Here is a 65,635-nt window from a genome sequence, read left to right on the forward strand (position 1 = left end):
CAAATGGATAAAGACCTAAATGTGAAACCTGACACACTGAAACCACTAGAAAACATAGGCAGTACCCTACATTATAGGTATAGGAAAAGACTTTCTGAATAGGACCCCATTTGCCAGGAATTGAGTCCAACAATTGACAACTGGGACTTCACAAAACTAAAAAGCTCTGGACAGTCAAAAAAAAATTGAGTAATGAGGAAGCCCACAGGATGGAAGATAATTTTTCCAGATACATGTCTGACAGAAGATTAATATCCACAATATATAAAGAACTCAAAAAACAAAAAATAAAAAGTGACCCATTCAAAAAATTGGCTTGGGATCTAAACAGAGAGTTTTCAGAAGATGAGATCAAAGTTTTTAAGCAATATCTAAGAAAATGTTCATCATCCCTAGCAATTAGGGAAATGAAAATCAAAGCAACTTTGAGATTGCATATTACTACAATCAGAATGGCAAAGATCAGCAAAATGATGGGGAAAAAATGCTGGAGAGGGTCATCAATCCCCAGTAAAACACACACACACACACACACACACACACACACACACACACACACACACACACACGAAAGGAAAGAAGGAAGAAAGAGAGGGAGGGAGGGAGGAGAAAAGTGTGGTACCTGTGTTGAACTTGTGTAGATTTCTTTCCCATCTTTGTTCCCTCAGCAATGCAGTTTGACTATTGACAAGGCATTCCCATTGTTTTTAGTCATCAGGAGATGATTTAAAGATCACAGAGTCAGCTGTGATACTGTGTCTGTCTAAAACACCTGATGATCTAATAAAGAACTGAATGGCCAATTTAAAACAAACAAAAAACAAGATCACAGAGTCAACCATAGAGTCTATGGAAATATTACCTCTTCTTATATGTGGGGCTTATGCAGCCATGGATTTTCATATCCAGGGGGGGTTCTTGAAACCAATCTCCAGTAACTATTTGGGGATGGCTGTACTATAGAACTCAGCCATTGAACATGTAGGTGCAGGCACCCAAGAAAAAAACAAGGTATCTGCACACACAAGCAAATTCAGGTGCCCAAATGTACATGAGGCTCACAACAACTCTATGGAAACAGCCCACACTGTGAACAGCCCAAGTGTTTTCAACAGATGGACTGATAAACAGTGATGTGCTATCCACATGGTGGCAGCTAGCCAGCAATAAAAAGCCACTGGCATACACAAGATCATGGGCAACTCCCAAATCACAATACTGAGTGGGAGTCAGACAAAAGAGGATGCATGCTGTGTTACCCATTTGTGGAAAGCTAGACAATGCAAACTCATCTATAGTGACAGAAAGCACATTTGTAGTCACCTGGTCAGTGAAGATCACTAAGGGGCATGAGAAAAACTTCCGTGGTGATAGGCACATTCGCCATTTCCATTGTGGTCAGAATTTCACAGGTATCTACACATGTCAACATCATCAAACTGTACACTGGAAATACATACAGTTTATTGACTGTCAGAAGAGTGCAATCTTTCAAATGCTGTCATTGTGCAGTTCTGAGGCCCTTGCAAGTAGTTTGGCCTTTCCTAAGTAGCTAAAGAGGCCATACCACCAACCATCTCCCCTTATCTGATAGTCATAATACAGAGGACCAGGTACCAGACAACCAGGGACAGACAGACCCTAAGCCATTAAATCTAAAGCTGTTTGAACTGGCTTGGCTGGATCCTGACAGCCCTGCCTTGCCTGTTCTTTCCTATAGAATCCAGAACTAGTGCATGGCCAGTCTGGTTCTGACATCCTGGTCTGTGGACCCACCTGTGCTTCCCTGAGGGGCTCTGCCATTGCAGCCTTCTGCTTCTCTTTAGGGGGCTTTCCTCATATCTCCCCAAAGTCATTGAGTTAAAATATCTAATGGACTGAGGTACAGGCTTGCCTAGCATGTGTGAGGCCCTGAGCTCAATCCCCCGCACTGAAAAAAAAAAAAAGCTAAAGCATAGACAATTGTGCCTCTATAATGTTGCTATTTTGGGGGGTGGGGTAAGTAAAAAGAAATATAAAGATGGCTTGAATTTAGCCTGTTTTTGCTTTTTGCAGTGCTGGGAGTGGAACCCAGGGCCTCACACAGGTCAGGCAAGTCCTCTGTCACTGGGCTGCACCTTCAACATTTTATAAGAGAGAAGGAAAAGGAAGGAGAGAACTGTCTCCTTCCCCTGGCTGGGGACAGGTGATGATGTGTAAACCATCTGCTGAGTCTTGTCCCTAGATCATCAGCCACACCAAGGAGCCTTTACACTCAACATCTCCAAGCCTCATTGAGTGGATGGGGAAGGAGAGTATCACTGAACAGAAAGCACGACTCTGCATAGAAAATGATCAAAACAAAAACCCAGGCAGACAGAACAGAACCAGTATGCAAAAGGAGAAAAAGCAGCTGTGGCCACATGTGCAGAAATTATATAAATGACAGACTCCAAACCATCAATGCAAGGCCCACTAAAGGTCGGACCACCAGAGCATGTCTATCAGAACAGAGGAGCCTTTCCTCTTGGATGAGATTTGGGCAACAGACTGGTTCACATAATGATAGTCACACCAAGCAAAGGCCAGAGCTATTTGGCTATGAACAAAGGCACAGGTGACTCACCCACACCCACCACAGACACAAGGACAGTTTTCAACCTGATGCCTCCCACCCCTAGTGGCAGTTCAAAGCAGTCCTCTTTCTTCTTGCCTTTCATACCCTTGCTGCATGCAGCATCCCAAGACCACCTCTTCCCAGCATATGTTGACTGTGACACTGACTTCTGGTCCCATCCATCCTTGCCTGCCAGCTGTAAACACAGCAGCCGTAGGAAGGTTCTGCTTAGTTGCAGCATGGCACACCAAACTCCAAGTCACCTAGAGGATGAGAGGGTCTTGTTTGCCTTTTCAAACCTCCTTGCCCATCTGTGGTGATCACACTATGAAACAGGTTCTCAGGGGTTCTTATCCATACCTCCAAATATTGATTCTTTAAGAACTAATGACCAAATGACCAAATTTGTTAAAGGATTTATGGCCAAAGCCAATTTGCTAACATATTTGCTGAATGGGACTTTGAAATGATTGACTTGGGTCAACAAGAAAAGACCAGGAACTTGAGATGGAGGTAAATATTGGGATAATAAACGGAGACTTTGCCCTGGGAATCACAACATTCTCTATGTAGATCTAGTGAATTGTGTTAGCAATTGGTCCAAGAATTTGGGGATCCCCGGTCTTCACCACTGCCCTCTTGACCTATTACCCAGAAGCTGTGGTGCCCCTCACTCCTGTGGTGTTGTTCATTAGAAGTCCACTAGTCCCTGGGTTGGAGGTCAAGACTGCTGGTCTCCAAGGTAGCTGGGAGTGGGGGACAAAGTATCCATTTTCTTGGTGTCTGAAGGGTCCATACAGCAACCTGATGCTCTTGACAAATAAACCCTGGGGAGGAATTGGATTATGGGCTGGAAAGAGGGCAGCTTTCCAGAACCCTTGAATCTTTTATAGCTCCCAGTGGTGAAATAGCTTACTCCTGGTTGCTCTACCCTCTGCCTCCCTCAATTACAATCTTATTATGACAAGGGATCACCAGGCTGTTAATGATTTATTTTGAAATGTACTCTTTGTCTTCCTTCTCAAGGATCTGCTCAAGGCTTACTTGGAACACTGCCATGTTCTCAAGAAGCCGGGGGGAACTTTGTCACTCAGCCATGGATTCTAATTTGACTATTACAAAATGAACTGGCTTTCTGTGACCTGGGCTGCATAGAGACCAATCCATCTTCTGCTCCAGGCTTCAGAACCTCAGCAAGGATGTGGTACATAGCCTGTATCAAGGATGTGGTACATGGCCTGTACCACCCTCCTCAGGTTTCTGTGGAGACCTGAGGAATATACTTTGTTGATAATTTTCCTGGCACATGAAACAGACTTTCCATGTTCCAGCACCAAGCTTTCATTGGTTTTATCTCCTCCCCATTCCCTTTAGTGGCTCCCTTCCCTCCGCATTCCAGTTCCATATCTTCCCAGGGCTCCTTTCTCGCCAAAAGGAGAATTGGCTCTGCTTAAAGGCTGTCATCAAAAATACTTGTTTCTGATCTCTCCTTCAAAAGTTTTGTAGGACTAACATAGACTAATGAAAGACCTCGAGAAATGAATATGTACTTTAAGTCAGGAAATGAGGAAGAATGCCTCTGGCCCAGCCTGTCTGCCATACCTCATCTTGTCAGTTTCAGGCGCTTTCCATGAGGACCCTTCCAAGCAGTAAGAAATTGGTTTGTGTTTCTCATAAAAGCTAAACAAGAAACAAAAGCATCCATGGTAACAATCCATCTGGGCAAATCTACCCTGGAGAGCATGTTGAACTCAGGCCTTTTGAAATGCAGGTGTCAAAAGCCAGCTGTTTTCCCAGCCCCTTTAGTGGCCCTGAGCATTTTGGAGTAGGGGAGCAAAGTTCAAGAACAAACAGAGACAAGGCTGGTATTGACCTTCATTCCCATCACAGATAAGTGAGGGCAATGTAGGGACCCAGCTGAGCTCTAGTGCTAGGTCAGATGCTCACAGAAATGCCTGGGGGATATCAGAACAAAGACCGATGTTAGTCTAAGTTCCCCCAGACCACAGGATCTTATGACTCTTACATTAGGTCTCGTCCCCAGCAGTCCTAGACCCCCCTCATCCTGCATGGTCACACGACACACACTGAGATGGCAGCCTTAGATGTTTCTCCTTTGAGCTATTTTTGCTTTTTGCATTTTATGGATTCCATTAACATCCCATGTGCCAGATCTCACTGGGTCTCTACTATTCTAAAAATCAGGAAGAATTCCCTTTAAAGTCAGTGAGAATCTGGCTGTCTCATATGTAGCCACGTAGCTTGCATCCTCTTGCAGCTTAGAGCCACATTCAGGTTTTCTGCCTGGACATAATAAGACAGAACAGACTCCAGAGAGTGGTCATGTGCCAGGAAAGCACCAGCAGGGCTGGGCTGCAGAGAAGTTGCTGAAGTAAACAGCTCTCATCTGGGTGAGGGAGATGTGGTGTTCCCAGGCAAGGGACAGTCTTATATTAGCGCTAACAAAGCCCAAGAAGAAATAAGGGAAGTCGGAGGGCAGCCTGGTGGTAGCCGGCATGTGGTATAAGAGGCACAGATGTCTATGCACAGTGACCGCCAGCCTCCCTTTGATGGCTGTAGGAAATCTGGCATCTATATTTACTGTTGCCACCGCTAATCTTCATATTTTCAATACGGTCTGACATTTCAAATTTGTAAATCTATCTTAATATCAAGCATGTCAGAGTGACAATACCAACTAGCCCTTAATGCCATCCTCCCTCATACATAAGAGTTATGAGCAAGAATATGCGTCTTCCAGTGTTTGTGGACTCAGGGCAAGTGCATGAGCCAAGATTAGGGTGCTGTGTTTGTCGCAATATGTATCTGGATATATGTGATGGAAAACCCACAGAGAATAGCTTGGGCTCCTTCTTGGGAAGTTAGTATTCATTATAAGTTACTCAATGACGCATTCAGAATGTATTAGAAGATACTGTCATTAACCACGCAATCTGTTATGGTTGGGGTGGGGTTTGTTCCGCTGAAGACTCATTTGTGGAATCTCAACACTCAGTGTGAAGATCTGAGAGCTGAGACTTGGTGGGAGGATGTTGGCTCACTGGGCATTTTGCTCTTAGGATTATTTTAGTTCTCTTGGGACCCATCTCTGGCCTCCTGTTTTACTACATGATCTCTTTTTCCCATATGCTCATGATGTCATTCACCATGCTGTGACACAGCCAGGCAAGCCCTCTCCAGAAAAATTGCCACTACTTCCAAAATGGAAAATTAAATGAATCTCTCCTTTTATAAGTCAGTCTCTGGTATTTCATTATAAAGCAGAAGATAAACTAATACATGACCCAACAAGCCATGAGAAGAACAGGGGTTGCTTGAGTCTCAGTGACAGCAAGAATAAGAATGTACTTGCCCCCAGGACGCTTCCCCTCTCCCTCTCTCTCTTCATTTTCCTGCAGAAGACTCCATCCTCACTGTGGTGGAGTTTCTGCCTCAAGGCAAGAGATGTGGAGTCTCACATCCTACTGTTCTGACCTCCACAAAGGGACTTCACTGGCAATTTAGAGCACTCTGGAGACTGTCTGTACAGACTCAGTGTGCTCGAATGCTCACTTGGACCTGTGGCCATATCACCCATCCACAATACTAGTTACTTGTAATGCTCCGGGAGCTCAGCAATGCCCAAACTGCAGGATTGGAGCAGAGGGGCGGTCCTGGTAGAAAGAAGGAAGATGCACATGTCAGTCCTATAGACAGATGCCCAGGCGGGTTCAGAAAGTTCTCTCTAGGGGTTCAGTGGGTAAGTGCTCTTGCTGTGCAAGCATGAGGAACTGAGTTTGGATTCCCAGCACTGTGGGAAGTTTGGGGTTTTTGTTGGTTGGTTGGTTGGTTGGTTGGTTGGTTGGTTGGTTTGGATTCAGGTTTCTAAAGGGCTGGGTTTGGGGACACACACACACACACACACACAAGCTTGTAACCACAGCAGTGTGGAGGGCAGAGACAAGATGATCATTTGTGCTTGCTAGCTAGCTAACCAGTCAAAATATCGGCTCTAAGGTTAAAAGACCCAATCTCAAGGGATATGGCCAAGAATGATGGAGTAGGATACCCAATACGCTACACACACACTAAACATACATACATCCACCTACCCCTACACACACACACACACACACACACACACACACACACACACACACACGCACACACGCACACACGCACACACATACAAATACTACACACACACTACATACTTATACACTACGCACATACTACACATACACCCATATACACTATACACACACTATATATTCACACACAACTTGCACATATATACAACACACACACACACTCCTTATACATATGTCTCTCCTCTTCACCTGGAATATGTCCATTTTTCTGTAAGGGTGTACCTTAAAAAAAAAAAAAAAGCCCCTGATCCCATGTAGATCCAGAACACTACAGAATAGCTCCTGAGCATCCATCTTTGAATCATTTCTCGTCGATCCAGCCCCACTCCCCAGACGTAATGTAACTGTGTGTGCACTCTAATTTTCAGCCCCATGGCAGCCAAGTGGCAAGTGCTCAATAGGTGTTTCTTTAATAATGCACCAAAGAAGCATGAATAATAAACGCTGGTACAGCAGTAGAAGGGAAAAGGCCACACATACTCCAGCAACCATAAGGCAGCTCCAGGGGCCTCTTGAGGAGGTCCCAAGGGCGGCACTGCTTGTCAGCTCAGAGCAACCATCAAAAGGGGAAAAGTCACTCCATTTAATGTTTAATATAGAGAATTTTTACATATTTTAAGATTTTCATTGAAAATGTTTTGATTCCTAAAAATACCTATTGCTCTAATTTCTATACAAAATGCTTTCTGGGCCTTCAGCTTATTTTTAGTGAAGGGAGGTAGCAGTATCTAGCACACGACAGTCATGGGGCAGAGATGCTGCCAGACATCCAGCCTCAGGCTGTTGATGTACTTGGGCTGCAGAGAAGCCTGTGGCCCAAGTGAAGCAAGGCTGTACATGCTCAAATATATCATCCCTGCCCTTGGAAACAAAGGAGAGGCATTCTTCCTCAAGATAAGTGGTTGACAGTCTTCCAGAAGCTTCATTAGAGAGGATGAGAGGTGAGTTAATTGGAGTTTTTATATTCTAAATACAGGATCTGAGTGTTTTACTCCAATTTTTGTTGCTATCTTGCAGAACCTGTGACTGGGCAATTGATAAAGAAAAGAGATTCTCTCCTATACGATAAAGCAACCTTTGGAGGCATCACCATCCCTGACCTCAAACTCTACTATAGAGCTATAGTAATAAAAATAGCTTGGTACTGGTATAAAAACCGACATACGGACCAATGGAATCGAATTGAAGACCCTGACATTAATCCATGCACATATGAACACCTGTTTTTTGACAAAGGAGACAAAACTATACAATGGAACAAAGAAAGTATCTTCAACAAATGGTGCTGGCATAATTGGATGTCAATATGTAAAAGATTACAAATAGATCCATATCTGTCACCATGCACAAAACTCAAGTCCAAGTGGATCAAAGACCTAAACATAAATCCAGTTACACTAAACTTAATAGAAAAGAAAATAGGAAGCACTCTTGAACGCATTGGCACTGGAGACCATTTCCTAAATAAAACACCAACAGCACAGACCCTGAGCACAACAATTAATAAATGGGACCTCTCGAAACTGAGAAGCTTTTGCAGGGCAAAAGACACAGTCAATAAGACAAAAAGACAGCCAACAGATTGGGAAAAGATCTTCACCAACCCCACATCTGACAGAGGATTGATCTCCACAATATATAAAGAACTCAAGAAACTAGACATCAAAGTACTGAACAGTCCAATTAAAAAATGGGCTAAGGAGCTAAACAGAGAATTCACAAAACAAGAACTAAAAATGGCTGAAAGACATTTAAAGAAATGCTCAACATCCTTAATCATCAGAGAAATGCAAATCAAAACGACTCTGAGATACCACCTTACACCTGTTAGAATGGCTACGATCAAAAACACCAATGACAACCAATGTTGGAGAGGATGTGGAGCAAAGGGAACACTCCTCCACTGTTGGTGGGAATGTAAACTTGTACAACCACTGTGGAAATCAGTATGGCAGTTTCTCAGAAAATTAGGAATCGAACTACCTCAAGACCCAGCCATCCCACTCTTGGGCATATACTCAAGGAATGCTGATTCATACCATAAAGATACATGCTCAGCTATGTTCATAGCAGCACTATTTGTAATAGCCAGAACCTGGAAACAACCCAGATGCCCATCAACGGAAGAATGGATGAAAAAATGTGGTACATATACACAATGGAGTACTACTCAGCAGAGAAAAACAATGAAAGCATGAAATTTGCAGGCAAATGGATGGAACTAGAAAAAATCATCCTGAGTGAGGTAACCCAAACCCAGAAAGACAGTTATGGTATGTACTCACTCATAGGTGGATTCTAGATATAAAATAAAGAACAATCAGATCACAACCCATAGAACCATAGAGGCTATATATATAGCATGGAGGTCCCTAGGAGGACTGTGGCTTATAATAAATTTCAGTTTTACTCAATTATTGAAAAAAAATAGCCAAATGAATGGAAACACATGAACTATGAACCAAAGGCTGAGGGGCCCCCAGCTGGATCAGGCCCTCTGAATAGGTGAGACAGTTGATTGGCTTGATCAGTTTGGGAGGCAACTAGGCAGTGGGACCAAGTCCTGTGCTCATTGCATGAGGTGGTTGTTTGAAACCTGGAGCTTAAGCAGGGACACTTGGCTCAGTCTGGGAGGCAGGGACTGGACCTCCCTGGACTGAGTCTACCAGGTTGATCGCAGTCCTCAGGGGAGGACTTGTCCTGGAGGAGGTGGGAATGGAGGGTAGGCTGGGGGTAAGGGGAGGGAGTGGGAGGGGGGAGAATAGGGGAACCCATGGCTGATATGTAGAACTGAATGGTATTGTAAAATAAAATATATAAAAAAAATTAAAAAAAAAAAGAAAAGAGATTCTCTTGGGCTCATGCATCTAAAAATTCAAAATCATGGTGCCATCAGATGCTCAACTTCTGGTGAGGCCCTCATGATGGAAAATGTGAAGAATATAGTGGAAGCTTCATATGTCAGAATAATGGGTGAATAGTGAGTAAAATTTAGAAGAGGGAGTAAAACCCCCAAGAGAGCCAGTGCCTTGAGATAAACAACATTAATTCATCCATAAGGCCAGATCCCCTTCCCAATGAACACTTCCTAAGGTTCCACCATCTCTTCACAGCATTGTACAAGAGGACCAGACATCAACATGAGTTTTGGGGGGAGACAAACATATTCAGATGGTAGTGACTACCTCTAACCAACTCAAGCAAAATGGAACAGATGAAAAAGAATACAGTGAAGGCCAACTCAGGCAAGCAAGAAGTTTGGCAGATCATGGAACCCAGCCAACAAGGACTCACTGACCAGACAACTGGAGTCCAGAGTTCCTGGCATGGATTGTCCTTCCCTGTAACACGTCAATCATGTTGGCAAATCCGAGATGAGAACCCAGGAGCCCAGGCAGAGGTACACTGTAGCTGGAGAGCTTCTCTCTGGGACCTGGCAGTCCAACAGCAGCCCCCTTATAAAATAAACACACAGACGTTTATATTATTTAAACTGTATGGCCTAATGGCTCAGGCTTCTTGTTAACTGTTCTTATATCTTAAATTAACCCATTTCTATAAATCTGTACCTTGCCACGTGGCTTGTGGCTTACCGGCATCTTCACATGCGGCTTGTCATGGTGGCAGCTGGCAGTGTCTCCCTCCGCCTTCCTGTTCTCTCAATTCTCCTCTCTGTTAGTCCTGCCTATACTTCCTACCTGGCCACTGGCCAATCAGTGTTTTATTTATTGACCAATCAGAGCAACACATTTGACTTACAGACCATCCCACAGCATTACACGCTTTCTCCTTGGCCAGGCAAGGGCACAGCCTATAGTTGGCATACTCACAGCCTCAGCACATGAGGTGGAGAGAACACAGGCTCTGAAGAATAAGGAGGAAGAGCTGTTGATTGTAGATTGAAAAACGTCTGCCAACCCAGATATCAGGTAAGAGAGATATCAAGGGGAGAGCTCGGTGGCTTTATGGAGGGCAGGTTAATGGTATAACTACAGCAAAGGGCCAATGGGAATGGGTACATGACTGTTTAAGAGGAATAGACAAGGACCAGCCACAAAGCATCTTCTGGGCCACACCACAGTGTGTACCTTGTCCAAGCAACCTGAGGGACCACTGAGCAGTTGATGACAGGGAGTAAAATGATGAGATAGGCATTTCTCAAAGATCACCTGACAGAATCAGAGTTGGCTGGGAGGTAGACAGACCTAGTAAAGAGCTACTGTGGGACTCAGGGCATGAGTGACCAGGGCCTGGGCAAATGGCAAGAACTATTGAAAGAGGAACCGTAGGACTTGATGGCTAAACATGGTATCACTGAAAAACATAGCTCTTCTTCCAAAGAAAATAAGTCATGGTTTATCCTGAGCCAAAGATGAAACTGTAGCATGGGACACTGATTCTGGTCCCCCTGAATGGTATGTTCCATTAAGGAAGAAGTCACTTCAACTTTCATGGTCATAGAATGAAAGTCACAAATTAATGAATGTACCAAATTACTTGGTGGGGGCATCAGGTAGGTGGGGTTACGACATAGCAGCAGGGATTTCTTCTGCAGGTTTCTGGTGCCGTTCTGGGGCATTCTTAACTTGGGTTCAGTGGCAGCTAGTGGTCTGCTCAATTTACAGTGCATTCCAAAAGCTTTACTTCTCCTCACGAAGATGTTAGGTCAGATTCATAGGTTGGTAGTAAATGACCATTAAGAGGACTAAAAATAGGTAAACATATTTGGTTCCATATACAACTTTCCAACTTCCATTAATTGTGAATTCTTAGCCAGTTAGTTTGCAGGACCTTCTGTACAGATGCAGTTTCTTCTAGGAACTACAGTCCACTATGGGAAATAGAAGAAATGGGGCTTCCTAAGGTAATCAAAAGACTTCTACCTTGATGACTAAACATATGTGGGTTTGAAAAAAGATGGAGTCTGAGTAAAAGCTGAGCTCAGTTTGGGACCTGTCAAGTCTGGGGTTCTAATGAAGTCTTAATACCCTGAATCCTACACACCCACATTTAAGCAACAGCAAAATAACAACACCATCTCTTATTCATTATAAACATTTAATGACAATTCCCCTTGTTAAAGAGTCATTGTCCAGTAAAGACAAATTAACCAAGACATACAGTACAGGGAGATAATATGCTGTTACATAAATGTAAGTATAGTGTGATTGCTTATGTAAACTTTCTCTTTTACTATCTGACTTAAAGCCAGCATTGGGCAGAAAACAGAGATGGATTATAATTATTATTATACTGCTGAGCTCATTTTCTTGGGATCCCCAAACAGAACATTTTCAACTTTACAAATATCTTTAAATTGTGAAAATATGGGATTATTTTAAATTTTCTTCTACAGTTCCATTTAATTTAGTTCTATCAAATAAGTATATTTATTTCTAAACATGTACATATCTGTAGAAATGTATGTATATGTCACATTGCTGACCATGAACTCATGGAGAAGAGTCTGCAAATAGTGATAATAAAACAAAGATGTGGGCTACGAAACAAAGAGCCCTTCCAGCTGCCCGCATGCAGGAGCAGAGCTTATCTTAGTGTGTGGATGGCTTGCTCCTGTCTAACTGGAAGAATACATTTTGATGCCAGCTATGAAAACAGAGCTGCTAGATGCTTCCCTGGGACCTTGCTAGGGTGGTTATTTTTCTGTGTCAACTTGACTGAATTACAGTATCCAGACATTGGATTGTAAGAGCCAGAGGTGATTAATGGTTCTGAGAACTGCATCTTCCAGACACAACAGGACTTATGAACATAAGAAGGAACAGAGACTGTGACAGCATGCCAAAGTCTGCATGGGTTCAAACCAGACAAAATACCAGCACTGAGAAGGGGGACATGGACACACAAAGTCCCACCCCTAACCAAGAAGCTATGTGCAATCGATAACTGTTGGATAAGGGAAAATCAGTTTTCTCCAATGGAATGTCACGGGTGTGTCAATCATGTTCATGCCCAGGAGCAGTTGGCCAACACAAAATGGACTCCCCGGTTTTTGTGTGCACTTTTGTGTTTTGGTAGTTTTTTTGTCCTATTAATTTTTTTAGTTTTATTTTCAATTTTTTGTTGTTTTTTTTTTCTGCTTTTAGTTTAAAGAAAGAGAAAGAACATGAAATTGTGTGGGTAGCAAGGTGGGGAAGATCTAGAAGGAGTTAGGGGAAAAAAATTAAATAATTTCTCTCTCTCTCTCTCTCTCTCTCTCTCTCTCTCTCTCTCTCTCTCTCTCTTTCTCTCTCTCTCTCTCTCCTCCCCCCATTTGGTTCTACTTCTCTTAGAGAACACTGACCAAAGCATTCAAGTTCTTTCCAGCAATTTTGCCCAGGCATTTGCCCCTAAGACCTGCAGCCATTTCCATCACCTTAATCCCAGCAGTTTGTGGAACCTGCCATCTGTAGTGCAGACGGGAAGGCAGACACAGGCAGACAGCAACAGCTGACAGTGTGTGGCTCTCTGAGAGCCTTCTCTACTTCCTGTGCCAACCACAGTCTGCAAAATACAAGCTTCAAACAATGCTGCACTTAATTTGGAAAAATTGCAGGGAAAGACCTCACCAAAAAGTCGAATCAAACCCAAACCATATGTAGCACCCCTGAAAGAGACCATTCAGTGTGTCAGCCCCCAACATATTCCTAAGAATTTACTAAGTACCTAGTGTCACAAGCTGGTATTGATACAATGGACTCACAGATTAATAAGGTACAGCCACCAGCAGAAGCCTGCAATGTTTTGAAGGTACCTAAGGCATTCCCTTCCTTGGGCAACTCCATAGGTGGTGTCCCACACCTAGTTTGGAAATCTATGACTCCTGAGAGAAACAATAACCTCTGTGTAGAGTAACTCCAATTAAACTTCTAAATATACGGTATATATATACACACACATATATAGATATATGTGTGTGTGTGTGTGTGTGTGTGTGTGTATTAGGCTTCCACGTGTTTTTTTAAATATTCTTAGTATTATTTATCTGCCCTTTCTACTCAACCATATCCCCATTTAAGCCTTCCCCCTATTCTTGCCCTACCTCCCACTACACCGTTTTTAGGGTTTTGAAAGTAAAGACAAATTCATTAAAAGACATATCTTTTAAGTTTTTGTGACGGTAATGATTTTTAATTTTAGTAAAACCGGAGTATTTAGTAGAGAATTGCAGGCTTTGTTTCCTAACGAGGTTAAAAATTTACCCTACACTGTGTAGTTGCTCTGTGACGTCACCAGGTGGCAGCAGAAGGACTTCGTGACTTTTGGCCATTGGCTTTGGGTGGGTTGGGGGAGGGGAGACGACTCAGTCTCTTGTGTTTTGCTGGTGGAGAGTGGTGGATTTTCGTCTTGACTTCAGATACGCCGAAGCAATACAGCAGGTTAAAAGTAAGTACCCTGAATGGTGGGACTGACTTTACAGCCCACTGCCAACTGAGTATGTGGGCAGGAATCGCTGAGGACAGACATCGACGAGACTGTCAGACCCGAGCAGTTGCCCCACCCCCACGCCCAGGCAGCCTTTCCTTGGTGTTCCTGAAGGGTAGTCTGAAGGCTGGTGGCCTCCTGTGTGTTCTCTGCCACTCAGGCATTAATTAGGATTTAGTTCTGTCCGCTCAGATTTTGAATACACCAAAGATCTTTGTCCTTGATTTTCTAATCTGTGCTTCAGGAACTCACAGCTGTCGGTTGAAATCCCCAGGCGGTCAGACCCAAGATGCTCCCATAGGAATCAAAACGTGCTGACCAAATCCCCGATAGGGACCTAAGTAGCTTTTTCTGAAAATGCTTCTTGCCTTCAGAGACAGGATTTTTGCCAGACCTTGTAACCAAGCTAATAATATGCCTTGAGATCATTTAAAACTATGTACTCAATTCTGTGTTATCAACCTGGTTAAGTTTAATCAGCCTTTAAAAAAACAACGTAACCAACTTTACTATCCTTTGGACTTTCCATGTAAACAGCTTTTGCAACCTAAACTAAGTGGATAGATTTAATTTTAATTTTAATTTAACTACTCTTCCATGACTCTGACCCAGAAGTGTGTGTGTGTGTGTGTGTGTGTGTGTGTGTGTGTGTGTGTGTGTGTATGTTGGGGTAATTATTTGCTGAAAGCAGCCAGCAGGTTGGAAGCAATCTTAAAAAAAAACAAGAATAAGTAAATAAATAAATAATGCTAGGATTCATGAGAAGTCCCATAAAAGACCACCAGACACGGATGCAATCAACAAGAACATTTGATTCTCCAGAGCAAAAATTCCAGCATGCTGGGGTCAAACCACCTGACAAAGTGGCAAAATGGAGACCCTGAGAGAAGCTCCGCAGGCAGGCTCCTTTTAAGCATGGCTAGGGGATTCCAGTTGTGGGTTAAGTGTACTTTGAAGTGATTGGGTCTAGACCCTTACTGATACAGGAATCATTTTATGATTGGCTCGTGACATAGGTGGTTGTGTTGGGGTATATTTGACTTAAAATAGCAAGAATAGTTCCTGCTTGTGGCTTGTGATTAGCTACCAGATTGGATGCACTTCCTGAGGGTCTGATTGAAGCCAGCCATGAGTCAACATAGGACGGTGGGGTAATAGGAGGGAGGGGAGATGACACACCTGGCCCTTTTAGGATCAGCAGTCCTGTTAGAAGAGGGGATGGCCCCTTCAATAAAAACACAAATATCCTATGAATGTTGGAAACAATATTTGGATATAGGATGAGGTTTTGAGCACTATTTTGAGTCAGCTTTCACTCATAAAAGCAGTTAAAGATTTTTGTTTGGAAAAAGACTAATTCCTCATTTCTTTCCCACACCATGTTTCCTTTGATAGACAACAAATACAGAGCAAAGCCTTTGTTACAGACAACAGGAACAGACAGACATGACACATACACACCCGACAGACAACAGGCTGCAGACCACAAATGACATACAGAAAGAAGGCACACAAAGAAGTGAAGAATTCAAATTTGGCCTCACTCTTGCTCGGAACTGCTCCAAGAGGAAGACTTGTTTTTATTCCTCAGTGCAGTATCAATGAAGAAAATGGTGGGGTAACTTCATGCAACCTACCCATACCATCCCATGTACCTTAAATAGTCCCTGCATTGGCTATAATACCTAAAAAATTATAAATACCATGCAAATACTTCGTGCTTTCTATTGGTTAGGGACTAATGAACAGAAACATATGTGCATGTTTAGTACAGGTTCAATTTTCATTTTACAAATATTTTTGATTTGTGCTTGGTTGGATCCATAGATGTGGAACCACAAGATGGAAACAGAATAGTAGGTCTTTATTTACTCTACTTGGAAATGCCTGCACCAATGGCCAGTAGGGGTGCTGTAGAGATGTTTCTAGCATGGGGGGAAAAAAATGAATAATAGACTAGAAGACAACCAAAGTCCCTTCTAGACCTAGGATGCCATTGTCTATAAACACAGCAATTGTGATAGCCATCCCCCACCCCTTACAATGAGCATCCCTGGGGAGAAGGAGTTCCCACATGAGCCACAGCTCATACCAGGCAGCCTTGAGCTAGAGAAGCTGCCTCATCTGCCCCTTCCTCTGTTCCCCTCACTGCTCTGTGCTTCCTCCAGGGCCTTTACCTCCACAGTGACTTCACATTTACTTGAGAGTTTATTACATCAAGGCCTACCTTCTAGTCTTCCCTGAGAACTAGTCTAGTGGAAGAACATCCTTTCTCTAGGACCTTAAACACAGTAGGAGCTCAGTTATCACATAAATGTCTACCTCTGGTCCATTGTTTTTCATGATTGGAAGTTATCTGATGGTCTGTTGCTTTCATGACCATTTCACACTTCATTGAGCTACTCCTGGTTTTCTGTAGCTCATTTGAGTGACAGGTGATCAGTCATTTGAGAAATCTTCCTTCTAGCAAAGTTGATGCTTCATTTTGACCTTCCTAGACTTTGCTCAAACCTGTTTCTTTTGATGTAACTCCAGTGTCTCAGGCTGCCACTGTTACAGAAATAATTTCCTTTTCCAGTTAGAAATTACTCTGCACACTGGGAGATTAATAAAGGAAAAATTCTTTACTAAAAAAAGTGTATAGCTAGCTGTGGCTAATGCCTGAAGAAGAGTCAGGCTTAAACAGAAGATTTTACTAACATATCCACATACCCTGTCATCCTTAAACCTCTTTGAGGCCCTTGCCCAGATTACACTTTGAACAATTTAAACAAAGACAAGGAGACTGATTTACAAAGCAAAGATCGCCAGAATTAGAATTATTTCTTAAATTCACCAGTGATGTTCTTTTCCCGTAGCTGTTACCCAGGTTCATCTTGCTCATCTGGCAGAATTATGCTTCTCCTGATAAAAGCACAGGGGACTTAGCAGCCCTTGAGCTGTCCCTTAGAGGCACGTGCTTTGCTATAGGAAGGGGCCTAATGGCTGATGATTGTGTCCTTTGTTAAGGGAATGGAGCCTAATTGGAGGTCAATCTTGACTAATAAACATAAGCAGAAACTTTCTCAGCAACCCCAAACTCCAATCATGACACAGAATTTTCTTTCTTACCGTTTCTGAAAAGCCTGGCTAGTACATTACTTATCTCCAGTCACATTGGAGGCAGCACCACTTTAGCTAAATTCTACTTTGTGTAATGTAATATTTGCTAGGCAAGCTCATTAGTAAATTCTTTATAGCATAAATTTTACTACTTCAAGGTGCAGGAGAAACATCACCACCTCCATTTGGGAGAGAGTTACAACTATAATAAACACATATTCTCTCTACCTTTTACCAAAATACATCTGAAGATAGCCACATTCTTTTCAACTTTGAAAATTCCTCAAATTATGTTGTCTCAGGGGACTATGTGTATCTTAGTGGCCCCCAGAAGATAAAGCAGGAGAGATTTACTTCAAAGATCAGATAGTGTGCAGGGAAAAGAACCTGCAGAGTTACTATGTGACTCAATGTGATCTTCAGTAGCACTTTTTCACTTCCTAAAGTGAAGTCTTTAGTTTTGTTCTCAGTAACAGGTTTGGCCAGATAGACCTCCTCTCTCCCATTCCCAAAAAAATCTGTCATTATGGCTATAACATTTGTCCTAAGAGCAACTACCCCATCCCTTGTGAAATCAGGCACCAAGCTTACTTTAGTAAAGATATATCTTAATCCCCAAGGGAAGTAATTCACAATAGAGGTGTTGCCTAGATATCTAATGTTGAAACATCATAGCTGGGTATTTAGCCGAAATATGTCAAGCAGGGCCCAGTGGAAATACTTCTCCCAATAGTAACAACCAAGTGGAGTTTCATCATCTGTCAGTTAACCCCTCACCCTTTTCAGTGTTCACAAGTATGGCCAAATGATTGCATGACATATAACAATGAATGGTATTTTTTCCTAAGACCTGGACAGGAATGTGATAATAACAATAAATCACAAGTGGTATATGGGTGTTGTTGCCTGCAGTTTGCCTAGTTGTCCCACTTTCCCTTAGTAGATGGCCACTGGCAAACTGGTTATTTTAGTATTAATTTAATTACTAATGTGGAGACTTGGATAAGAATGGCTCCCATAGACTCATATCTTTGAATGTTTAGTCACAAGGGAATGGCACAATTTGAAAGGATTAAAGATTGGGAGGTGTGTTCTTGTTGGAGGAAATGTATCTCAAGGGGTTGGCTTTGGAGTTTCAAAAGCCCACCATGCTGAGTCTCTCTCTCCCCCTCCCTCCCTCCCTCCAGCTACTTCTCCAGCACTTGCCCGAATGCCACATGCTCCCTTCCATGATGATAATGGTCTAAGCCTCTGAAACTGTAAGTGAGCCCCCAATTGAATGCTTTCTTTTAAAAGAGCTGCCTTGGTCATGGTGTCTCTTCACAGCAATAGAACAGTGATAAGACAACTTATATTAACATTCAGGTCACACATCACACCTCACACAGTAATATGTGTATGTGTAGGCTATATAATGGCTGCAGGCACAAAGGATTAAAGAAGTCTCAGAGTTCAAACAAGGCTCTAATGAAGCAGGACAAAGGGTTGATTAACATGTATAGGGACCCTGAGGCTGCTAGGTAAGATAGAAGATATAGGCGAGCTCCCACGAAGGATGGCAGGAGGCACACACAGCTGTGTTGTAATGTGAGCCAAGCTGCAGAAGCACAGGATTGGTGTGGACTGGACAGGAGGGCTGAGAGACAGCAGGATGAGCACAGGACAAGTCCAGTGGGCTCTGTCAAGCAGTGGGGGACCATGCTGAGCTGAAGCCCAAAGAAAGCAGCAGTCTGCTTTTACTCTCTGTTTTCCTATCACAGCAATGCAAACGTGGGAGTGGATGGCTACCAGTAGACAACCAGAAAAGAGACTTCCATTACTCCAAAGTACTAGGGAGACACGGAGAGTCAGTGACATCAGGAAGGCATAGCCACCTGTAACTTAAGACTTCAGTAGCCTCTTAGGACATCCCTTTGAGGTAGCCAGCTCCTTGATGGTGTCATAGAAAAGAATTTCAGGATGAGCCAGAGTGAGACAAAGTTAGTGGATTAAACATTTAGACAGGAAGTATAGTACACAATCCCAAAACGGGAGAGTGGACTCCTTGAAGGAATCACACTTACATGTCTTCCCAAGGCATCATCCTTGCAGAGGTGCAGAGACCCAAACCAATGAGACTGTCTCATTTTGACTTTTCCATGATAGCATTTCACATAGGCCAGGCTGGCTTCAATTTTGCTATATAGCTGAGACTGGCCTTGAACTCTATCCTTCCCCCTCCACTTCCCAAGTGTTGATATTACAGATGCATGTGATAGCTGGCAAGTTTGCTCACCTTAGCAAACAAGACCTCATGCCAAATTTTGATGTGTTTCATTGAAAAGAAATGGAAATCTTGTAAGAGGTGAGGTAAAAAACTGGTCCAATGTTTTTACAGCCCTGTGTGCTCAATCAAATGCAGTGTTAGGAAAATCCAGAGACTGCCCCCACTGCTTCACCCTGTCTCAAGGCTGTCCTCCACAGTTGTCTATGGCTACCCTCTATTGAACTGAGGGTTAATCACTCCAGAATACAGTGTCTTCTAGCTGAGTGTCCTCAGCAGGGAGACACAGCCTCCAAATCAGAGGGTCTTTATTCTTATGACCTGCTCTGGGGCCTGTTGTTACTGATGTCATAACTTTCTGGTTGAGTCAACGAATGGCTATCACTTTCTGTAAGTAGAAAATGAAATGCTAGCTCAACCAATGAGAAACCAAGAGAATCACATTCCAGAAAACAAACAAACAAAAAAAAAAAAAACAGTTCTCCCCACTAAATAAACATATAAAGCTTATCTTTTAAGAAAGGGACTCAACAGACATGTGGAGAACGTTGGTTAGGAAAAAAAAATCAACAAATGGACATATGACCCTTAAGGCAAAAGCCGGAATAGTCAAGTTCGTAGAGACAGACATAGAATGACGGTGGGTAGGGTGGAGGTGGGAGCAAGATAGAAGTTGCAGGTTCATGGGTCAGAATTCCAGCTTTGAAGGCTGAAAAGCTTCTGGAGATGGACTGTACAACAGTGTGAAGGCTCCTAACACTACCAAGCTGTCCACTTAAAAATGTTCGAAAGGATAAACTTGGTATCATGCATGTTTTGCCACAAAATAATAGCCTCATTATTCATTGTTCATAAATGCCATGTTTTTGTTAAAATATCCCCACCTAATAATTTCAGGTGATCTTAGACTCAAGGGTTTTTTTTTTCTATCACATCTTTTCAGTATCTTAAATTTAACATTAACATCCCTGTTGGTTAATCTTGATTGCCAACTTGATAGGATTGGGAATCAACTAGGGAACAAACCATTTGGTAGGTCTATATGGATATTTCCAGAAAGGATTATCTGACAGCGGGGGGGGGGGGGCCGGGGACACCCACCTCCTAAGAAGAATGCACCTTCCCATGAATATTCCCATGGGTGCCTCAGGTATGGGAAGGGCCTAGGAAAAACTGTTGCTTCTTTACCTGCTCTCCTTTGCCCCCTGCTAGTGATAAAGTGTATCTACTCTGTTGAGTAGAATACAGCTTCTTGTATCTTCCACTGAGGACAAAGACCAGGAGGCTCTACAAGAATCCTCTTGGCCTTCCTCACTAGATGGGACTTCTGAGGCATTCAGCCTCATGGATGAGCATGGAGGGGTCTTAACCTCTCCAGTGCACATTCAGCCATCTTGGACTACCCAATGTGCATTCTGTCTGCCAATCTAATGAATCCCACTTGTAATATATAGTCTTTCTATCAGTTCTGTTTTCTAGATAACTCAAATACAATACTGCATTCATTTCCCTAAATTCAATTTTACATAGATTAGTTTTGTTAGTATTAAAATAATAAATGATTTCAATTTTGATACATTTACATTTTCTAACTTAAAAAAAAAAAGATTGCCTCTCAAAAAACGCCTAATGCTTTCATTGAAATTCTGGTTATTGACTGTCTTCACTCACAAGAATAATTAACAGATAAAAAACCACTGTGGCCATGAGTTTTAGCTCCCAGATCACACAGTCACTAATTCTGAGATCTTGAAATCTACTCAGACTCTGGGCTTCAATTTCATGTCAGTAAAATAATAAAAAACAGTGTACTCTGGAAAACTGTGGCCCATTGATGATGCTGAGCTTAACTCACTGAACTTCAGCACCCTTGAACTCTTGCTAATGTTACATAACAAAGATGTGGACCCACACTACAAAAGCCTTAGTGTGTGGCTTTCTGGAACTGATACAGAGGGAAACATACTGTCCTTCTCTGTATAGCAAGAGAAGAGACCCGAAGTCCACAGCCAATTCATCAAGGGCTCAACTTTACTCCAGTGTCCTTTGCTAATGCCTGGCACCCAAGAGATGATCAATAGATGCTTTCTGGGGACACGATTGACAAACGAAAGAATGAATGCTTCCAATACGCCAACCTTGTCAGTGCTGCCAACACCTCCGTGAAGCAGGTGCCTGTGGCAGATGAGTAGCAGCTAAGTCATCTTACATGAATCATGTTAATGAGTTGCTTGTCCTATTGGTCTATGATTGATAGCAATACTTTCATACATTAATTCCATCTGGCCTCCCATGACATCTCAGTGCAGCATGTCATTAGATTTATGAAGATTATCTTCGGTAATAATTGGGCCTAAGATCTTGAGGGATATAAAATGAGTGCTGACTTTCTCTCTCAGAAAACTCGACAGGTGCTTAGAATTAAAAAAAAAAAAAGATTTATCCAAAAGAATAATTAGTAATAGAATATGACACTGACTGGATGGGACCCCTGAATTTTCTATCAATGAACCCACTATTTTAACATGATTCAAGTTGTTTATCACAACTGAAGAACACACTGTTGGGGAAGAGAACTCATAATCCAGCTGGGGGCCTGAGTCATGTCTCTGGAACTGCCCTGTGCTGGTTTGGATAATGCAGGAAGGGGGCTCCCGATGCAGGCAGGAAAACCAGAGGAGTCAAGGACGCAAGACCAAACCTGTGGGCCACAAAATCAAACTAATCGGGCTGGATACTCAGAAGCAGCCACTGTCGCCACCCTGCCTTTGTGAAGTGGGCTTATTAAACTGAAGAGACAGATACAAGCTGTTGCCTGAGAAATTATTTTCTTAAATACCAAAAGGAAAACTGAGGGGAAAAAAAGAGAGAGAGAGAATATCTCAAATTTTAAAAGGCATAATGCAGGAACCACGGGAATTGAGAAAATAAAAGAAGGTGTCAGTAAACTAGAAAATAGATAAGCAGAAATTAGCTAATCTGAAAAAAATCAAAATGATATGAAAAATTTTAAACAGCTACAAGAACTGGGGGTGGGGCATCTCGTCATCACTGTATCCATAGAGTAGAAGACAAGGGCATTGGATTGAGACAGACAGGATATTTAAAGAACTCCTGACTAAAACTTTCTCAAACATGAAGAAAGATATAAATTCACACATCTAAGAAGCTCATCAAACCCCAAACAAGATAAATTCTCACAACATAATGCTTACATCAAAGCCAAACCGATGAAGGACAAAGACAGAGAAACAAATTCTAGCCAGGATGTATGTAACCTCAGCACTTAGGAGGCTGAGGCAGGAGGATGGCAAGGTACCAACCAGCCTGGGTGCCATAGATTCGGGCTGGAACAGAGAGATCTTAGAAGAAGAAGAAACCGTAGAAAAGACTGCAACAAGAAGATGCATGTGTCCAGGGAGTAACAACTCAAAATTAGACAGTAGAGTACACGGAGGAGTCATCCAAACTCAAGCCAGGAATTCGAAAAAGTCTTTCAAGTGATGAGAGAAAAGAAAGGTTGACTCCAAATTCTACACATAGTGGAAATACTGTCTGGTGTGGTGTATGTGGTGTGGAGCCCCCAGATGAAGGAAGACAAACAGAAACCACTGACACATGGTTGGCTGTTCCCATCATGAATCTGATCTCTTTGGCAGAAAGGAGGAACAAATCCTATTCCAACCATAGGAAACACAATTTTGGAATTTTCTGTCTCTCCACCCTACCTTAACTCATCAATATTCCATCAAAATTTCCTCATAGATGAGCTGCCTAAAGCCAGTGATTCACTCTGAGAACACCCATACTCACCCCTTGAGGATATTAGCTGTGTAATAAAAAGCTCTCCCCAAATTCCTCATACTGTCTCCTCTATGAATTCTTTCTCTAACAATAAGATCATAGAAATGTTGGGCAGAGGTTTCTGTATCTCTTCATGAGATTTCCCCAGGCCCTCACAGTCAGCAATATACCCACTGTAAATGAACTGTTAAATAAGATTGAGACTGAGAGAAAATGATCTCAGAAAGAAACTCAGAGTAATTAACAAGAATGACAAACCCTTAGACAAACTAACAAAAAGAAAGAGAAAAAAAAATAGATTTTCTGATGGGAACAGCCAACACTATTGACATGTAATTATAATGCATTGTGTCAGTGGTTTCTGTTTGTCTTCCTTCATCTGGGGGCTCCACACCACATACACCACACCAGACAGTATTTCCACTATGTGCAGAATTTGGAGTCAACCTTTCTTTTCTCTCATCACTTGAAAGATTTAAAAAAAAAATAGAAATAAAAGGGATGTTCATCCCAAAAAAGAAAGAAAAAAAGAGGAAAAGGAGGAAAGAAAAGAAAGAAAAAGAAGGAAGGAAGGAAGGAAGGGAGGAAGGAAGGAAAGAAGGAAGGAAGGAAGACGCAAGTAAAATCTATATCGTCATTGGGGAGTGCTCTGAAAACTTATATTCCAAAACCTGGGAAACCTGGAAGAAATGGATGAATTTCTAAATGCATTTAACTTAACCAAAATTGAAGCCAGAATATATAAGTAACTCCAATAGAGCCATTACAGCAATGAGATTGAAGCTGTTATTGGAAGTCTTCTCACAAAGAAAAGTCCAGGTCTGCAAGGATCCATAGCTGGATTCTACTAAAGCTTAAGGAAGATCTAACACCAACACTCCTCAGATGGTTCAACCAAACTGAAGGGGAAAGAACCAAAATTATTCTGTGAGGCCAGAATTATTCTCATCTGGAAACCAGAGGATGACAAAAACAGATAACATTATAGAGCAGTTTCCCTGATGAACACAGATGTGTAAGTTCTTAGCTAAATACTTGCAAGCACAAGTCAGGAACACATTAGGAAGACTATATCATGTAGAGTTCATCCTGGATATGCAAGGATGATTCAACCTGTGTAGATAGATAAATGCAATATAGCATATAAATAAACTTAAGGAAAAATTACATGATCTTCTAGACAGATGCAGGCTGACACCCTGGGGCTTCTACATAATGGGCTCCACACCTGGAAAAGGAGCTGTGCTGGCCTTGCCCAGGGCATCTCAAACAAGACTGTTTAACAAGGCTGATGACCTAAGCCTTAGTTCACCCTCCCTGTGATCTAGGTGTTAGTAAGGACCCCACAGATCAACATTTTCTCTTTACTACTGCACCCTTCTCAAGCTTCCGTCATGCACAGAGCACCTTCAAAACAGTCTCTTCTTCAAGGGCAGAATGCTGTAAATAAGACAAGAATTACAGCGACACACACTGTCCCTGACATCTGAACTCGGTTACAGCTTATTAGCCTCATAGTCCCAGGGTCACACACAGTTACTGCTGAGGCACAAACAGACATCCCTCTCCTGATGGAGGCTCTTGACTCCATTCAAGTCTTCTTGTCTTTCTGCTTCATCAATAAACTCATTGCTGCTTCTCACTCATCCTGCCAATGAGTCTGGGGGACACTCTTCTGTCTCTTTAGTAGAGGCCCCTGAGTCCTGAAGGAGTTCCTCTGTCTCTCAAGTAAATGAGAACCCCTGTATTCTTGAGGATAACCATCAGGCTACCCAGCTAGCTGCATCAAGTTCATTCCTGCTGCCAGTGACAGGCCCTGAGGAAAACAGCAGAGTCTTCCCTGACTCAGATCTCCATCTTCAGTGGCTTAAAGGCATGAAAGGAGATTATGGGGCACATAGGGGTTACAGTAAGACAATGGTCAAGAGGCCTTCCACAACAGGGGGTGGGGTGGTATTCCTTTCAATAACTCTCATCTCTGTTTTCTTCCTCATAAAAATCAATCAGTCTTTGACCTCTGGGTACTAGTGTTAGAGACACATTCATTTTTGTGCAGCTGAATCCATATGAGATGAGAAAGGAAGAGATCATTACCAAGGTCCCTCCTTAGACTTAGAACACCCTCTGGAGGGGGGCAGGTTGTTAAAAGATGAAGCAAAAGAAAAGCATATTGTCTACACCAGCAATCCCAGAAAGACTGATCCTTATTTAGAACCCAACCTGGGCTACATGGTAAGACCCTGATTTGACAGGAAGTGAGGAGGAGGAGAAAGAAGCAAGAAGGGACAAGAGAAAGAGGTGGTTGGGCCTGGTGCCCCCTGTAACTCTAACATTGGTAAGGCTGTGCACAAGGAGACTTTGAGGCCAGCCCAGGCTACGCAGTTAAACTCTGCCTTAAAACAAAACAAAACAAAACAAAAAAGTGGTAGTGGGGTGTCTGGGGTGTGGCTCAGTTGGTACAGTTCTTGGTGGATCACTCCTCAGTGCTGCAAATAATCTGAGTATTTGAAAAATGCAGGCAGGAGCATTAGAAGTTCAAGGTCATCCCCAGCTAAATAGAATATGAGATACACCTGGAATACATAAGACTCAGTCTAAAAGCAACAACGAAAAATTAGGGGAAAGAGAAGGGAGGCCTGGAAAGACAGACAGAAGTATAAATTTGGCTGGTTCTGTTAGTTAACACGGGTTTAATTCACCTCAAACAGCATCAGGAAACTGAAGCAGGTAACATGAGGGTGAAGAGAGAGTACAAAGACTCTTTAGTGACTAATCGAATCATAATCGGTCCTTTCTTCCTGCAATTATATGTGAATATAATTCTCCTTAGTACCTTTTTCCCTGGTGCTTTCATTATAGGAACCTGGCAAAAGTCCAATTCCTTTGCTTGAGCTGTGACTCACTGAAAAAGAAATACCTGTAAGCATAGAGTCAATTAACACTGACTGACAGCTCACCAAAAAGGTGGCAATTGACCCGGAAGTTGTCATCACATGTGGAAACACACAAGCTAGACAGAAACTGTCAACAGTTCACTTACACTCAACAAACTGACCTGAACCTTCAGGAATAAGAGTCCCAAACACAAGGTGTTGAGGAGGAAGCCCAGGGATGAGAAATGAAGAAGACAAAAGCAATACCTGGGACTAGAATGTCTTGTATGAGCTGATGTGTAGATGAATTGCTAAAGGGTCTTATTAAATAAAAACCTGGAACTAGATATCAGAGTTGAAACCCGAAAGATCAGAGGAATAGGAAAAGCCACAGCTAACCTCACCTCACCAACTCTACAGCTTCCAAAGAGAGTTGCTTCCTGTATATCCACACCTATATGCCTTTCTGTTCTGCTATCCCATTTGCTCTGTCTGTCCAGCTACATCACTTTCTCTTCCTGCCCAGCTCTGTCACTTCCTGTCTGTCTGTATGGACCTCCAGACCTCCATGGTTAACTAGTGTTGGAATTTAAGGCGTGTGCCACCACGCCTGACTCTGTTCCCAGTGTGGCCTTAAACTCACAAAGATCCAGACAGATCCCTGCCTCCCAAGTCGTAGAATTAAAGGTGTGTGCCACCACTACCTGGCCGCTATGTCTAATATAGTGGCTGGTTTTTTCCTCTGATCCTCAGGTGCATTTTATTGGGGGACACAGTATATTGGGGAACACAATATATCACCACACTGATGACTTATACAAGAATGTTTATTAAGAAATTCATCATCTTATGTGCTATTAGCAGGGGATAGTTGCCAAGGTCAGCAGACAGCCAAATGAGATAATGTTAGGGAAAAGAACACAAGGTACATCAGACATAGCTGTTTTTACAAGTGATACTCACAGCCCACAAGGAAAGGAAGAGTCATATCTCCAGAAACTGCCATCTTGACTCCTTCAAGGCATTGGCCCCAACTTCAGACCAACCTTGTTTGCCAAGTTCACTCCTGGACAAGGACACAGAACTAAAGTTCTTGTTGTTCTTCTGCCAGAGCCTCCTTAGTCGGTCTACCTCCCTACAACAAACAGCCACAGTGTTTCCTGTCAAGCAAAGTGCCCGGAGACAAGAAATGGCGTTTAATACAGGGCAGGTGAGGGCTAACAAATTGCTAGTCTGAAATAAACTAGCCAGCTCTGGAGAGATAGGATCACAGGAGGAGACTGGAGTCAATGAGGGGCTCAGATTTCTTACACAAAACAGTGTATGGACTGAGAAAGCATGGGCAGCCAAGACCCAGAGAGGCTGAGCACCCCATTTCCAAATGGAAAGAACAAGCAGGGATGGCTACCTGTAATCCAAGGCTGAGGCAGGAGGATCAGTCAACCAAGGCCCTTATTGTGAGATTTTTGCCTCAAAAGAAAGTTTTTAAATAAAAAACAAAGAGCTGAACACCATGGTGCAAGCCTATAATCCTAGTACTCAAGAGGCAGAGGGAGGAGGATCACTGTATGTTTGAGACCAGCCTGGGATACTTAGTGAGACTATCTCAAAAAAGCTAACATAATGAATAAATGAGTGAGTGAGTGAATGAAATGGAAAGGGCAAGCATGAGAGACGATGAGACACTGTGGGCCAATCTCAGAGGTCTAATGTGTACAGTAAGGGGTTGGTTTACTTATTAGGCAAAGGGACCCACACAAGGTTCCGGTGACAGAGGAAGGATCAAGAGAATGTTGTGAGTCATGTCAGTGTCTGGATCCATTTTATGTTTCTACAGCCCAATGCCACCAGCTGGAAGAATTACAGACAACAGAAGCCAGTTCAGCATGCTGGAAGCTGGCAAGTCTAATTGTCAAGGTTCTGGCAACTGGCCAGGGCCTTCATGCTGCTTGTCACTACTCAAAGGTCTTACCTCCAAATGCCATCAACACAGGAACTGAGAGATGTTTCCCAAACAAGAACTCTGGGTCCCAGTTCAAACCACAGCAGTCAGATTTAAGATGTAGGGAGGTCAGTCAGAGAGCAGGAGGGAAGCGGGCTGCAGAGGTGGGAATCAGAGCAAAGCCAGTCAGTGCTGGTCAAGTAACAACAATGCAGAAACAGACCTGAAGGACCGAATGGGGTGAGGGAGGGGAGATAAAGCCAGGAAATAGCTATGGAAGGACAACAGGTCCACAGAGGGGAGCCAGCAGGGAGACAGGGGATTCAGGCTTCTTTCAGAGTTCTAGCTTTTGCTGTTGACTGGGCAAGACAGAATCATTCCTGACGCTATATGTGGGAGAATTTTATATGCCATGATAATAACATGACCCGATGAGATTTTAATATCATAAATAAAAACAATCACTATGGCTGACAGGTTCATCAATCATCATAGGTGCCATGCCACCATCTCAAGAAACATCTTCCAAAATACTGAGCATATACGATGAAATAGAACCCCCAAGATTCAGTGTCGTTTGAAACTTTTCCTTGGCTCTTGTGACAGCTAGGCCTGGAATTCTTCATCAAATCCCTTCTTGGGCAACACTGATCCCTGCAGTTAGCCTCTAAGGTAGGATCTAACTGAGAGACCTTCCCCCAAGGTCTTCATAAGAACCAGGAGCCCTTGCTATTAGATCTCTCTGGCTGAGGTCTTGAGGATTCTGCCATTCTTACTCTTGTCCAGAAACAATACCCTCAGGGGATGTACTGGCCAACTCTGACTGCACTGTGAACTACATCAAAAGCATGCCAATCTGATCTTTAAAAAAAAGTATTTAACTTCTTTATTTAACTTTGTCCATGTGTTTATTTATGTGTGGTTGATTTCGCATACCTGTATGTACGCACATTGTCTGTGTGTTTGGTGCCTGCTGAGGTCAGAAAGATGGGGTCTGTTCCCCTGGACCTGGAGTTATAAATGGTTATGAGCCACCATGTAGGTTCAGGGAAACCAAACCCAGGTCCTCTGCAAGAGCAACAAACGTTCTCAAACAGCCGAGGCAACTCTCTAGCCCACTAATTAGCTTTTCTATAGCTCTCTAGTATGCTTAGCACAGAATCCAAACTCCTTAGCATAGACACAGTGATCCTCACACTTAAATGGAGTGCTACCCAACCCACAGTGGTTCCCTTTCATTGAGAACTGCCCCACCCCCACGCCAGTCTCCAGTCAGACACTGTTTACACATGGCCTCTGCTCCAAGAACGTGTACATTAATGCAGTTTATACAGTGTCCTTTCATGTTCAGTTTAAACTTTATTGTGCAAGATAAGCACGTCCAGGGGATTCTTGTCCGTTTAATCTTTTAAACATATGATCCATTACCTTAAACTGAGCGTGCTCAGAAATGTGCTCCCAACTGAACCTGCTGAGAAATGGTCCAGTTTCTAAATGAATATGCTTAGGATCTCTGATTAAAATTCCCAGAGCCCAGTATCTGTCTCCGTACCCTGCTTCCAGCCCTCTTTGCCCAGTCTTGTGCCAGTCACCTTTGTACCAAGTTGGACCTGGTCCAGGAATTCTGGGCTCCTCCCCGAAACCCGCCCATTCTCCCCTCTGAAGGAGCGGCCAGCTACACGCCTTCCCCCCGGGGCTTGCATCTTAGCTGTGCTCTGCCCGCCTTATAGTCCCGGGCTCTTCTCACCGCCCGAGCTCACCCCCTGGCTCCGCCCACACCGGGAGCTCACATCTGGTTCCGCCCCCATCCCGTTCTCGCTGGGCAGTTTCAACCCGGCCTAAGCCTCAGGGCTCAATTTGTCCTGAGCATCTAGCTATGGCGGCAATGACCTGGAGACCGGCGCGGTGCTGGTGTCCGAGGTAAGCTTGCAGCCTCGGCTTTCTGGCCTGAAGTTGCCAGGGGGGTTTGTCGCCCGCCCGCGGAGCCGTCCACTCTGTCACCTGGTCTGGCTAGCAGGACAGCAGGATACTTCTTTGGCGGTGTCCCAGCTCTAAAGAGTGACCTCGAATGTCCTTCCTCTGCTGAATCTGGAAGGGTAAGGAAGGACGCACTCTGACCACCTTTGCCCACCAGAGAGACTTACGAGCTCTGGTCCCGGCGGCGCCCATGCCTACAGGCCCAGCCCGGAACTTCCTAGGGCGCTCAGTGCCTTGGCTAAGGCGACACTACATCCAAGAGTGCTAGTTAGTTGAGCGACGCCGCACACGCGTTATCAGCAGCGTGGGTTTCAAACAATCGGTTCGCTATACTGAGAGAAGTGACTGGAGAGAGCGATCTGTATTTAACAGCCCAAAGAACCGGCTCATCAGGAGCAAAGCCTGGAACCTGGTGCTTGCAGTAAAGAGGTGGCATGAATGACTTCCTCAAAAGGCAGAACCTACCTTCATTTGAATAAGTGTGTACCAGTCTGTGGGAAGTTGCTTACTTAGAGAAAAGGTTGCAGATAAGCAGGTCATTCTGATTAATAGGGGTTGGGACCAATCGGTAATTCTGCTGCAGAAATGAAAGGCTAGGAACAAATAGAAACCACTCTTTGCAGTCTTCTGCAGGTCTTGAGGTTCCCAGTGGCTCAGGTGCACCTGGGCAGACCAACTATGAGAGCCAGTCAGCAGGACTTTGAAAATGCCATGAACCAAGTGAAACTCTTGAAGAAGGACCCAGGAAACCAAGTGAAGTTAAAACTCTACGCGCTGTATAAGCAGGTAATAGCCTGAGGTCTGATGTTATTTCAACACATTTTGAACAAATGATGCCTGAAACTGATATGTTTCTTACAGGCAGCTTACAGGCTGACATCCCTTTGGAGTGTGTGCTGCAGGCTTTGTTTTGGTCTGCTTTTTATGTTAGGTCTTGATATACTATCAAAGCACAGAGTAGCCCCCCTGCTTCTCTCCAGAATAAAGAGATTTGAAAGATTTAACAATCACATTCATGTTTACATGTTTGAGTCCTTCCTGATTAAAGTAATTCGCTGAAAAGATGTTTCAGGGCAATTAGAGAAATCTGAATATTGACTGAGTTTTACCAACTATTATTTAGTAGTGTCCTGGATATTGTTAATGGTGCCATGATTATATAGTAAAATGTTGGTGTTCTGGGGAAATGGATAGTAAGTATTTAAGGGTGAAATAGTATGGTGTTTGGGATGTTTGAAGCCAATTAAAGCAAAAAAGAAAATAGGTGAAGCACATAAAGTAAAATTTAATAACTGTTTGAATGATTAATTGGATATTATAACTCATATATTTGTTTGAAAAAATTTTATAACCATTGAGGAACTAAAGGTTGCAATGGCAAAGACTTCACTCATATGTCTGCCATCCTGGACTCTTGTATTATCATTTATTAGTTTTGTCATTTCTCCTAGGTGATTAGCATAAGTCTCTCTTTATGTGGGTGTCCTGGTTGTTTTGCTTTGTTAGCTTGACATAAGCTAGAGTCATCTGGGAAGAGGGACTTACTGAGAAAATGCCTCAATGAGGTTGGCTGGTACGCATGTCTGTTGGGCGTTTTCTTGATGAATGTGGAATGTGGAATGTATCAGAGAGCAGGCTGAGCAAGCCAGTAAACAGCATTCCCCCTGGCTTCTGCTTCAGTTCCTCTCTCCAGGTTCCTGTTTTCATTTGCTGCCCTGACTTCTGTGATGTATGGAATGAGACCTGAGTGTTGTGAGCTCAAATAAACCCTGTCCTCCCAAAGTTGCTTTTGGACATGGTATTTTTATCACAGCAATAGAAATCCTAACTAAGAAATGGATGTGTATATTCAAGAACTTTACTTGTTCAAAAAGACTTTGCCCTCAGCTGCTAGGAGGAATTCTCTAACCCCATGAACTGTCATGCCTGGTACAAGCAGCTTTGTTTGCCTGGAAAGTCTAGCAGTCCATTTAGGGTACAGGGTGGTCTCAGGGTAGGCAGGTTTGCCTATGGGTTAGGGCTCTGGCAAATACTGGACATGGAAGCTGCAGAGAATGTCTTCATTGTCAATACTCCATGTGTATTGTCATATATCCATCAGTCTGGGGTATTCCTCCTTCCTGACTCCTGGAGAGAGGACAAGAGAAGTGTCACATTGACTTTGCCTCTGAACTCTTTCATGTGAGCCTTTGCCTGTGGCTTAAGTCTCTGTCCTTTGCCTGTGAGGAACTATACTATGAATACCACAGCTTGCAAGGGTACTGGGAGTCTTTCTAGTGGATTTGAACTGAGGTGATCTTAGAAACTGCCCAGTCCTAAGCTTTAAAGTCTGTCAGGAGTTAGGACCAGTCAACAGTCAAGATGGAGAAATGCAAGGACTAGAAACAAATAGAAGCCACTGTCCATAGTCTTCAGCGGGTCCTTAGGTTCCCATTGGCAGAGGGAAGAGCAGCCCTTTGTCAACTCAGTTCCCTGTAACTTCGCAGATGGTTGACTCCATTGGGTGACTTAGTATGAGCCTTCACTGACTGTGACTTTCATGCATCTTCTGTCTTCCTTTAACTAACTCTAGGACAAAATTTATAAATTTTTAATTGTTTAAAAATCACTTCTGAAAAGTAGCTGCATGGGGTACTTATTCATTTTAGAATACTCACTCCATCTATCCTCAAACAAAATTAGTTTTCTTTGTATTTCCTGGAGTGGCACTTAGCTAAGCTTCCTGAGGCCCAGGAACTGAAGACCCCATCCCTACCTGCACCAGCTACAGCCCTTTCAGCAGTTAGCAGGAGTTTGCTACTAAAGTTCTGGTTCTGTCCCCATAGATAGGACTTTAGAATATGGTGTAGACTTCTAACTGTCCTGGACTTGAATATTGACTCAGTGTTTTCACTTCCTGTGACAACTGGTCAGGAATACAAAATTAATGAACTCTTAGGTTTCTAGAACCACTTTCTCAAAAGCTTTCTCTTCCATATTAACCCCCCCCCCCATGTTCTTTATAGGCCACAGACGGACCCTGTAATATGCCTAAGCCAGGGGTGTTCGACCTAGTCAATAAAGCCAAGTGGGAAGCATGGAATGCTCTTGGCAGCCTGCCAAAGGTAAGTTTGTTGACTGTTATTAACTAGAACTCACTAGAAGCTTTTCCTCCCACATCTAATCTCTCTGAATGAGCCTTTGAATTGTTTTTTATTGCCACACACACACACTAGATTGAACTTGAACTCAACAATTTTTCTACCTCAGCCTCTCAGTGGCTGGAATTACACATATGGGTCACCTGTCCCACGATCTTTAAAGTCGTGGTGTACCTCTGTTGAATCAAAGGCTCTGTTCTGTATTGCATAGTGGTGTTTATTAGCATAGTATGTTTCTCAAATTGCTTATTTTAAAGACTGAGGTCTTTGTCACCCACAGGAAACTGCCAGGCAGAACTATGTGGATCTGGTGTCCAGTCTGAGTCCCTCATCTGAAGCCTCTAGCCAGGGAAAGCATGAAGCCGATGAGAAAGTCCAGGGGTCTAAGGACATTGTGGTGACCTCTGAAGATGGCATCACGAAGATCGTGCTCAATCGACCCACCAAAAAGAATGCCTTAACTTTCCAGGTGACGCTTCTGCACAGAGCATGGACACATTTTTCTTTTTCTTTTATTTCTTCACTCATCAATTGTAGAATTTCAGCATTATTCCTATTTTTGTGGAAGATTAGATAATTTGGCTTAACTCAGCAAAGTTGGACATAGTTTAGAAGTTGAGAGTTTCCAGCAGGTTCTACATATCCAGAAGGCTATGAAGCTTTGCTTTGAATGGAAGCACAAATCAGTTAAATCAGTCTAAAAGAAAGAGCACTGATAGGAGATGCACAGGACCCCCTAAGGAGATCATAAATCCTGAGTCTTTTCCATGCTCATGAACCATTTGTGGGAGGGAAGCATGGAGAGAGACGTTATCTTCAGCAGAGCAGTAATAGCTCAGTTTGAATGAGTTGCTTCTGAGGGAAATTTTGAATTTCTCCTAGAACTACATTGATAATAAGTTAATCACTTGAGCCCCTTCCCCTGACTACAGGGAGTTTATCAGATGCTTGGAGGTGAACTGGGGTCAAGGCTGCCATCTGCAGTATGGAACAGCATGCTCATTTGAAGGTTTAAGAATCTTGTAAAGTTGCTTGTCTGCCTTCCAATTGATAAGGCTTGTCTTGAGTTATTTCTGTGTAAGCAGGGTAGTACAGCTACACGCTATAACAATAAGACTCAGGACTTTCTGAACAGAGGACCCCAACACTTTTATTTAACAAAATAGTCCGAGCATGTTGAGAAGTAACTTGGTAAGTTCTTACAGCAGATAAGCAGGAGAATCTAAACTGACCCATCTCTCTCCTGGCCCTGGCTCTAGCTACTCACCTGGCTGCTATGTCTCCCTTGCTGTAATTCTCAGGAATTATTTCCTGTCCCCTGCCTGGAGGGGAACAGTCACATCATTATTCACATATTAAGTACATGCTTCTATTTTTCCAGTGTCTTTAGAAATACCCATCCTCCCCATAGCTCTAATCCACATTGAATCTTATTAAAGTAAAATCTATACCAATTTTGAAAACACACTAAAACTACAGCAAGATTTTCAGAAATGTTCAGGGCCAGTGCCCTTGGATCCCAGCACAGAGTCTCAGAAATCCAGCCTCTGTGTTAGTTAACACTTCCCAGACTGCCCAGGACACTTCTCCTTCCTTGAAGCCCCAGCTGAGATGCTGTTTCAGGGACAGTTCTCTCATCCACCTCCCCTCTCACCTGCTGCAGCAACCTCAACAGTTCCTGCAAGCTGTGTGCTACCTCTTCCCTTCCCCCACCCGTCCCTGCTGGACACAGTAGCTGTCCAGCTGCGTGGCTCCAGGTCTGCGTCTCTCTTGTTCGCTTTTGGACACAGTGGCTATTTGGTGCATCTGCCACAGCACCTGTACATCATGTGCATCCAGCTGTTGTCAGAGGAGCAGAAATCCTCTCAGGCAGCCTCTTTTTACAATTACTGAGGCTTGAGAGATGACTCAGTGCTTAGGAGCACTCTCGGCGCTTGGTTTCCCAGCCACTCACAGGGTGGTTTACAATCATCTGTGTCTTCAGTTACGGGAGATCTGACACTGACACCCACTTCTGACCTCCAGAAGTGCCAGGTACTACACAGTGCACAAACATACACAAGGCAAAACACTCATACATATAAACTGAGATAAGTAAGCCTTTAAAAAGAATTGCTTTGGCACTGTGTTGAGAGAAGGCTTGCAGACAGATAGAGTGGCCCAGTCCACTGGATGATGGATCTCATTTTTATCATTCTTTTCCCTATCTTTCCAATCACACAGATGTATCAGGATATTATACTTGCACTTAAGAATGCAAGCACAGACAACTCAGCCATAACTGCCTTCACAGGTAAGACCATTTTCACAGACTTACTCAGTTTCTATTTTAGGGACTCTCTTATTAGGTAGAAAATTGGTATTGATTGAAGGTCTTCTCCAGTGCTTCGGTGGTTTGATTTATAAATGTACCATGTTATCATGCACATAATAAAATCACTCTTGGATAATACTGATAAATCATAAGTCCCAACCTGACTGGCAAAGTAAAGCTTGTGGTATCTGGCTCACAAAAGCCACAACAGAAACAACTCATCTGTCCAAAAACAGGTTGACTTTGAACTATCTGTAGAAAAGAAACAAATGCTTGATACATGCAAAAGTATGGATGATCCTTATAGAATGGCTTTGTGAAATTCATGAAACACAAGAGTGAATATTGATCGGTTCAATTTATATGTCTTATGATACTGGACAGAAATTCTACTCTGTTGATGGAGTCTGAACATGAGTGCCTCAGGCGGCTGGGATGGCAGAGTAGAAAGAACATCTGGAACATTCTGAGGTCTTTGTAGTTGTTTTTCTTTGTTTTGTTTTGTTTTCACTCTTTGGAGGCATGCCACCCAGTTCCCAAATAAACACACGGAGACTTATTCTTATAAATGCCTGGCCTTAGTTTGGCTTGTTTCTAGCCAGCTTTTCTAACTTAAAATATCCTGTTTCTCTTTATGTTATGCCTCTGGACTTTTTACCTTTCTTTATTCTACATATCTTTCTTTCCTTCTTACTCCGTGGCTGGGTGGGTGGCTGGGTGGCTGGCCCCTGGCGTCCTCCTCTCCTCCTTTTCTCACTCCTCACTCTTGCTCTAGATTTCTGTTCCTATTCTCTGCCCTCCGGCCCTGCCAATTTCTCTCTCCTGCCTCGCTATTGGCTGTTCGGCTCTTTATTAGACAAATCAGGTATTTTAGGCAGCCAAAGTAACATAGGTTTACAGAGTTAAACAAATGTAACGTAAAAGAATGCAACGCATCTTTGCATCATTAAACAAACATTCTACAGTATAAACGAATGTAACACAACTTAAGCTAATATTCCACAACAGGTGTCAGTACAGTAGCCCATCTTCACTGCATGCTCCTTTCTGTAGTTTTGCCTCCAAAAATTCAGTTACATTAGTCACCCTCTGTCTAGAAATATGTAGAAGTTTCTAGAAAAATTAACAGTATGTTTTAAATAACTCTTATATACTTTATTGTTAAAGTTTGTTACTGTAAATACCTTACCTGATCTATATATTGAACTTAGTCACAGGTACGTGCATACAATTGCCCTCAGCATCCTCTGGGAATTAGTTCCATGACTCCCATCAATATAGAACTTTTCACACTCATGTTCCCTATGTAAAATCATATGCTACTTGCATAGAAGGTCCACACATCTCAAGGAACTTGAATCCCTCTGGATATCTTATTATGCCTAACACAGAGTGATGCTATGTCAGTATTCATTACGTTGTTTAGGAATGAACAGTCATGAGAGAGAAAAAAAACCTGTGAATATTCAGTACAGATGATTTTTTTTCCCTCAAATATTTTCTGTTGGTTGAATCCACAGATGTAAAACCTGAGGGTATGGAGGATCAAGTGGAAAGGAGAAAACACAATGCATATTGTAGAGCCTGGTACCATCCCCATGTTTCAGGGATTTTTGGACCATCTTGGAATGTATTCCCTGAGCATAAGGGGGAACCACTGTGTCTTCTTTTGGCCTGGGATCACTCCTGTATTTACAGTTATCAAAACTATTTAAGGGTACTAGGGAAGTAGCCTGAGATAGAATGCTTGCCTATCATGCAGGAAGTCCTGGTTTTGACCCCAGCATGGGCATTGTGACACAGGACTTTAATACTGACAATCAATAGGTAGGGGCAGGAAATCAGCAGCCCAGGGTCATCCTCAGCTACATGGGAAGTTTGAGTCCAACCTGGGCTACTTCAAATCCTGTCTCAAAACAAAACTCATTAAGAAGTAACTGTTTCATTGAGGCAAACTATACTTTAATAAACACACACCTTCAGAGGCTCTTCACATAGAGACAATGGTTCTTATTGTAATCTAGACAGTCCCACACAGTCTGGCTTCTCATCTTGACTATACCAGCTCCCCCTGAACCCTGTTCTTTCTCTGCTTCAGCCCTGGGGTTTCTTCTTACAGTCTAAGAGTTGTACAGACCTTGGAGACCTCGGACCCAGAACCTCATTTGTCCTGTTGCATCTCTGCTAGTCTTGCCTGCTCTTCAGCTCTCAGTCCAGCTGTCCCTTCCTGAGTGAGCTCCACCCTAAACACCCCAATAGACCAACCCTGTTCTGTAGTCAGACCACATGCCCATCTGTCACGTTGTAATCACACCATCTGTATTTAATTATGTCCTTGCTAGTCCCTAGTATATAAATGAGGCTCCCCAGTGTTCTACTAGTGCCTGGCTGAGCCCTGCGCACAGCAGATACACAGTAGCTCTTGAATGAGTAGATACACGGAGGAACCATGGCTCTGTTGATTGACTGTTTGCAGGAACTGGTGACTACTACTGCAGTGGGAATGACCTCACTAACTTCACTAGTGCCTCTGGCGGAATGGAGGAGGCAGCTAGCAGGGGTGCTGTGTTGCTGAGGTAAGAGTAATGTTTGTCTGATCCTAGAGGGTTCATTCTTTTCCCCCGCAAGTTTCATGTGTCTGTTTGTGGTGAGCATGTGTGTGGGTATAGTGCATGTATGTGCATGTGGAGTCTGAGGTCGATGTCAGACATTTTCTTCATCGTTTTTTGTCACAGTTAAGGTTTCTGTTGCTGTGATAAAGCACTATGACCAAAAACACTTGGAGAGGAAAGGGTTTATTCCCTTTACATTTCCACATGACAGTCCATCATCAAACAAGCTCAGGAACCTGAAGGCAGGAACAATCCAGAGGCCATGGAGGAGTCCTGCTTATTGGCTTGCTCCCTCCTGGCTTGCTTAGCCTTTCTTATAGCATCTAGGACTGCTGGCCCAGGGGTGGCTCCACCCACAATGGGCTGGGCTCCTACGTCAATCACTAATTAAGAAAATGCACTTCAGAGTTGCCTATAGCCCAATATTATGGAAGCATTTTCCAACTGAGAGTCTTCCTTCCCAAATGACGCTAGCTTGTGTCAAGTTGACTTAACACTAGCTGGCACACTCTTTCACTCTAGTCACTGAACCGAGACCTCTTAAACCCAGAGCTCACTCACATGCTTACTCTAGGCTCCCATTTCCAGCTTCTGAGACCAATTACAAGTAGGCCTCCACACCCACCCAAAATTTATGGGGATTCTGAGAATTCAGTCCCTAGTCCAGTCCTCACACTTGGCTGGCAAATGCTTTTACCAATGAGTTGTTTCCTCATCCCTCCCCCCATGAGGGTTCATTCTTTTTTTTTTTTTTTTTTTTTTTGGTTTTTCGAGACAGGGTTTCTCTGTGTAGCTTTGCGCCTTTCCTGGAGCTCACTTGGTAGCCCAGGCTGGCCTCGAACTCACAGAGATCCGCCTGGCTCTGCCTCCCGAGTGCTGGGATTAAAGGCGTGCGCCACCACCGCCCGGCGAGGGTTCATTCTTAACACATCTGTAAAATGTCCACTTGTCTGTGCTGATGCGCTTACTTGTGATCCCCCATCAGATCCCCCTCCTCCTCCTGCCCTCTACATGAGGTTGACCGGAAAGTGTAAGGTGAGAAAGAGGCAGAGGGAGTCTGAGTTCTCCTGCAGCGGGGTGAATAGACAGTGGCTGTGAGCGCTGGCTGTACGCAGGAAGTAGTCTTGAAAGGCTGCAGGAGGTTTGAGGCTTCGGCTTCCTATCCCAGTTCTGCTGAGTCTCCCGGTCCCCCTGTGCTGTGATATGCAGTCACGCACATAGTCCCCCACCATGGTCTCTCAGGTCACAGCTGAACTCACTGCCCAGGGTATGAATTGTCCTTAGCCTGTAGGATCATGACCTGATATTCTATTAGGTGCCATTTACAGGGATCCTGGGCCAATCTGGAGAGGTGACCTCTATAGAGTGATGTCATATTGGATTTATACATTCCTTTCTATAGTTAGTGGTGCTATTTGGGGATGTTTAATGCTTTCCTGTTTCCACTTCTGTAGGGAATTTGTAAACAGTTTTATAGACTTTCCCAAGCCTCTGGTTGCAGTAGTAAACGGCCCAGCTGTGGGAATCTCGGTCACCCTTCTGGGACTGTTTGATGCTGTCTATGCATCTGACAAGGTAAGCCCACTTCTACAAACAAAGGTCAATCAGCGAGGACTTGCGTTCTCCTTTATGGTGACTATCACTCAGTATATTACAAGGGGTTAGTGGGTGTGCTGGTTAGTTTTTTTGTCGACTTGACACAAACTAGAGTTACTTGTGAAGAAGGAACCTCAACTGAGGAATTTTTCTCCATCAGATTGGCCCATGGGCATGTTTGAGGGGCATTTCCTTGATTAATGATTGACATGAGAGGGCCCAGCCCACCGTGGGCGGTACCACCACTGGGCAGGTCATCCTGGGTTGTGGTAAGAAAGCAGGCTGAGCAAACTGTAGGGAGTCAGCCAATAAGCACTGTTCCTCTATGGTTCATGCCTCTGATTCTGCTTGAGTTCCTGCCTTGGCTTCCCTCAAGGATGGACTGTAACCTGTAACCTAAACAAAGCCTTTCCTCCTCAAGTTGCTTCTGGTCAGTGTTTTATCACAGCAACGGAAAGCAAAACAAGACAGTGGTAGGATGCAGTAATTTAGATAGTTCATAAAGACTTAGTCTCACTTGACAATTTAGGTTTTTCCATCAATGTTAATTAATGTTTCTAAACACCAGTATTGTTGTGAACATTGCCCTATTGTTGATTTTTATTATTCTTTACTCTTTGGTTCTTTTGGGGCACCCGGCTACCCAGCTCCCAAATAAATACACACAGAGTCTTATTCTTACTTATGAATGCCCAGCCTTAGCTTGGTTTGTTTATTGCCAGCTTTTCTTAACTTAAATTACCCCATCTATCTTTTGACTCTGGGCTTTTTCCTTTTCTTCTGTATATCTTACTTTCACTCTTACTCCATGGCTGGCTGGGTGCCTGGCCCCTAGTGTCCTCTGCCTTTTGTTCCCCCTCAATTTCTTTCTTCCCAGATTTCTCCTCCCACTTATTCTCTCTTCCTGCCAGCCCCGCCTGTCCTTTCCTGCCTTGCTATTGGCCATTCAACTCTTTATTAGACCAATCAGATGTTTTAGACAGGAAGAATAACATAGCTTCACTTAGTTAAACAAATGCAACATAAAGGAATGCAACACATCTTTGCATCATTAAACAAATATTCCACAGCATAAACAAATGTAACACAAATAAATGTAACGTAAAGTTTTTGTAATGCAAAGAGAAGCTGGGTATAATGGTAGATAGATACAATTCTAGGACTTGGGGAGAAGAGGGGATAGACCATCAAGAATTCGGTCATTCTTGGCTACATAACAAGGCTAGCCTGGACTACATGAGATCCTCTCCTTACCTCTCCCTCCAAAAGGCTAGCAGGATATGATAACTCATGCCTATAATCCCAGCACTCTTCTGGAAGGCTGAGGCATGAGAACTGCTCTAAGATTGAAACCAGCCTGTGCTACATTTGGATAAAGACCGTTTATCTAAAGCATTATTTTTATTTAAAAGGAAAGATAAGCCACAGACCAGTAAAAATTCTTTGCATGATACTTACTTGTAACCTGCGTCTATAAAGAATCCTTACAATTCAAAAATATTCTTTAATAATTTAACTTGAAAAATAGTAGGGAATGCTGGACAGTGATGGTGCATATCTTTAATTGTGGTGGTATTGTGTTCCCCAAAATATTGTGCACCCTAATAAACTTATCTGGGGTCAGAGACAGAACAGCCACTAGATACAAAGGTTAGAAAATGGTGGCACTCACACCTTTAATCCTAGCATTCCAGAGACAGAAATCCCTCTGGATCTCTGTGAGTTCAAGGCCACATTGGAAATAGCCAGGCATGTAACACATGCCTTTAATCCCAGAAAGTGAGCCTTTAATCCCAGGGAGTGACGGTAGAAAGGAAAGATATATAAGGCGTGAGGACCAGAAACTAGAAGCATTTGGCTGTTTAAGCTTTTAGGTTATGAGCAGCACAGTTCAGCTGAGAGTCATTCAGATATGAGGACACAGAGGCTTCCAGTCTGAGGAAACAAGATCAGCTGAGAAGTTGGCCAGGTGAGGTTAGCTGTGGCTTGTTCTGCTTCTCTGACCTTCCAGCATTTCACCCCAATAACTGGCCTCAGGTTTGATTTTATTAATAACACTCTTTAAGATTCCTGCAACATTTAATCTTAGCACTCAGGAGGCAAAGGCAGGTGACTCTCCGTGAGTTCAAGGCCAGCCTGGTCTACAGAATGAGTTCCAGGACAGCCAAGGCTACACAGAGAAACCCTCTCTTGAAAAACAAAACAAGCCGGGCGGTGGTGGCGCACGCCTTTAATCCCAGCACTCGGGAGGCAGAGCCAGGCGGATCTCTGTGAGTTCGAGGCCAGCCTGGGCTACCAAGTGAGTCCCAGGAAAGGCGCAAAGCTACACAGAGAAACCCTGTCTCGAAAAACCAAAAAAAAAAAAAAAAAAAAGAAAGAAAAACAAAACAAAATGAACAAAAAATAGTGGGAAACATGTTAGCAGTTATTTCACCAAAGATGCTACTATACATGGCTAATAAGTATACAAGAAGATTCTCAACATCACTAGTCATAAAGGATACATAAACTGAAAACATGAGGCACCACTATGCACATAGTGACATGGTTAGGTTACCAGGACTTCTCCTAGTAAAGCTGAATAAGGACATGGACCAGGTGGCGCTCTCCTACCTCAATGTGGAATGTTGATGGCACAGCCACTCTACACACAACTACTTCTTTTTTGGTAGAATAAATCTGAAAAGGATTTTTTTTTCAGCTTCACTGACAAGTGGGAAATGTATTATTATATCAAGCAAGTTCATGGTTGTGACTGACCCTACTGATAATGGCCACAATTCTGGAGGCATTAGTAAAAGCATTAACTGGCATGTACACATGGTAAAAGCAACAGTAATGAGAAAGAGGCTACCAGTTTGCAGTGCATGAGTGACTCCCAAACCTTATGCCCAAGTGGCAGGAGCGAGAAACACAGGTCTTATTGTATCTAAGATTCCGTGCATGTAACAGTCTAGAAAAGGGCAAGACAGAAGGGACATAAAGCAGATATTGAAGGGACTGCCCACAGGGACCATTAGGGGACTTTTGGGGTAGTAAATGTTTTCTTTGCTGAAATTGTTGGTGCCAACATATTTTACATATTTGTGAGACTCCATTAATAACACACTAGAAGTGAATTTTGTGTGTGCATAGTATAACAGATAATTTTAATTTAAATGTCCTCATCAATTAAGAATACTGAGCTGGACATAGTGGTCCACACCTGTAATCCCTCTCAGATAGTTAAGTTCTAGGCCAGATTGGGCTACATAGCAAGACTCTGTCTCAAACACAAACATACAAATTGTGCATTTGAAATCAAATAGTAATTTTTAAATGCTTTTCTTTTCTTCCCCCATCCCAACCAGGCAACATTTCATACTCCATTCAGCCACCTCGGCCAGAGCCCAGAAGCATGCTCCTCCTACACTTTCCCAAAGATGATGGGCTCAGCAAAGGTAACTTGGAAAAAACTTAAACTGTAGTGTGCCTGTCATCTTTGTTGCCAAGGCAATCCTGTACTCTGTCTTTTTTCCCTTGGACAAAGCTTGTAGGGTGACTATTTGCTCAGCAACATGGAGGAACCCGGCTAAGGGGAGATCTGATGTAAGGCAGGGGTCAGGATATTTTCTCTGCAGTTCCTAATGCAGGGACAGAGTCTGACACCTGGTGGCCTAGAGCTGGAGCACTGGTGGCAGCACAAGACCTTGTCCTCCACAGCTGTGTGGCATTCCTTGAAGGCCCAAGACTAGGAAGCCTTTACAGATGCGATCAGCTCAGAGCCACCTAACTGTGTGAATGAGCAGCATCCCCTGAGATGACATGGTGACATCCTCTCTTTGGGGCCCTGTGAAGTGGCAGAAGTTGCCGGCTCTTGGCAGCCCCATGAAGTCGTAGTCCCCGTGACTCCCAGTCAGAGCTGTCTTCTGCCGGTTGTTCTGCCGTGTGCTGAAACTCCCAAGGTGGCCCGCGGGCTGCTCAGGGTTAGCTCTGTGTTTGTGAGAACCCAGTTGTCTGTCCTTCGAGGAGTGGCTCCAAGGACACTGAGGACTGGAGACGGACAGAGGGAAGGACTCAGCAGACATTGGTCACCATCTCAGTGTGGTGGAGGGAGCCTGTTTGGTGACTATTAGATGGTTTGTGGTGAATGCCCCCCACGTGCACACGTATACAGTACGTGTCCGTACACTTCTTTAACCTCATTGTGCTGTTGTCACAGAGCCTGAGTTTTTAATCAGCTAAGCTTTGAAAAGTTGGGCAGAACCAGCTCTTCAGAGATAGAGCATTTGGAATTTGTTTATGGTTGTTGGTGTTTTTTTTTTTTTTTTTAAAGAAAATGCAACTATAGAAAGAAAATTGCTCATTGGCCTCGGTTTTTGTAGAAATGCAATGTAAGCTATCCCCATGTCCCTTTATCCACATAGAAGTCATTTGAGTGTATGCAGAGAACAAAGACATTCAAAGTTCAACCATTAGGACAACTAGTAAGGAATGGATTGTGGTTTCCTCATAGGTTGACCACATGGATGTAGTTTTTATGCCCCCCCCCCCCCGCTTGGTTATCATTTACAATGTTTAATAGCCACTATGGGTTCAGGTCATTTCTGCCCGAGGCTTCCCATTCCTGCCTCTGCAAGGCAGACCCTCACAGAAGCATCTGCTGTTCTAGCTTCTGGAGAGACAGAACCGGTTATGGCCTCAGCTGTTTGAAAGCCCTCGCCCAGCAAGGCCATCAGCTTCCCTGGTCTGTGAGAGACAGGTGACCTTAAGAACCATGAGTACATCTGTGTCTCCCCAAGGCTGACTGTCCCAAAGTCAACTGAAGCCTTGCTTTAGTAAGCTAGAGTTACATCTTGCTTTGCATTGCAGGCGACTGAGATGCTTCTCTTTGGCAAGAAGCTCACAGCAAGAGAGGCTTGGGCTCAAGGCCTTGTCACTGAAGTTTTTCCGGAAAGCACCTTTGAGAACGAAGTGTGGACCAGGCTGAAAGCCTATGCGAAGCTCCCGCCAAACGTTAGTATTTGTTTTTCACTTGTGGGGACATGGAAATCATTTCCCAAGGGGGAAATGTGCCTTAGGAGGACACATCCTAAAAAAGACAAGGCATGTGTTCAGTTGCTTTGAGTACCTCTGGATTTTGTATTAAAAGTTACTTTACTGTTGGGAATAGTAATTTTTTTACAAAGAACTTAGCAGATAGACATTGCATTTCTGTGCTACAGGGCACAGAAATAGGAGATCCTTCATGGGGTGACTCCAGGAGGATGTCAGTAGACACCCAGCTCTTTGACTTTGGAATTCAGGTGGGAGGTGAGGAGGCTGGCTATATTTAGGATCCTCACTCTATAGCACTTCTGTTTGTGTATGTATTGCTCTTCCATCCTTGCTGGGTGAGTGTGTGATCCTGGAACCAGAAGCTTTGTATGCATCTAGGGCTGTTTGGAAATGTACAGGAATAAGACCTATCACCCACAAATACTAGTGTCCTCTCTGTATATATTAAAGGTGTACTCTATTTTATATGTCTCAGTAAAATCTAATAGGATACATTCATTACCGTGGAGGGCAAGAATGGACTCATCTTATTCCTGTTGGAATAACGTATTGCTGGTTTTGTTTCATCAGTCCATGAGAATTTCCAAGGAGTTAATCAGAAAAAATGAGAAAGAAAAGCTCCACGCCATTAATGCCGAAGAGTGCACTACCCTCCAAGCACGGTGGCTGTCAGAGGAATGCATCAATGCACTCATGAACTTCATGTCCAGAAAAGCAAAGCTGTGAAGACCACCGCAGTAGTTAGACTTCACAGAGGAAGGGTGTGCTGCGAGTTCCGGTTTCCGGTATTTGAACAACACACACTGCACTGTGTCTTTTCCTTGACTAACAGCAATTATGTTGAGAATGACACACAGCACTGACAAATAAAAACTTTCATAAATCAAGCCTTAAGAATTGGTGTGGGATTTCGGCAATAAAAAGTCTTACATTGCTTAACATGAATGGATGCTGCCGTGAACCCCAGGGTAGTGTATGTGGGGAGCTGTTTTGAAAAATGTTTACAGCCTTTCAGGCTGAGATCATATCTCTGACACCACGATAGCAGTTTATCATCCACACATAGTGACTAAGTAAATTGGGCCAAACAGCAACAGTCTTTAGCTCATCAACTTGAAGTATTTTTTGAGTTGCCTTTTCTTTTCCAACCATCTGGCAAAGGAGGAAAATAAATAAGAATCCACTTCTCTTAGGGTTTTTATTGCTGTGAAGAGACACCATGACCACAGCAACTCTTATAAAGGAAAACATTTAGTTTGGGCTGGCTTATAGTTCAGTGGTTTTGTCCTTTATCACCATGGCAGGAAGCATAGTGGTGTGCAGGCAGATATGGTGCTAGAGAAGGAGCTGAGAGTTCTATATCCAGATCTGCAGGCAGCGGGAAAGGAGAGAGACATATGAAACCTCAAAGCCCTCCCCCAGTGACACATTTCCTCCAATAAAGCCACACCTACTCCAACAAGGCCACACTTTCTAATAATGTCACTTCCTGATGACCTGGCATTGAAATCTATGAACCTATGAGGGGTCTTTCTTATTCAAACCACCACACCACCCCTTCCCCAATACACACCTACACAATTTACTCAAGATGCAAGACAAGAACAATAGGTCATGTCATTGGAAAAGCAATGTTTCTCATTGACTTTACAATCCTCATTCTTTAGTGTGGTGTTTTGTAAGGCACCTGTAAGATACCTAACCTTCTAACTTAACATTTTGATTAATGCCATCCATGTCTCTTGATAGACCTCAGATGAGCTAGTTGAATAGTTGAAGTCCATAAAATTGACATAGAATGTTGTGGGATATTTGATCACACTATGAACCCTGAGACTGCATTATTTAAATAAAAATTAACTGTAGGTCAAGAGGCAGAGCAAGCCATCAGTTGACTGGAAGTAACCATGGAGAATGAGGGGAAGTCGGGTGGTCAGAGAAAGAGAAGCACAGGAAGTAGAAGGGAGGGACATCCAGGTGGAGGAATTTGGTTTCAGATGGTATAGGAGAGAGCCCTCTTTCTGATACCATGGCAGAGGAGAAAAGTCAGCCAACTGCTTTCTCTACCTCTCTGAGCTAGCAGGTTTTCACCCCAGCATCTGACTCTTGAGTCTTTATTGGTACAAGAAAAAGATACTTAGTCAAAAACAGTATTTGCCTCCCTATGTGGAGTCAGCTGAGGCAGCAGTGGTGGTCATGAAGGCTCCCCCGGGCAGAGGCCTCAACAGCGAGGTGGCAGTGGCTGCAGAGGCATAGTCAGCAGCTGAAGCAGTGGTAGGTTCAGGTGCAGCCTCTGTACAGCAGATAAAAAAACAATAGGATATTTTGCTTACTAAAATATTGCTACTTTTTTATCTTTCTTTCAACAGTTAGGTTCCAGGTACCTATCATGTCAAAACCTGCAGATACTTTAAGTCCCAATTTTTTATTCTGATAATCTTAGCCTGCAGTATTCAGTTTTATGAAAATGTGAAGAGAAATAACCATTGATGCTTATTAACAAATTACTAGTGCCTGATTGCCCATCATATTTTATCCCTTGGAAATGATGAAATAAGATGAGATCACTACTGCTGTTTTCACAGGCCGAGATCCTAAGACCGAGAGAGTGGAGCTTTTCTAGAGTAAAATGACTATGAAGTACCAAAAATTCAATTAAGAAGCCAGGCAGGTTCAGGTAGCACCACACCCCAGAAGCCAGCTACTGCCCGAACCTCTTATTCCCTATAACCCAAAAGCTCTGTATAAAATATGGAAAACAACTATGTGAGAATCCTTAAATTAGGAGTGGATATGAGGGGCTGGAGAGATGGCTCAGTGATTAAGAGACATGGCTGCTCTTCCAGAGGATCCAGGTTCAATTCCCAGCAGCCATGTAGCAGCTCACACCCATCTGTAACTTCAGTTCTAGAGCATCCAAACAGGCACACATACGGTGCACAGACATTCATTTGGGCTAAACATTCATACACATAAAAAAAAATGAATCTTTTTTTTTTTAAAGAAAGAACTCTCCTTAATTCTGTGCTTGAACCTCAAGTCTCAGGTTTATGAACAGGACAGATGCACACAAAAATAGCAAAGCCTTGGAAAATCAAAGTGGGATTGTCACTACCACTCACAGGAAACCAAGAATGAGCTTGTCTGAATCACACCAGGTTGGTGACTTGCTAAAACAGTCTTCCACAAAGACCCAAAGGCCATACAAAGTTATAGTCACAGTGTTCAAGACACTGTCCACACTCATTTGGCATATGAAACTCAGACCATTCTCCCTGAAAAGGACAAGGTGTGTCATTCCTGAGATTACCAGAGGTTAGAATTGTCACACAGACCAAAGCAGATCTTTTGTTTGTTTGTTTGTTTGTTTATTTTGGTTTTGTTGAGACAGGGTTTCTCTGTGTAGCTTTGTGCCTTTCCTGGAACTCACTCTGTAGCCCAGGCTGGCCTTGAACTCACAGGGATCCGCCTGCCTCTGCCTCCTGAGTGCTGGGATTAAAGGCATGCGCCACCACCACCCGGCCAAAGCAGATCTTTTAGCTGTCCTATATGGCCAGGAAAAAAAAAATCACACTTGATTACATGTGAAATTTCAGCTGATTAAAAATAAAGCCAGCTAAAAAATTTCAAATGAAAAAATTTCTGAAGTATAACTCCAAATAATAGTAGGTGTGATGGCTCTTGTTTGTCAACTTGCCTATATCTGGAATTAACCAAAACTGCAGTGGCTGGACGTAACTGTGAGAAATTTTTCTTGATTGGATCATTCAAGGTGAGATGACCCATGCTAAATCTGGGCCACACCTTCTGGAGGCAGCCTATAGAAAGGACTCGGAAGAAGGAAGCTCTTGCTCTTTGCCTGCTTGCCCTCTCTTGCTGGCAAGTTCATCCCTTCACTGATATTAGAGCCCAGTTCTTCCAGATTCCAGTGTATGCTGAAGACCATCTGAGATGCCCAGTCTTCTGGACCTAACAGCTATTGGATTCTTGAACTTTCTGCCAGGAGACAGCCATTGTTGAAATAGTTGGACTACAACCTGTAAGCCACTCTAATATAAAGTTTATATATATCTTATTCTAGAGGAACAAAAGCTCATCAGTTTTGTACCTCTAGAGAACTCCACTGATACAGGAATCTTCCATATGGCTTTCTCAAACATCTTCAGTGCTCTCCCCCACCACTCCTGCGCTGCCCTCCCCTCCTCCACCACCTCATCCCCTTTGTATTCTTCCTCTATCATACAATTTTGGGGGTTTTGAAAGTGAAGACCAATTCCTTACAGGGCATATCTTTTGAATTTTTGCACAGTTAAATGGGTTTTAATTTTAGTAGAAGTAGAGCACTAGAAGAAAATTGCAAGCTTTCTTTTGGAGTGCAGTTAAAATTTTCCCTAAAAACTATAGAATTACTGGCGGTTGTCACTAGGTGGCAGTAGAAGAACTAGGTGACTTCTGGCTGGCTTAGAAGGACTGGGGAAGGAGCAGGTGGAATCAGGGATTGTGTTTGCTAGTGGTGATTACAGGCGTCTTGGCTTCAGCTACATCAAAGCACCACAACAGGCATTATTGTCCAAATCAACTCTGAGTAGTGGAACTGATTTTACAGCTCACTGCTAACTGTGTGGGCAGGAACTGGTATGAGGACAGATATCAGGGGGAGATTGTCTGACCCAAGTACAGGCGTCCCCCAAGGCAGCCTGTCCTTGATGTTCTGGAAGGGTCGTTGGAAGGCTGGTGGCTCCTGTGTGTTTTCTGCCCCTCGGGCATTAATTGGGATTCACTGTTTTCTATTCAGACTGCTGGGTATGCCAAGCTCCTTGTCCCCAACTTCTAACTTGTGCCTGAAGAAGTCATATGAAGTCATACAGTTGTTTGTGGCTCCTTAGATATCCACAGGGAAGTGATACAAAAGCCCTCATAGATACCAAAATGTGCTGACTCAAATCCCTTATAGAAAATGGAACAGCTACCCATATTATCCTATGTACCTTAAATAGTCCCTGCATTGACTATAATACATAACACAGTGTAAATGCCATTGTAAATACTCAGTAGACTGTATTGGTTAGGGACTAATGAACAGAAACATATGTGCATGTTTAGTACAGGTTCAATTTTGATTTTACAAATATTTTTGATCTGTGGTTGGTTGGATCCATAGATGTGGAACCACAAGATGGAAACAGAATAGTAGGCCTTTATTTACTCTACTTGGAAATGCCTGCACCAATGGTCAGTAGGGGTGCTGTAGAGATGTTTCTAGCATGGGGAAAAATGAATAATAGACTAGAAGACAACCAAAGTCCCTTCTAGACCTAGGATGCCGTTGTCTATAAACACAGCAATTGCAATAGCCATCCCCCACCCCTTACAATGAGCATCCCTGGGGAGAAGGAGTTCCCACATGAGCCACAGCTCATACCAGGCAGCCTTGAGCTAGAGAAGCTGCCTCATCTGCCCCTTCCTCTGTTCCCCTCTGTGCTTCTTCCAGGGCCTTTACCTCCACAGTAACTTCACATTTACTTGAGAGTTTATTACATCAAGGCCTACCTTCTAGTCTTCCCTGAGAACTAGTTTGTCGGTGGAACATCCCTTCTCTAGGACCTTACACACAGTAGGAGCTCAGTTACTACCTGAATGATGTCTACCTCTGGTCCACTGTTTTTTCAAGTTATCTAGAGGCCTGTTGCTTTCATGACCATTTCACATGTCATTGAGCTACTCCTGGTTTTCTGTAGCTCACCTGAGTGACAGGTGATCAGTCATTTGAGAAATCTTCCTTCCAGCAAAGTTGACACTTCATTTTGACCTTCCTGGACTTCTCTTGAACTTGTTCTTTCTGCCATAATTCCAGTGTCTCAGGCCACCATCTCCATTCAGGGGAGAGTTACATCTATGATAAACACACATTCTCTCTACCTTTTACCAAAATGCGTCTGAAGGCAGCCAGATAGTTTTCAACTTTCAAAATCCCTCAGATGATAGTCTCAAAGAACTATGTGTATTTTTGTAGCCCCCAGAGGATAGAGCAGGAGGGATGCATCCTAAGGATCAACTAGTGTGCAAGGAAAGGAGCTGGAAAAGTTAGGATGTGCCCCCCTGCCCCCTCCACACACACACCCCTCGTGACCATCAATGGGCTCTTTCTTCACTTCCTAAAGTGGAACCTTTAGTTTTTTGTTTCTCTGTTAACAGAAGGTTTATTCAGGTAGACCTCTTCTCTCTCACTCCTGAAAAATCTGTCATTATGGCTGTGATATTTGTCCCAAGAGCAACTACCCCATCCTAGGTAAAGTGAGGCAATAAAGGCTGTTGCCTAGAGGTCCAATGTTGAAACATACGGGCTGAGTGTTTCACAGACACATGTTGATCTTGGCCCAGTGGAATTACTTCTCCCAATAGTAACAATCAAGTGGAGTTTCATCATCTGTCAGTTAACCCCTCACCCTTTTCAGTGTTCCCAAGTATGGCCAAATGGTTGCATGAAGTAGAACAATGGATGTGTTTTCTGAAGTTTTTGTCAGGAGTGTGGTATGCCAGAAACAGTCCCATTTGTGTCTTTCCACAACATCAGAATGTATTGAATAACAAATTTATAAGGGGTATGTGGGTGTTGTTGACTGCAGTTTGCCTAATTGTTCCACTTTCCCTTGATAGATGGCCATTGGCAAACATTGGTTATTTTATTATGAATTTAATTATGTTAGCCCTCAGATCCTATATCACATCTATATGATAATATGTATATGTATAGGCTACAGAATGGCTGCAAAGGCTTACAGAAGCTTCAGAGTTCAAATACAGCCCTAACGAAGCAGAACAAAGGGCTGACATACATACTTAGGGGCCCTGAGGCTGCTAGGTAAGATAGAAGATATAGGCGAGCTCTCACGAAGGATGGCAGGAGGCACACACAGCTGTGTTGTAATGTGAGCCAAGCTGCAGAAGCACGGGATTGGTATGGACTGGACAGGAGGGCTGAGAGACAGCAGGATGAGCACAGGACAAGTCCAGTGGGCTCTGTCAAGCAGTGGGGGACCATGCTGAGCTGTAGCCCAAAGAAAGCAGCAGTCTGCTTTTACTCTCTGTTTTCCTATCACAGCAATGCAAGCGTGGGAGTGGATGGCTACCAGTAGACAACCAGAAAAGAGACTTCCATTAATCCAAAGTACTAGGGAGACATGGAGAGTCAGTGACATCAGGAAGGCATAGCCACCTGTAACTTAAGACTTCAGTAGCCTCTTAGGACATCCCTTCGAGGTAGCCAGTTCCTTGATGGTGTCATAGAAAAGAATTTCAGGATGAGCTGGAGTGAGACAAAGTGGATTAAACATTTAGACAGGAAGTATAGTACACAATCCCAAAATGGGAGAGTGGATTCCTTGAAGGAATCACACTTACATGTCTTCCTAAGTCTGTATAAAGCCCTGTGGTTTCCTGAGTTACCAGCAAAACTTTTTTTTTTTTTTTTTTTTTTTTTGGTTTTTCGAGACAGGGTTTCTCTGTGTAGCTTTGCGCCTTTCCTGGAGCTCACGTGGTAGCCCAGGCTGGCCCCGAACTCACAGAGATCCGCCTGGCTCTGCCTCCCGAGTGCTGGGATTAAAGGCGTGCGCCACCAACGCCCGGCTACCAGCAAAACTTTAAAATGAAAGAAAACTTTAAATTTAAGTAAAGTTTTAGAGAGCAATTAAAAATATGTCAGCTGGTTTATTTATTCTTTACCATAAATAATTTCCTTTTGTAAATGAAATCAAGGTGGTCTTATGAAGTTCATTGTGTAGATTCGGGGGGTCAGAGAAGAAAGCTTATGTGATAAAACTCTGACCACAGATGTCCTGGCCCCAAGTAAGAAGATTACATTTGTGTTTTATATCCATGTTTGAGGCATCATTAGGAAGGCACCTGTTACAGGCAGCCTTAGCTTACCCAGTTATGTTGAATTTCCTTGACTATCAGTCAATGGGAATGACAAGCAGACTCAGCTGACCAGTATTTTTCCTGGACTCAGGTTGACTGCTGTTCTGTAGGGGTGGGAGTGGTGATGAACACACAGGATAAACATGAGTAGTATTTAAAGTATGGAAATTGAACTGACAAGGGGTTGAAGTACGAGCCTTTGAACTTAAATAGGTAACTGCCTACCAAGACAAACAAAGTGCACAGTGGTCAACATTCTCCAAAAGGTAAAAACAAGACTCAAAACTCAGCATATGAAGGGCCATGGAACTCTTCACACAGCCAGTCATCAGTTACCAGTAACACAAAGACATGAATGCAGAAATGATCTGCTAAAGCTTTGATTTTTTATGTAAGCAATCTTGAATACCTTTACAACAAAAGATAGAAAGCATCATTCCAGAAATAAAAGATAAAAGAAAACAAAACAGAAATTTTTAGAGTAAAAATATAATAACCAATATAAAAGACAGAAACAAAAACAAATCACTCCCTTGATAGATACCACAAAGCATATGATAAATGAAGGGGTAGCTTCCATGGGTGGGGAGTAGGTCAGTGGGAGAGCACTGCTTAGCATGCACAAAAACCCACATTTAAATCCCAGCACCAATCCATGAGTAATAATATAATTGCCACAAACTTCTCAAATTTGGCAAAAGATTATAGATTTTTAAAAAGTAAGTAAACTCCAATTAGAATAAATATAAATAAATGTATATCCAGATACAGCATCACAAAACTATTAAAAAGTAAAGGTAAATGAAATCTCTTGAAAATAGCCAGAGGAAAAAAAAACAGCATATGTTCATGTCTTAGTTATCTTACTATTGCTATGACAAAACACTATGACCAAAGTCACTTATAAAAAAAGTGTTTAATTCGAGGCTCTGTGTTTCTAGAGTGTTATAATTCATGAGTATGCATGGCAACAGGCAGGTGGGCAGGGTGCTGCAGCAGGAGCTGAGAGCTTACATCTTGAGACACAAGCTTGAGGCAGAGAGAGCTGACTGAGAATGGCATGGGCTTTTGAAATGTCAAAGCTCACCCCATTGACATACCTCCTCTAAAAAAAACCACACCTCCTAATACTTCTGTCTTAGTGTTCTATTGCTGTGAAGAGATACCAGGACCATGGCAATTCTTATAAAAGAAAGTATTTAATTGGGGCTTGCTTACAGTTCAGAGGTCTAGACCATCGCCATTATGGTATGAGCATGGCATCATACAGGCAGACATGGTACCAGAGAAGATGCTGGGAGTTGTGCATCAGAGCTCCAGGCAGCAGGAAGAGAGCTCTGATATTGGCATGGGCTTTTGAAACCTCAAAGCCCACCCCCAGTGACATACCTCTTCCAACAAGGCCATACCTCCTAATTATTTCAAATAGTGCTACTCCCTGGTGACCAAATCTACAAGCTTATGGGGGCCATTCTCATTCTAATCAACACACCTTCCCAAACAGTTCCACCTTTGGAGACCAAGCATTCAAATATATGAGCACACAGGGGCCATGTTTTTTAAACCACTACAGCCCATTACAGGATTTTGAAGTTGAGTGATTACAGAGTTCTCATCAGAAAGCATGGGTACCCTGAGAAAGTGGAACCAAATTTAAAGTTCTAGGGAACAAAAGGAATCGTGAACTCAGAATTCTGAGAAATTAAAGGCATACTTACATGAAGGAAAACTGAGAATTCATGACCAGCAGACCTACTTCAGAGAAAAGCTATACTGGTCTTTAAGGCCAGAGGGTAATGACCTGGAGAAAAGCCTGGGCTTCAGAGGAAAAGGAGCAATAGTGACTGTTCTTTTGAGTTTTCATCTGTCTGACTATAGAAAGCATGGATTATAAAGTCCTGAAGCCACTGCATTGCCTGATGGAATGTTCAGTGTATAAAGAAGTAATGTCCAAAGTGACTAAAACATAAAATGGAGAAATAAAAAGACCGATACAATAATAGTTCATTCCTATGGAAATGGCAAAATTCTGATATTAAATTGCCTTTGAAATGTTCTGTTTGCTGCCTGGGTTGGCTTTTTAATATCCCCCCAAAGCCAGTATGTTAAAGTCTTGTTACCAGGGAATCCATCACTAGGGGTGTAGTATACTTAAGTCATTATGGGTGTGCCCTTGAAAGGGGATGCAGTTCTTCTCCCCCTCTTTTCTCCCTTCTCCCCATTTCCCAATCCAGCCACCCCACCTTTCAGGGTTTCCTGACACAGAACTGAGCACTCACTCAACATACTTCCCTGCCATGAGGCATCACCCTGTAGAGACCCAACCCAATAGGGCTGCCTGATGTTGGACTTGAATCTCTGAAACTATGAACCAAAATAAAAATCTGTTTCATTCTTAGGAAGACTATGTCTAGTGTTTCACTGTAGTACTGTGAATTGGTTCTCTTGTATTATTTTAAATCCCCAATGAAACCACAAAATCATTACAAGAAGATAAAGTTCAAATAAGATGAAATGTTTTTTAAAGTTCAATTAATACTGGAAGTAGAATATAAAAATAAGAGGAGGAACAAATAATAACGTGGAACAAGTCCATGTATATTTATGATAAATCTGGCTCATCTAGATGTGGTTAGTCTCACAGGGTGGTTTTTCTGTGCTAAATTTCAAAGACAAAAGTTTAATTTGGTATAGTAGGGTCCTTGCTGTTGTTCCCTTTGGGGGAGAGGGCCAAGTAGGTGAAGAGTCAATGACACAGACTCTGGGAAAATGTCAAAACAAGCTCAGTTTATTTAGGAAGAGGCAAGCCTTATATACCCTCCACCCCACCCTGGAGGGAAGTCTGATAAATATGCATCTATTGGTGTGACATGGCTGCTTCTCATTGGTCCAGGTCATCTCCAGATCATGTTTCAGCTGCTGTTGCTAAGGCCCTTAGGCAGACCCAGGTTGGCTCTCAGAAAGTATCTTTTTTACTTGTTTGGGCCGTGCTGTGGGATGGTCTGTATGTCAAATCTGTTGCTCTGATTGGTCAATAAATAAAACACTGATTGGCCAGTGGCCAGGCAGGAAGTAGGTGGGACAAGGAGAGAGGAGAATTCTGGGAAGCAGAAGGCTGAGGCAGAGACACTGCCAGCTGCCGCCATGACCAGCAGCATGTGAAGACGCCGGTAAGCCACCAGCCATGTGGCAAGGTATAGATTTATGGAAATGGATTAATTTAAGCTATAAGAACAGTTAGCAAGAAGCCTGCCACAGCCATACAGTTTGTATGCAATATAAGTCTCTGTGTTTACTTGGTTGGGTCTGAGCGGCTGTGGGACTGGAGGGTGACAAAGATTTGTCCTGACTGTGGGCAAGGCAGGAAAACTCTAGCTACAGGGCCAGCTGGCCCTCAAGCCTGTTAGGGATGAGACATCCCACAATTTGGGGACTCAATAGCTAAAAGGTTTACATAACATCAATAAATATGAATAAAGTTAAATAAATAAAAAAATTTATTCAGACTGATTATAACATTTATACTGTTTAAAATCAGCAATTAATGTGAGTTCAAATATGTACAAAAAGGAACCAAAAAGTAGATCCTGAAAATTAAATAACATTTAAGAAACAACTGTGTGAAAATCTATAGTGTAAAAAATCCACAACAAAGAAAATTCTCTCCCCACTAGTGGCTTTGGTATATTTTCTGTTTGCTGTTACTTTTTTTTTTTTTGAGACAAGGCCTCTCTCTATAGCCTAGGCTGCCCAGCAACCTGCATTCTGTCTTTCTGCCTCAACCTCCCAAATGTAGAGGTTAAAATATCTGATTGCCATTACTTTAAGAAGGAAATTTTTTTTTTTTTGACTTTGAGTGTGATCTGGTTGTGACATCTGTCAGTGCTGTTATTGCAGGTTTGGCTGGCACCTGATTTGGCTGGCTAGGAAGGTGTTCCCTTCCTCATCACCCACCAGGTGTGTCCCTCCCTAAACTGCAGGACAACTTCCCTCAGAAGAGGACCATTCCCCTGCCAGAACCTGCCATCAGGCTCTCAGGAAGGAATATATTGCCTTTCAGTGCCTAGCATCAAGAACAGAAAATGGGAAAGAGGACCTGGGTCAGCTAATAGTTTACCTACGATTTCTCTTTCAAAATACTCTCTTCTAAGCATACTCTTTAATGTAGTAAATTATCTAAAGAAAGAAACCTTATTCTATCTTGCTAAGCTCCTGTTCTTTGGGATGTGTGGTACAGTAGAATTTGCTACCAGACACAGATACTTTAGAGTTCTTCAGTCTTAAGGATTTTTAAGGAGGACCAATAATTCTACGTCAGGTTTATCCTACAATACTGGGTATTACCAAGCTGAGCTTGCTACAAAGTGTGAGCTTTACTTTACAAGCTTGTAAAAGAAAACAAAATTTCTTCTAGAGAAAGAGAACCCCCTCCTACTTCCATTTCTAACCACTCTAGTCCACATCAGTGGCTCCTATATCTACATTTTCCAGCCTGCTTTCGAAATCCTTCTTTATAATGTGCTGATCCAAAGTAACAACATTTTGCTTTATTAGCTGTGGTGAGAAAGGAAACCCTTAGTGTGTTGTTGATACCGGCACAACCATATTAAGGTCCGCAATGCCTCAGACCTGTGGGAATGGCAAAACCTTATCCAGGTCAAGTTCAGGAAACTGGCAAAGCCTTCATCTGATACTAGTACCCAGTGCTTACAAAAGATCAACCAGTAAGTACAGAAACTATTAACTAGGGCTTCCTCTTCTGGGTGACTAAAGCCTGAGGCTGCTCTCCTACAGAGACTGCCTGCTAAACCTGCCTCATTTAGCTGTATACCATAACAAGCCCTCCTCCTTATTCAGCTATAAGCAATCAATCCACCTCATCTACTTAGATGTGTAAAATAAACCCTCTGAGCCTGGGGGTTGCTGGTGGTGTCCTCCTTTAGAGCAAGCACATCCCCCATGAGCACAGCCCACCGGATCCCAGTTTTCCTCTACAAGTGTCTTGAGTCTCCTTTCTTCATTCCATTGTCTCCCTTGTCAGGTGACATTCCTGAGCCAGGAAGAGTGCAGCAATTAACAAACATTTATTCAGTCTCACAGTAGTGTTCCAGGTACTTGGGGCCACAGCTTACCAAGAACATTTACAGTTGGATAAGTTTGTCCATTCGGGGAACAACCCAATGGGACATGATGGTGCCTATGATCCAGTCAGCTCAAGCTTGCATGTCCTGTACATGTGGGCTGCATGTACCCAGCTAGGTTACCCTCTGTAACTCACTTGTGAGAATGCACTCTGTGACTTAGATATTTTTGAGAAGAGAAAGCAGGAGGAAGAAGAGAAGGAGGAAGAGGAGGAGGAAACAGAGATCTCAGCTGTACTTGTTTTTTATTTTGCTTTGATTTTGAGTTTTTTGAGAGAGAGTCTCATGTAGCCTAAGCTGACTTCAAATTTGTTATAATGCTTAGGTTGATCTTGAACTCTATCCTTCTTCCTCTGCCTCCCAAGTATTGATATTACAGATGTGTGGAACACCTGGCTTTATGGAAGAGGGTGCAATAAGAAACTACTAACATGATCATTCCATTATTGGGTGGAAGATTTTTTTTTTATTGTGAATGAGTGAAAAAATATCCAGAGTTATCTGGAAGAGTACACATAGACAGATAGAGATGCAGCCTGGTTATGACCAGGGCAACGAAGAAAGAGAGAGCAGAGAGAATAGTGTATTCCAGGGGGCACAAAAAAGAAACTGCTGACATGACCACTCTTTTATTGGGGAGAAGTTCTGTTTTGTTTTTGGTTTTGCTTTTTGAGACAAGGTCTCTCTACATATCCCAGGCTGTCCTGGAACTCACTATGTAAACCAGGCTAGCCTCAAACTCACAGAAATGCAACTGCCTCTGACTCCCAAGTAGTGAGATTAAAGATGTGAACCTGGCTACCACATCTGGCAGCAGGAAGGTTCATCAGGAAGAGTCCAGAGCAAAAGAAACAGACTGGATATGGCCAGGACTAGGGAAGGAGAAGTATAACTGTAATTAATGAGGCGATTCCACGTAATTTATCTGGTAATCAAGAGAGGTTTATTTCTGGGCTAACTTACAGCAAATAGAAGTTGGTTACAGGATCTGGGAGAGATGAGGTACCATCCAGCAGTGAAATCTGGCTTGGTCTACCATCCAGCTTCCAGGACCATGAGGTAACTAGAAGGGGCAAGCACATACGTACGTACGTACATACCTCGAATCTTAAGGGGCTCCCTCTCAGCCATGGCCCAGGGGCAGGTCATAGGCAGGTGTTGCTGTGGATAGCGCTCTGTATAAATAAAATGCTGATTGGCCAGTAGCCAGGCAGGAAGTATAGGCAGGACAAGCAGAGAAGAGAATTCTGGGAACAGGAAGGCTGAGTCAGGAGACGTAGCTAGCCACCGCCATGAGTACCAACATGTAAGATACTGGTAAGCCACGAGTCATGTGGCAAGGTATAGATTAATATAAATGGGTTAATTTAAGATATAAGAACAGTTAGCAAGGAGCCTGCCACAGCCATACAGTTTATAAGTAATATAAGTCTCTGTGTGTTTACTCAGTTGGGTTTGAACAACTGCGGGACTGGCGGGTAAGAGAGATTTGTCCTGACTGTGGGCCAGGCAGGACCAGGAAAACTATAGCTACAAGGTGTGGCAGTTACCTGCTGTCACACTAGGAGCAGTGTTTCAAGGTCAAAGCTGGAACAGCTACCCACTACAGGGAAGAACTGTAGAGAATAATGGAGACAGCAAGATAGCAATAGAGACCAGAGCATAACAAGTGAGCAAAGGGGGGGGGGGGATAGACGAATCATGTGGATTATAAGGAGGATGAGTAGCTGAGGGGATGCTGAAGGGCCAGGATGCTAGCATAGACTTTGAAATGACGGTACTTGTGATACTGAAAGAGACTAGAGGCCAGCATGGGCTTTGATATGCTGACAGTGCCACAGGTATACCTCAATGGAGTCCCAAGGAAAATGACTCCTTTAAGGGCCAGAACACCAGTTCCTGAGGAATTCTAGCTTTTATCTAACTGCTGGAAATCCTTCAATAGTACATGTTCAGTTCATTTCTGGACATAGGGATGCCTAAGACCTAACCCTGGCAACTTACCTTGTCTTCACCAATAAGAACTATGATCAAATTTTGATTCATTTAATTGAAAAGAATTGGAAAACTCATAGTAGTTGAGGTGAGAAACTGGACCAAGCTTTTGCAGCTCTGAGGCCTCAGTCACCTGCAGTGTTAGTGAATTCAGAGACTGCCCGACTCCTCCACCCTGTCTCAAGGCTGTCCTCTGCAGTTGTCTATATTTGCCTTTCCTTGAACTGAGGGTTAATCTTCCCATGGTAAAGTGTCTTCTAGCTGTGTGTCCTCACCAGGGTGACACCACCTCCAAAGTAGGGAATGCTCATTCTTCTGCTCTATCCTGGAGCCCATTGTGTCTGCTGTCATGACTTTCTTAATGACCAGCCATTACTTTTAGCCTAATTTTGTATTAGAAAATAAAATGTTAGCTGGGCAGTGGTGGCGCACGCCTTTAATCCCAGCACTCAGGAGGCAGAGGCAGGTGGATCTCTGTGAGTTCGAGGCCAGCCTGGGCTACCAAGTGAGTTCCAGGAAAGGCACAAAGCTACACAGAGAAACCCTGTCTCGAAAAACCAAAAAAAAAAAAAAAAAAAAAAAAAAAAAAAAAAAAAAAAAAAAAAAAAAAAAAAAAAAAAAGAAAAGAAAATGTTAGCTCACTCAACTTAGAAACCAAGAGAAGCATATTCCAGAAAACTAGCAGAAAAACAAAAATTGTTCTTCCCACTCAGAAAACATGTAGCTTATCTCCTAAATAAAAGAAACTCATCAGATATGTGAAGAACATTGCTTAGAAAAAAAACCAACAACTGAGTATGTGACTTTCTTAGTTAAAATGTCTATTGCTGTGGGATGACCATGAACAACCTGAGGAGGAAAGGGTGTATTTTTGCCTTACATGTTGTAGTCTAACATCCTGGGGAGTCAGTGAAGGAACCTGGAGGCAGGACCCAATGCAAAGGCTATGGAAGACTGCTGCTAACTGGCTTGCTCCTCAGAGTTGCTGCGTATTGGCTCAGCTTTTCTTATAGCACACAGGACCACCACCCTAGAGGTGGTACCACCCCCAGAGAGCTGACCCTTCTCACATTACCAGTCAAGAAAATGCACCGCAGACTTGCACATAGGCCAGTCTGATAGAGGCATTTTCTCAGCTGAGGTTCCCTCTTATAAAATGACTCTCACTTGTGTCAAGTTGACATAAAACTAGCCTGCTGGTGATAGTGATGTCAAAAAGCAAAAGCTGGGATCACCAAATTATGGCCAGAGGGAGGAGAGAAGGAAATGGAAGTCACAGGTTCACGGGGACAGAGTTCTAGCTTTGAAAAGACTTCTGGAGACAGGGTATGAACCAGTGTGAAGGATTCTAACGCTACTGAGCTATACATTTAAAATGGCCCAAAGGGTAACCTTTGTGTCGTGCTTGTTTTACCAAACAATAGCCATCAATACTCATTATTCATAATTGCTAAATTTTCCTTAAAACATCTCCACTTAGGGAAATCAGATGGACTTAAACTCAAGCTTAGTTTTCTGAGAGCTTTTCTATCACATCTCTTCAGTATGTGAAATTTACCATTTATATCCCTGTTGCTTAATCTTGATTGTCCATGAGATTAGATATAGAATCAGCTAAGTGTCACATACTCTTCTTGACCAATATTTCCAGGAAGGATTATCTGACAGGAGGAAGACCCACGTCTAGAGCAGGCATTTTCTATCCAGGAGGGTTCAGGTATTGGAAGGAGAAAAACTTGCTTTGAGGCTGCCCTCCTTTGACCCTGATATGAAGAGTGTATCACTTTGTGGCTACAGCAGCTGTGGCTGCCATCCTCCACTTAGAGTAGAACTCAGGTTCTTGGGTCTTCCACTGAGGACTGAAGACCAGGGCTGTATGGAAATTCCCTTGGCCTTCTTTACTAGATAGATAGGACCTCTGAAGCATCCATGACATGAGCAGCTACAGAACTCTTTGTCTTGTGTCTTTGTATTGTGTCTGCCAAGCTAATGAATCCATTTTGTAATGTATGTTCTTTCTATCAATTCTGTTTTCTAGATGATCGAAATATGATATTACATTCTTCTATCTAAATTCAATTTTATATAGATTAGTTTGTTAGCACTAAAATAATAGGTGATTTGAGTTCTGACACTATATTTATTTTCTAACATTTTAGAAAAAAAAGTATTGCCTCCCAGAAACACCTCATGTTTTCATAGTAATTCTTGTTCTTGATTCTGTTTACTCATGATAGTAGTCAGCAGGTAAATAACGATGGTCATGAATCTGAGTCCTAGCTCTGGGGCCTTGATAACGCTGTTCAGACTCCACGCTTCAATTCCATGTCAGTAAATAGCAAAAAAAAAAAAAAAAAATGTTCTGTAACTCCAAGGTAATTGTAGACAACACTTGTGGACAACTGTGGCTCATTGAGGATGCTGAGCTTAGCTTATTGAACTTCAGCATTATTATTATTTTTTTAAAGATTTATTTAATTATTATGTATACAGCATTCTGCTTGCACGTGTCCCTGTAGGCCAGAAGAGGGCACCAGATCTCATTATAGGTTGCTGTGGAATTGAACTCAGGACTTCTGGAAGAGCAGTCAGTGCTCTTAACCTCTGAGCCATCTCTCCAGCCTGAACTTCAGCATCATTAACTCTTGCTAATGGTGCAGAGCAAAGATGTGGATCCACAAATGAGATCCTCTTGTGTAACTTCCTGGAACTGACACGGATGGTAACTTACTGTCCTACTTTGTATAGCAAAAGGAGCAGAGACCTGAAGTCCACAGCCAACTCAAAGCCTGAACTTTACTCCAGTGCCCTTTGCACCTGGCACCCAAGAAATGAACAATAAATACCAACCTTGCAAGTGTTGCAACGCTTGAAGTGCTGCAACAATATGAAGCAGCCTATTGGCCTATGGTTGAAAACAACCCTTTAATACATTAACTCCATCTGCCCCATGTAATTATGAAGTCTTTGTAAGGCATGCCATTAAAATTATGAAGATTATTTTCAGTAATAATTTGGCTTAAAATCTTGAAAGGTATGAAATGTGTGCTAACTTTCTCCCCATAGGACTCTACAGATACTTAGGATTAAAAATAAAGGTATTATTTAAGAGAATAATCAGTAATAAAGTATAACATTAACTGGATGGGACTTGTGAATTTTCTATCAGTTAGTCCACCATTCTAACATGATTCAAGTCATGTGTCATAACTGAAGAAGACACTATTGGAGAAGTATCGGGGACTTTGGGGGTCCAGCCCCTCAATAGTCCCCTCCCAGGGTCCAGGAAGAATCTACAACCAGATGATAATTAATCTTTGATGAGAAGAAATGAATCTATGTACACGAAACTCCTTAGTTCATACACTTTATTATTCTGTGATAGTTCTCTCTCTACACAGCTTCTATTTTGTTCTCATGTCTAGCTCCTTTCTTGCCTGATTTCTCTATATTTGTCTACTGTCCCCTCTAGGTTCTGTCTTAATTCCTTCATCTAGTTCTGTACCTTCTAGGTTCTCATCTGTCTAGTTCTTTCCCCTATCAGCTCCTCTCCCATCTCCTTCTCTCTCTTCATCTCGTTCTTCCTCATCTTGTTCTTCCCCATCTGGCTCTTCCTCATCTTCCATCTTGTTCCTCTAGTCTTCTCTTCTAGCCCTTCAATCTAGTTCTTCCCCGTCTCAGTTTGTTCCTCTCAAGTTCTTACCCATCTAGTTCTTTCATTCTCTTTTCTCTTCTCCGACCTGTGCCCTGGAAGTCCTGGTGTTGTGCCCAGATCGTGACCCCCAGAGAGACCACCAAAGACGAGCATGCCGGAATGCAAAAGCAAGGTTTAATTCTGGATATCCAAAAGCAATACAAGTCTAGGCAGGGTCTTCGTCTAATACATCCAATGCAGTAAAGGCTGGAGGAAGTGCCCACCTGTCTGCAAGCTCAGTTTTTAAAGGGAAAAGTCACAAGGTTACATCATTTAGGGGTGCTAGTATGGATACAATTCTGATTGGCTCGCTTCTAGGGACTTCTAGAAATTACTTCTAAGGGAGTGGTTGCCCACCACCATTTCTCACTGGCTGCCCTCAGGTGGGGGCATTTCTGTGGTCAGTTACCCTGGAAACCAGGGAGAGGACATTCCATAGTCTGGCAGGCATTACCTCGTGACTATCTTGTGACTCTGTACTTTTACACTTTCTGGTTTCTGGAATCTGAACTGACTGTTTTCAGTAACTAATGGCCTATTTCCAAAAGGAGAAATCTTAGGCCTTAATTTTAGGGTGAAAGCATTTTGGTCTTATTTCTAAGATGGCTCATTTTGGTCTCACAGAATCAACACCTAGACCTATAACCATCCCAAACCCAGAGCCTAAACACCAGTGTAAGAACACATTCAATAACAGAAAGGGCAATATGGCACCACCTGAACCCAGCTATCCTATGACAGCAAGACCTGAACATTCTGATGCAGCTGAAGCATGAGAAAATGACCTTAGAAATAACTTGACGCAGGTGATAGAGGTCCTTAAAGAGGAAATGTAAAAAATCCCTTAAAGAAATTGAGGAAAAGACAAACAAAAAAATTGGATGAAATCAATGAATCCCTTAAAGAATGTCAAGAAAGCCAAGAAAAAACAAACAAGTGAAGGAAATGATTCAAGACACAAAAATGGAAATAATACACATAATAAACAATAATACAAGAGATGGAAGAGAGAATCTTAGGCATTGAAGATACAATAGAGAAATTAGATTCATCAGTCAAAGAAAATGCTAAATCTAAAAAATTCCTAACATAAAATATCCAGGAAATATCTGGGACACTATGTAAAGGCCAAACCTAAGAATAATAGGATTAGAAGGAAAAGAATCCCAGCTCAAAGGCCCATGTGATAGTTTGAACATAATTGGCCCCCATAATCTTATAGGTAGTGACACTATTCAGAGGTGTGGCTTTGTTGAAGTAGGTGTGGCCTTGTTGGAGGAGGTGTGTCACTGTGGGGACAGGCTTTGAGCTTTCCTATGCTCAGGATACCGCTCAGTGTTTTTGTCGACTTCCTGTTGCCTGCAAGGTGTAGGATTCTCAGCTATTCCTCCAGTGCCATATCTGCCTGTATGCTGTCATGCTCCCCGCCATGATGATAATGGACTGAACCTCTGAAACTTAAGTGAGCCTCCTCAAATACAAGAGTTGCCATGATCATGATGTCTCTTCACAGCAATAAAAAACCCTAACTAACAAAGCCATAAAATATATTCAACAAAATCATAGAAGAAAATTTTCCCAACCTAAAGAAGGACATTCTTATAAAGATTCAAAAAGCTTACAGAACACCAAGTAGACTATAGACATCCAATAGACAAATTGAATGATAACTGGGTCAAGATAGAAATAAAGAAATTAAGACTCCTTAGAATTCAATGAAAATGAATGCACAACATACCCAAACTTATGGGACACAATGAAAGCAATGCTAAGCAGAAAGTTCATAGCATTAGGTGCCTGTATAGAGAATCTGAAGAAGTCTCATGCTAATGACTTAACAGTACACCTGAAAGCTCTAGAACAAAAAAAGCAAACACACCCAGGAGATGCAGATGGCAGGAAATAGGCAAACTGAGGGCTGAAATCAATAAAATAGCAACAGAGAAGAATATAATACAGAGAATTCTCAACAGAAGATTCTCAAATGGCAGAGAAACACTCACAAAAATGTTCAACATCCTTAGCCAACAGAGAAATGTGAATCAAAACAGCTCTG

The 65,635-nt window shown here is 42.9% G+C and overlaps 1 protein-coding gene across 5 annotated transcripts; it reads left to right on the forward strand.

Moving 5' to 3' along the window:
* The first annotated feature begins 14,032 nt into the window (after positions 1–14,032).
* LOC114701439 (enoyl-CoA delta isomerase 2) lies at positions 14,033–45,726 on the forward strand. Of its 5 annotated transcripts, XM_028881549.2 has the most exons (11): positions 14,033–14,133; positions 18,462–18,533; positions 30,757–30,919; positions 33,139–33,237; positions 33,554–33,742; positions 35,497–35,566; positions 38,064–38,163; positions 39,654–39,774; positions 43,146–43,235; positions 44,647–44,790; positions 45,403–45,719. In XM_028881549.2, the coding sequence occupies exons 3-11, from the start codon at positions 30,812–30,814 to the stop codon at positions 45,556–45,558; spliced, it is 1,077 nt and encodes a 358-aa protein (XP_028737382.1). In that variant the 5' UTR covers positions 14,033–14,133; positions 18,462–18,533; positions 30,757–30,811; the 3' UTR covers positions 45,559–45,719. The 5 variants fall into 5 exon arrangements, with proteins under 5 accessions (XP_028737382.1, XP_028737392.1, XP_037061696.1 ...); XM_037205801.1 differs by lacking the exon at positions 18,462–18,533 and having other exon boundaries at positions 14,055–14,133; XM_028881540.2 differs by lacking the exons at positions 14,033–14,133; positions 18,462–18,533 and adding an exon at positions 29,857–30,076.
* The last annotated feature ends 19,909 nt before the right edge of the window (positions 45,727–65,635 follow it).

The sequence above is a fragment of the Peromyscus leucopus genome, chromosome 5, assembly GCF_004664715.2.
Source record: "Peromyscus leucopus breed LL Stock chromosome 5, UCI_PerLeu_2.1, whole genome shotgun sequence".
Classification (NCBI taxonomy): domain Eukaryota; kingdom Metazoa; phylum Chordata; class Mammalia; order Rodentia; family Cricetidae; genus Peromyscus; species Peromyscus leucopus.

Excerpts from the sequence above, each read along its gene's own strand:
- LOC114701439 (XM_028881540.2), top strand. The coding sequence starts at position 30,033 with ATGGCGGCAATGACCTGGAGACCGGCGCGGTGCTGGTGTCCGAG. Across the intron at positions 33,238-33,553 it reads CTCTTGGCAGCCTGCCAAAG|GAAACTGCCAGGCAGAACTA; the intron begins GTAAGTTTGTTG and ends TGTCACCCACAG. Across the intron at positions 43,236-44,646 it reads AGATGATGGGCTCAGCAAAG|GCGACTGAGATGCTTCTCTT; the intron begins GTAACTTGGAAA and ends TTTGCATTGCAG.